General features: G+C 32.0%; 6 protein-coding genes and 2 pseudogenes across 8 annotated transcripts; 5 read left to right on the top strand and 3 right to left on the bottom strand.

Moving 5' to 3' along the window:
- Nucleotides 1–2,962: 2,962 nt before the first annotated feature.
- LOC123192380 lies at nt 2,963–3,731 on the top strand (annotated as a pseudogene).
- A 7,228-nt stretch (nt 3,732–10,959) lies between these two features.
- On the top strand, nt 10,960–13,384 carry LOC123219032 ((-)-germacrene D synthase-like). 2 transcript variants are annotated; one of them, XM_044640734.1, is made up of 7 exons: nt 10,960–11,181; nt 11,295–11,568; nt 11,667–12,042; nt 12,113–12,331; nt 12,407–12,500; nt 12,653–12,901; nt 12,983–13,384. In XM_044640734.1, the coding sequence occupies exons 1-7, from the start codon at nt 11,050–11,052 to the stop codon at nt 13,271–13,273; spliced, it is 1,635 nt and encodes a 544-aa protein (XP_044496669.1). In that variant the 5' UTR covers nt 10,960–11,049; the 3' UTR covers nt 13,274–13,384. The 2 variants fall into 2 exon arrangements, with proteins under 2 accessions (XP_044496669.1, XP_044496658.1); XM_044640723.1 differs by having other exon boundaries at nt 12,407–12,545.
- A 146-nt stretch (nt 13,385–13,530) lies between these two features.
- Nucleotides 13,531–14,498, bottom strand: LOC123219068. Its single transcript, XM_044640790.1, has 2 exons — nt 14,089–14,498; nt 13,531–13,778 (listed from the first exon to the last, which is right to left on the bottom strand). Exons 1-2 carry the CDS (start codon nt 14,394–14,396, stop codon nt 13,721–13,723), a joined length of 366 nt encoding a protein of 121 aa, XP_044496725.1. The 5' UTR covers nt 14,397–14,498; the 3' UTR covers nt 13,531–13,720.
- A 1,449-nt stretch (nt 14,499–15,947) lies between these two features.
- LOC123219054 (organelle RRM domain-containing protein 2, mitochondrial-like) lies at nt 15,948–50,388 on the bottom strand. 2 transcript variants are annotated; one of them, XM_044640778.1, is made up of 4 exons: nt 50,163–50,388; nt 49,082–49,150; nt 48,891–48,997; nt 15,948–16,255 (listed from the first exon to the last, which is right to left on the bottom strand). In XM_044640778.1, the coding sequence occupies exons 1-4, from the start codon at nt 50,305–50,307 to the stop codon at nt 16,133–16,135; spliced, it is 444 nt and encodes a 147-aa protein (XP_044496713.1). In that variant the 5' UTR covers nt 50,308–50,388; the 3' UTR covers nt 15,948–16,132. The 2 variants fall into 2 exon arrangements, with proteins under 2 accessions (XP_044496713.1, XP_044496705.1); XM_044640770.1 differs by lacking the exon at nt 15,948–16,255 and adding an exon at nt 47,255–47,634 and having other exon boundaries at nt 50,163–50,385.
- LOC123219046 lies at nt 23,808–26,282 on the top strand (annotated as a pseudogene).
- LOC123219039 ((-)-germacrene D synthase-like) lies at nt 40,858–43,152 on the top strand. Its single transcript, XM_044640746.1, has 7 exons — nt 40,858–41,020; nt 41,134–41,407; nt 41,505–41,880; nt 41,951–42,169; nt 42,245–42,383; nt 42,491–42,739; nt 42,821–43,152. The coding sequence occupies exons 1-7, from the start codon at nt 40,889–40,891 to the stop codon at nt 43,109–43,111; spliced, it is 1,680 nt and encodes a 559-aa protein (XP_044496681.1). The 5' UTR covers nt 40,858–40,888; the 3' UTR covers nt 43,112–43,152.
- Nucleotides 43,369–44,333, bottom strand: LOC123219076. Its single transcript, XM_044640801.1, has 2 exons — nt 43,928–44,333; nt 43,369–43,616 (listed from the first exon to the last, which is right to left on the bottom strand). Exons 1-2 carry the CDS (start codon nt 44,233–44,235, stop codon nt 43,559–43,561), a joined length of 366 nt encoding a protein of 121 aa, XP_044496736.1. The 5' UTR covers nt 44,236–44,333; the 3' UTR covers nt 43,369–43,558.
- Nucleotides 50,389–54,819: 4,431 nt separating the features above from the next.
- Nucleotides 54,820–58,104, top strand: LOC123213092 (putative beta-glucosidase 41). The gene is made up of 13 exons (XM_044632453.1): nt 54,820–55,225; nt 55,312–55,378; nt 55,461–55,519; nt 55,975–56,050; nt 56,145–56,216; nt 56,303–56,390; nt 56,469–56,724; nt 56,807–56,922; nt 57,004–57,227; nt 57,325–57,356; nt 57,456–57,558; nt 57,636–57,744; nt 57,809–58,104. Exons 1-13 carry the CDS (start codon nt 55,109–55,111, stop codon nt 57,990–57,992), a joined length of 1,503 nt encoding a protein of 500 aa, XP_044488388.1. The 5' UTR covers nt 54,820–55,108; the 3' UTR covers nt 57,993–58,104.
- The last annotated feature ends 914 nt before the right edge of the window (nt 58,105–59,018 follow it).

The raw sequence follows: 59,018 nt of genomic DNA, 5'->3' as shown, positions 1-59,018 counted from the left end.
TGTTGTTTAACTAATCATAGAAAATATTTACAAGTTACATGGCAACCCAAATAGCATTGTGAGTGATCAAGGGCCAACATTCTTGAGTAGTTTTTGGCATGAATTATTCAAATTGCAAGTTTTTGATGTCCATTATTCAACTGCATACTATCCACAATCTAATGGCCAATCTGAAGTTGTTAGCAACTGTCTAGAGAGTTATTTATGGTGGATGGCTAATAAGTTGTCGCACATATGGCTTACTTGGTTTCCATTAGCAAAATACTGGTATAAAACCAATTATCACTCGAGTATTAAAATGACATCCTTTGAAGCCTTGTATGGCTATGTTGTGCCTATTCACATTCCTTATTTCCCTCATGATTTTGTCTCTACTAAAGTTGACACTATGCTCTAGACAAGAGAAGACACCATTGCTATACTCAAATGCAATTTGCAGAAGGCACAATAGAGAATGAAGGCTTTTATTGACAAAAAGAGATTTTATTGCAACTTCCAAGTTGGTGATTTAGTTTATGTGTGGTTATAGCCTTATTGCCAAAGTTTCATGCATTTAGGTAACTTGAAAATGCAACCTAAATACTTTGGTCCATTCCCAATCAAAGAGGTTATCGGCAAGGTTGCATATCACCTTCAGCTTCCAGTAGATGTTATAATCTATGACCTTTTTCATGAGTTACTTTTGTGACCTACATATTATAGATTATTGGCTTAGCCCACATTACCACCCATTTACCAGTGTTAGAGGTATCCCTTGGCCATCCTGGATCGGAAACTTGTGCGCAAAGGTGTTACCCCAACTATCAAATTGCTTATTCACTGGTAGCACAAAACCCCAACATCAGCAACTTGGGAATATGCTAATTCCATTCATCAACAGTTTCCCTCTTTTTCCCTTGAGGACAAGGATATTAGGAGGAAGGGTAGTTGATATAAATTGAACAAGAAACTGACTATTGAACAAGAAGCTAGCTAGAGTAGAAGGTAACAGAGTATTAATAAAGTAAGGTGTTACGATGTTGTTTTTGTATTGGAAATGATGGATGTTATATTATCGTATTATACATGTAGATACATTGTGTTTTGGACGAAATTGGTCAGCCAATTTTGGCACTCATGTATTGTACAAGCGGGAACAAATGAAAACAGTTATTCAGTTGCAAGAATCCTCTCTCTTTTTCTCTGTATTTTGAATCTTGCCATCTCTCTTATCCCTTTCTATGGTTCTTGTTAGTTCATTGGCGACATCACTCTAGTGCAACAACGACCCCGTTTCCTGCCCACTCGGCTCGACTTGCTTTGCCATTGGACTAACACCTTATGCCTTGGGTGATCCACAACATGACACTAGCTCCAACATGAACCTCATGTTTACAACTGCTGCATGTGGTGGGAAAGTAACAAGTGAAGAAAAATTTCTCAATTCTCCACTGTTGTAGTCGTGCGGATGATATGTGGCAATTTCATATTATTTATAGAGGTACAAAGAGTTTATAAGATTTGCCCTAAATTTTCTGAATTATTACAAAATTAGGATATTCAAATGGGCCGATTTGATTGTGGGCCAAGTGGATCCATCTCTGACAGCTAGGATACTCAAGTTCTACTCGAGTTTCCACCGAAGATTTACCTTTTTCAAAACCACAATTTTTTATTTTATCTTTTTATGTCATTTTTTCAACATAAAAAAAAAAAGAAATCTAAAATATTTGTAGTAGTCCCATTGCTGGGCGGCATTAGAATTAAATTAATATTTTATGATATATCTAGTTGACTTTGTAGTTGTTTAAAAAGTCCCATTAATTATTAGCCAATTGTCAATAGAATTTAATTTTGATCATTAATTAAGATCTCATAATTGAAACTTTGTTTGGTGGAGTCCACACAATTTAATTATAATATAGAAAATATTAAATTTGATTTATCTAAAATTATTTCCTTAAAATTTTTTTATCATAAGATAATGTAACAATTTATTTATATTCATTATACTCATCATGTATAATATGCTTATGGTACTGATACTTAGATGACATAATTATTGGCAATGGGTCTCAATCATTATATAATTTAAGAAACGCCACTGGACGATATACTAAGTTCCTGTTTTTTTTTTTTTTACTCAAATAAAAAATAATAAATCACGTAGATAAATATTGATATAATATAATATTATATCATTAAAGATTATTTTATTTTTAATTTAAAACTATTTAATTATAAAATAATATATTATTGTTTGTATATAAAACACTATTATAAAAAATTAATATATTTGTCAAAAAACCAAATTTATTTTCAAATAAATGTAATCCATATTTTATATTTAATGATTAAGTAAAATTGTTCCAAATATTATTTTTAATATTTATTTTAATAATTCAACCATCATATCAATCAGTTTGATCCTAAGTTGACTTTAATTCATCTTTTACAGAGACAATATCTATTTGATTATATAAACACTAATATAATAATTATGTTTAGCAGAATAGACATTTATTTGTTTAGTTGTCACAAATGGCAACCAATTCTCTCAAGTTTGATTAGGAAGATTTTAAAATACTAATATAAAATAAACAAATATCAATTTAACTTGTAACATAAATTTATAATACAACTATACAAAAATTGTTGGGTGCTACTTCTGGATATTGGGAGTGTATTTTGAGCCAGAATAATTAAAGGGTTGAAGACTTTTAACCAAAGTAATCTCCATTACTTCCATCACCGATGACATCTATGATGTGTATGGTACCAATAATGAACTTGAGCTATAGACCTTGGCAATTGCGAGGTAATTTTTTCAGACTCTAAATGGCCTTTAGGCTTCTCAAACTCAAAATTTATCATTATCTTTTCTTTTTTCAGGTGGGATATGAGTGTTGTAGATCAACTGTTTGTCTACAGAAAATAATATTATACGGCCCTCTTTGATATTTACAGTGAAATTGAACCAGAAATGGCAAGCCAAGAAAAATTATACCGCTTTGATTTTGTAAAAGAGACGGGGATGCTTTCATTTCAAGACTTCACAAATCATTGTAATTTAAAACAAGTATAAGATTCTCAGTATGTGTTAACAATTTCAAATTGGATCTTGATTTGACAGATGAAGTTAGAAATTATCATATTGAAGTCAAATGGTGCCATGAAAATTATATTCCAACACCGGATGAATACACGAGTGTAGCATTGGTTACCAATGCACACCAACTCTTACCCACAACATCTTTTGTAGAAATGGGAGACGTTGCAAACACAGAAGCCTTTGAATGGCTATTCAGCTACCCTAGGGTTTTGAAGGCTGCCTCAATAATTTGCGGACACATGGATGACATAGTTAGACACAAAGTTTGTGCTGAGCTAAATTCATTAATTAAACTCAGAAATATGATCAACATATAAGTGTGTAAGTTTTTGTTAAATGGTATATATAGCATGAGCAAAAGAGAGGTCATGTTGCCTCAGCAATTGAATGTCACATGAAGGAACATGGCGTTTCAGAAGAAGAGACGATTAGAGTGTTCCGTGAGCAAATCGCAAATGCATGGAAAGATGTAAATGAAGCTTTCCTAAAACAAACTGCTGCTCCGTTGCCTTTGTTTGATCTTATTCTTAATTTTTCACGTGAAATAGACCTTCTTTACAAAGATGATGACTGCTACACCAATTCTTATTTGACCAAAGACCGTGTTGTTTCATTGCTTGGAGACCCCATAAAGCACTGAAAGTTTAGTTGTATAAATTCATCGATTATGTTGTGGCCCATCTATTGTGTTTACAAGCAAGCAATAATAAAAATAAACTTGTTCCATTGGAGTCAGCAAAGCCAAGCCAACCCAAGAAAATATAACTTAATTCGTATATTTATTGCCTACAATTCAAAATTAATCTAACTCCAAAAATTGACACTGACTTGCTTTCAAACTCAGACAAATACTGAATTTATTTTGAATCCCAACCATCCTGAGAAAATTTTATGTGGCGGAATGTGAATTTGAGACTAACTTGCCTCCAAACTTGAATGAAATATTAAGCTCCCATCTTTTTAAACTGTATGACACAATAGCCGGAACGGAGGAAAGAGAAGCAGAAGGTGCTTGACCAAAGAGAGGAATGAAATGTTATTTAACATACAATACAAGGTTACTACTGTCCCGACTCCCGATGGTTCATTCCATTTTAGATGCGCTATGCATAACAAAATCAAGCCACTCATTTAATCAGCTTGGGTCGTACTCTTGTTGTTCCTAAGAAAGATTTTAGGCCGGCCTACCGTAGAACTAAATCCATTCACTATTGGACATGTCGCTTATTTTCTATAACAATTTCTACTAATCAGCCTTTATGACTTTCTAATTATTTAGCCTTACTAGCATCAAATATTGTTTGAGAATAGTAATATAAAATAAATATATACATAAGAGTTGCAGAGAATACTGGAATAATGGATGCCCCTGGATTTTGCCTGCAATTGCACATAAAAATAGATAATCAATCAGATGAAGAGCCACAAATAGGAAAATTTTCTAGTAGAAGTATTTCTACAGTACAATCCTGCGCGTTCGAGGAAAATCGTTTTTGATGGTTGGTTGATGATTATAAGTTAAATACGCAAGGGCATTACCTTTAATCACATAATCATCTTTCTTGATGCTAGATTAATTAATGGTTTTATGGTTGAAAGAATTATTGTTTAAAGATATATTAAATGTTTTTAATATATGTTGAGCCCCTAAAGATATTAAACTCTATTTACTTAGGACTAGATTTGAACTATATTAAATATTACGATTGTGTTGTGGAGGTCAAAACTAAGAAATTGGAGAAGGTTTTTCAAGAGTTAATGAGAAAACCAATTTATGGAATCCAACCTCACATGTAAGCTTAGGCTCGGGCTTGGGTTCTCCTATATTTGATAGCTTAGGCTCTGGCACATAATTGTGTTTGGTAAGCTCGTTTTCGAACTCATTTAAATTGAGCTTGTTTTTGAGCTTTTATAAGTTTAGTTCAAATTCATCATTATATTTATAAGTTTATATTTTTACGCCTTTCAACAAAGATTCTAGAAGAACCAAACAGATTTTGGAAGCTGAATGGGAAGCAAAGATGCGTTGAGACTTGAGAAGATCTCCAAATTTTTCACAAATTTATTTTCCTACCTGTTAAGAGGTATATTAGTTATTGAATATGTGCAAATTGTGAAGGATAAAAGATATCTAAAGGTTGTATTTGTTATTGTATAGAAAGTGAAATCTAGACCAAACCCTAATTGCAAATTGAAATTGAAAAATGCAAACAAAACTTGAAAACCTGAAATTTGAATTGAACTAGGTTCGGGCAAGCCTGAAGATCCAAATTTGAAAAGTTCAAGTGAACCCAAGCCAAAAAAAGTGAGCTTGAATAATCAAACATGAAAAAGTTTGGGCAAATTCTAACTCAAACTCGAGATTGGCTCAAAAAGCAAGTTTGAACAAATTCAGGCAAGACCAAACTTAGCTCAGAATTGTCTATCTTGTTTCACGTATTTATGAGCCAATCTCGAGCTCCTATTTTGACCATCGAGTCTGATCCTGTTACCCATTTCATTAGGCTTAACTAGCTCAAGTTGAAGCTGGAGCTTGTCTAGTCAAAATCAAGTTGAATTAGAATTATACTATATTTAAACTTAATTCAGTTTGAATCCATCACAAATTATCTAACTTAAGACTCTATATATACTCATATTCAATGGAAGAGAGAACAACAACTTCGTATTTTTTAGAGTTCTACTTAATCAAGTTTCCTCCCAAGGAAATGTCATATCCGCTTGTTGACTTTTTATCCCCCAAATCACTTGTCCAATTTACATCACAATAGGCTTCTAATGTTAAGAAATAACAAACCAAAATCAAACTTAACTAAAATCAAATTAAATAAAAATTAGATATGATCAAATATGAAATCCACTCCACTAGACCATGAGATAAAGACGAGATTATAACATAATAACAAAAAATAAAAAAATAAAAAAATAAAATGAAACATCATGGGATTTAAATATAATATGATGAGACGTCACATTGCTTTCTAATATATGAAAATATAGTTTTATCTGATATTTTTTCAATGAATAAATCTTACTTGGAATATATGAATCTCCTTGTTTATATAATTTAATTAGTAAAGAGATTCAATAATGTAAGATTAATTAATATAAAATCCATTCTTTTATCATTAAAAAAAAAACACTAAATACGCTCCAGCAGAACATTTTCATGAAATCATAGATGATTTTTAAATCTTAAGCATAAATTTGTATGCTTTGACATGAAGCTTTCATAATTTCAGTTCAACATTAAAATTCTTCAAACTGTTGATAATTAAATTTTCATATAATTCTTTTATATATATATTACAAAGATTTAAAAGATATTAACAATTGTAAAATTATTAACAAGATTGACTTGTATGCTTTCAACCGCAAATTCTCTTACCCGACCCATTGATGGCCACATATTATATAACAACGTTGTCAACACGTGTGGACAACATGCAAACTTTTTTTTTTTTTTAAGATGAATTATGTAAGGGTGATTTTGTCTTATTGTTTACCCAAGGGTTAAATTGGTACATATATAAAGGTAAGTATGTCATATTCATTTTGTATAAGGACCAAATTTTCCTATGAGAGGTAGAAAAAACTCAATCAGCAAATCAGTGGGTATTATTATTATTTTTCTCTCCATAGTTCATCTTTTGTCTGATAGTTTCTATTGACATTAATCTTTTTAATTTTTTATGAAAATTTCTCATATATTATTGTCCTCATTTTTAATCGTTATGGTGCTTTTCTCACATTCAAATAATTTTATTTTGTGTCGGTCTCATCATTTTTGACCACTTTTTATGTATTCTCATTTCCAACACTCACTCTCAAAACCTTGTATAATATTTAGGTAATTATAGTTAGGAAAATTATAAAAAATAGGCAAAAGTAAAAGGGTTTAAACAAAATTACCCAAAAAATTCAGATTAAAACAAAAATACCCATTTTGTGAAATATCGAAACTACCCATATATAAACACAACAAATTCCCCCTGTCCCCACTGTAAGTTTACTGTTCAAAAACAGGGGAAAATTCGAAATTTTCCCCTGTCCCACTGTCGACCAGATTTTCGACAATTTTCGTGGTTTCCGACGACCGAAAATGGCACAGAACATTAGCATATCTTCCGTCATCTTATTTGAATCAAGTTATTGTTCATATTATTGAGATTTGAGTGAGATTTTGCTATTTGAAACTTTAGGATTTCAATTTTGAACAATGTTTAAAATGTTTTGATTCTTGGTTGATTTCGTTGAATTGGTTGAGGGATTTTGTGTTATAGCCTATGTAGATTTGATTTGTGTTGAAATTGGAGGTTGAAACGACGAATTTTGACCAGAAATCCCTTTCGAAACGTTCGGCAGTTCGACAGTGGGAATAGTGTTTCCCACTGTCGGACGATTTCTCCCACTGTTGACAGTGGGTTAGGGGGCTTAATTAGAATTTTCAAAATATTATGGAGCTGTGTGAGATTCCTCATTCCACTGTGGACGTTTTTGAAATTTGACACGTGACAGTGGGTTGTTGCGACACTGCCGTGGGATGGGGGGAAATTTAACGTTTTCAAAATTTTAAGGAGAGGGGGAACAAGGGGAGATCTACGGGGGTCCATGTGAAATTTTACACTGAACAGTGGGCAGGCCTTGAAAACCGTGGGTTGGGTGGAAATTAACTTTTTTAAAACTATAGGATTTATATGAGACAGACTTTGAACGGCCATAACTTTTGATCCGTTAGGAGTTACGGGGCCTGTAATATATCAACGCGAAGCTCGTTTCGAGCTCTATAACAAAAACTTGCTTTGCTGGTTGCACCAAATTTGGAGGCCAAAATAAAACTATTTCAATGTATATTATGCAGTTTTATTATTTAATCAAACTTAGGATTTTCGATTTTTATGATTTTGAGTTTGTTTGTGACCAGACTAGACTTTTTTCATATGACATTTTCAAATTTAATATTTGTAATTATGATGTGCTTTTTTAGACACGTTTTACGATGTAATTACGAAATTTTTGATCGATTTTTTGGTTTTCTCGTTCATAAGCTATTTGAACATGTAGTTTTATAAATTTAGATCTGTTTTTTAGATTTTCGAATAATTTTTTTATTATTAACATTCTAAGGTATTTCAATATATCTATTTATTCATAACATGTTATTTTCAATATAGTTTTCACGAATTGATTTTTTCGATTTGAATTCAGAAATACGAATTTCTTCTTTTCAAATGAACCCGTAGTAATTAATATTAATAAAAAATGAGAGTGAAAGTAAGTATTTAAGTGATATAAAAAATGTATGTAATGAGAGTAAGAGTGAGGGGGTTTATATATATGAGGGGAAGGGTAATTTTGGTATTTTAGAAAAAACTATGGGCATTTTTGCTTAGGAATAGAGAATTTGGGCATTTTTACTTGAAAATAGTGAATTTGGGTATTTTTACTTAATATATGGGTATTTTGGGCATTTTTCATAATTCCCCTTATAGTTAAACTAATAATTTACTTATAATTCAATACAACTTTTTCAATTGTTACCACAACTGAACTTTGCTCAGAATTGTCTATCTTGTTTCATGTATTTATGAGCCAATCTCGAGCTCCTATTTTGACCACCGAGTCTGATCCTGTCACCCATTTCATTAGGCTTAACTAGTTCAATTCGAAGCTGGAGCTTGCCTAGTCAAAATCAAGTTGAATTAGAATTATACTATATTTAAACTTAATTCGGTTTGAATTCATCCCTAATTATCTAACTTAAGGCTCTATACATACTCATATTCAATGGAAGAGAGAACAACAACTTCGTATTTTTTAGAGTTCTACTTAATCAAATTTCCTCCCAAGGAAATGTCATATCCGCTTGTTGACTTTTTATCCCCCAAATCACTTGTCCAATTTACATCACAATAGGCTTCCAATGTTAAGAAATAACAAACCAAAATCAAACTTAATTAGAATCAAAATAAATAAAAATTAGATATGATCAAATATGAAATCCACTCCACTAGACCATGAGATAAAGACGAGATTATAACATAATAACAAAAAATAAAAAAATAAAATGAAACATCATGGGATTTAAATATAATATGATGAGACGTCACATTGCTTTCTAATATATGAAAATATAGTTTTATCTGATATTTTTTCAATGAATAAATCTTACTTGGAATATATGAATCTCCTTGTTTATATAATTTAATTAGTAAAGAGATTCAATAATGTAAGATTAATTAATATAAAATCCATTCTTTTATCATTAAAAAAAAAAACACTAAATACGCTCCAACAGAACATTTTCATGAAATCATAGATGATTTTTAAATCTTAAGCATAAATTTATATACTTTGACGTGAAGCTTTCATAATTTCAGTTCAATATTAAAATTCTTTAAACTTTTGATAATTAAATTTAAATATAATTCTTTTATATATATTACAAAGATTTAAAAGATATTAACCATTGTAAAATTATTAACAAGATTGACTTGTATGCTTTCAACCGCAAATTCTCTTACCCAACCCATTGATGGCCACATATTATATAACAACGTTGTGCACATTGTCAACACATGTGGACAACATGACTTTTAAGGGCTAGTGTCGGTCATATCTAAATTTTCAAGCTCATATAACATACTTGAGAATAGCAGAGAAACATCACGCTCAACCTCAAACTTATGGTGAATTAATTGCTGAAAGAGAGAGATTATACATCCAGGGCAAAATCTATACAGCATCCCGATGGGATGGATACATAGAGCATCGTGTTTTACATTGATTTTGTCGCCCAACTTGACAAAATCAATAATTTGCTATTACCATCCACCGACTATTTAAAAATGACAACAACAATTTTCTACCATATTTAAAACATTATAAACAAGAAAATTTCATCCTCAAAAAGGTTTTAAAACGTGCAAACTAATTTTTGATATTTTTTTTCAAATTACTTATGGTTCTAATAATTATAGTATGATATTTATTTTATAATAATTTATTATATTATGTTTAATTTTTTAATTAATGTAATTATTATTATTTTTAAATTTATTAATGGTACAGTAATTTTTAAAATTTTCAAAAATTTCACATTATTTTCAAAAATTAAATTTATCTTTTAAAAAATGATTTTATGATAAATACACCCCTACTTATAGGAAGAGCGAAAGAAATGATGAAAGTGAAAAGAAATAAAAATGAGAGGCTTTTTACATAATTTTGGATGAGAAAGTATTATTTATCTTGAGCAATATTATATACACATACTTTTTATATACGATTTTAGTATACAAATAATATATCATCATGTGATTAGATATTATTTTATCTTTAATTTAAAATTATCCAGTTATATAATAATATATCATCTGTATACTTAAACTAGATATAAAAAATATATACATATAGTTTTATTAATTTACCTTAACTAAGGGTGGAACTGTTGTGAGACTAAACCTTAGGTAGGACAATGTAAATTACTCTTTAATTATATTATGTCATCATTTGAACCTATTCTAACCCTGGACGTCTCTATGTGTCGGTCATTCAATACTTTGGGAAAATGTAAATTATTCTTTAATTAAAATATCTTATAATTTGAACGTATTCTCACCTTGCATGTGTCTATGTTTTAGTCATTCAATACTATCTTCCGTACCGATGCATCTTTGATAATTATAACAAATTAAGACGCATTAGTTTTGATATTATGTAATTAAATATTATTTTATTGTTAATTTAAAATCATTCAATTATATAATAATATATTATCTATTTATTCAAAATTTGTTATGAATTATTTTGTTGTGAGTTTTCATGCTTCTTTTGCTCTGGGCTATGTCTATATATACCATCATTTTGGAGACTCTGTAAACTCACACCATCTCTTTAAACAGAGCTCAATTAAGCATTCTACGTCATTTATCCCTTTTTTCTTGAAATAAATTAAAATGTCTCCACAACTCTCAGCCGTTCCTTCTTCGGTCGAAAATAATACCAAGCAAGAAACTAAACGTCGATCGGCAAATTATCATCCTAGCATTTGGGGGCATCATTTTCTCTCATATGCTAGTGATTCTGTGGTAAATTAATTGTTTCTTCTAATTTGCAAACTGGAGTGATAAGCTGCTTAACTAATCAAAATATAAGAATTATGTCCTACGTGTCTTCTCACCAATCTATTTTGCTTGTTCAGGATACTGATGATAACGCAGAACTGCTGAAGCTGAAGGAGGAAATTATAAGCATGCTAAGGGATGACGCAAATAAGCCTGAGCAAAAACTTGAGTTGGTTAATGCAATCCAACGCTTAGGGGTGTCTTATCATTTTGAAAGTGAGGTCAGGGAAATCTTAGAAGAAGTCTATAAGGCTCACAATGAAACTGACTTGGGAGATGGAACTGATGAGTTATACTCCATCTCTCTTAGATTTCGATTGCTTAGACAACATGGCTATAAAATCCCATGCGGTATATTTTATAAGTTCTTTCTCAGTATTTTTTTTTTTTTTTAAATTTCTTTGAATAGTATGTTATTTAGATGTGTTGGGCTGTGGGTGAATGAGCAGATGTGTTCAACAAGTTCAAGGACAATAATGGGAGTTTTAAGGCATCTCTTACAGAGGATGTTCGAGGAATGTTAAGCTTTTACGAAGCCTCACATCTCAGAATTCATGGAGAAACGATACTGGATGAAGCCCTTGCTTTCACTACGAATCAGCTTGAGTCCTGGGTAGCAACTCAACCCAGCTCTCATCTTGCAGGGCAAATTAAGCATGCCTTAACTCGACCTCTTCGCAAGAGCTTACCTAGGCTGGAGGCAAGATATTACATGAACATCTATCACGAAGAAGCTTCCCACAATGAAGTTATATTAACTTTTGCAAAGTTAGATTTTAACATACTACAGAAGTTGCATCAGAAGGAACTCAGTGTAATTACTAAGTAAGTTATTATAAAATTAACCATATGATTTATTTCATGCATTTTATCATTCTAATAACGTTGTGATTAGGTGGTGGAAGGATTTAAACTTCGCGCAGAAGCTACCTTTTGCAAGAGACAGAATTGTTGAGTGTTACTTCTGGATATTGGGAGTGTATTTTGAGCCAGAATATTTAAAGGGTAGAAGACTTTTAACCAAAGTAATCTCCATTACTTCCATTATCGATGACATCTATGATGTGTATGGTACCATTGATGAACTTGAGCTATTGACCTCAGCAATTGAGAGGTAACATTTTTCATACTCTCAATGATCTTTTGTCTTCTGTAACCGAAAATTTATTATTATCTTTTCTTTTTTCAGGTGGGATATGAGTGTCATAGATCAATTACCCGACTACATGAAACTATGTTATAAAGCCCTCCTTGATATTTACAATGAAATTGAATCAGAAATGGTAAATCAAAAAAAATTATACCGTCTTGATTTTGCAAAAGAGGCGGTGAATCTTTTCATTTCAAAACTTCAATTATTGTAGTTTAAAACAAAAATAAGATTCTTAGTACCTAATACATACTAATGATGTTAAATTGGATTTTGGTTTGACAGATGAACAGTATAGTTAGAAATTATCACACTGAAGCCAAATGGTGTCATGAAAATTATTTTCCAACACTGGATGAGTACATGAGTGTAGCATTGGTTACCAGTGCGTACCAATTGTTACCCACAACATCTTTCGTAGAAATGGGAGATGTTGCAACCAAAGAAGCCTTTGAATGGCTATTCAGCTACCCTAAGGTTTTGAAGGCTGCCTCAATAATTTGTAGACTCATGGATGACATAGTTGGACACAAGGTATGTGCTGAACTAAATTCATTAATTAAGTCAGAAATATGACCAATATATAAGTGTGTAAGTTTTTGTTAAATCGTATAGCATGAGCAAAAGAGAGGACATGTTGCCTCAGCAATTGAATGTCACATGAAGGAACATGGTGTTTCAGAAGAAGAGACGATTAAAGTGTTTCGTGAGCAAATTGCAAATGCATGGAAAGATATAAATGAAGCTTTCCTTAAACCAACTGCTGCTCCAGTGCCTCTGCTTGATCGTATTCTTAATTTTTCACGTGTAATAGACCTTCTTTACAAAGACAATGACAGCTACACCAATTCTTATTTGACTAAAGACCATGTTGCTTCATTGCTCAGAGACCCCGTACAGCTCTGAAAGTTCAGTAGTATAAATTCGTCAATTATGCTGTGTGCCAATCTACTGTGTTTTACCAGTAAGCAATTATGCTGTGTTTTGAGTAATTTGATTCACCAATCATTGGATGAATTCCTCTTCTCCAAAAGAAATTACCATCATGAGCACCTCATACTGAACATGTAATTCTATATCCAATCTCTTTTATTATTTTTTATAACAATTCCTCCTAGTCAGTCTTCATGACTTCCTAATTATTTAGCCTCACTAGCATAATATATTGTTTAAGAATAGTAATATAAAATAAATATATACATAAGAGTAACAATTTACAATTTAACCGGGTGAAGAACTAAACGCCTAATAGAAATTACACTCTTGATTCAATTAAGAGATCGCCCTATTTGAAGAACACAAAATAATAATAATTTACAGAACTTATTGTCCTACATGGTAATTTTCTAGCCATCAGAACATGAACGGGGTTGCAGAGAATGCTGGAATGATGGATGGCCCTGAATTTTGCCTGCAATTGCACATAAAAATGTATAAATCAATCAAAGAAGAACCACAAATTAGAAAATTATCAAGAAAAGATTATTTCTACTACACAATCCTATTCGTTCTTAAGCATTCAATTTAAAGAGCTCAAAACTCAATCCCGTACAAATCCGTGTCCTGCTAACACTCAACATATATTTTAAAATGCTTTTTAATCCAATTATAAACAAATGATCGAATCACATCACAAAACAATTAACAGTTATCAATTCATAGGCTACGACATCGTTTTAACTTGTTTATCCAATGGAAATATTGGATGATGAACAATTTACCCGAAATCTCGGCTACAGCTACGAAAGCGAGCTTTGTCTCGCAGCGATCCACCGTTCTTCCTTTTGCAGCTTCTCTCTCTTTCACTTTTGGTCCTGTCCATCACAAAATCTTCAGAAATTGAACACAACGACGGCCTCCATTCCTCCGTCGATGAACCTCCAGATCGGCCGCGTCTCTTACGCTGGTAGCTCCGGCGCATCAACGACCTCGTTTCCTCATCTCTCGGCTCGACTAGCTTCGCCACGGGACTGGCGCCTTCTGCCTCGGGTGATCCACAACACGACACTAGCTCCAACAAGAACCTCATGTTTACAACTGCCGCACGTGGTGAGAAATAACAAGTGAAGAGAAATTTCTCAGTTCTCCATTGTTGTAGTCGTGTGGACGATAAGTGGCAGTTACCTGGATTTTATTTATCATTTATAGAGGTAGAAGTAGTGGATAAGATTTGCCCTGAATTTTCGGAATTATTACAAAATTAGGATACTCAAATGGGCCGATTTGACTGCGGGCCCAGTGGTCCAATTGACAGCTAGGATACTCAAGTTTTACTCTACCTGTGTTTCCACTGGAGATTCACCTTTTTCAAAATCATAATTTTTTATGCCATTTTTTCAAAATTAAAAAAAAAAATCTCAAATATTTGTGGTAGTCCCATTGCTGGGCCGGCGTTATAATTAATATTTTAGGATATATCTAGTTGACTTTTTAATTGTTTGAAAAGTCTTATTAATTATTAGTCAATTGTCAATAGAACTTAATTTTTAAATTAACAAGCCCTAATGTTATCATTAAGATCTCTTAATTGCAAACAAAAGGCCACAGGACTATCTTTCATCTCAATTTTAATGCCAATATAAATAAACATTTATAAGATTTGAAGAATTCAAAGTTACACCACTAAGTTAATTTTTATTAAAAATTTTTGTTAGAGATAAAGATAAAATCTTTATTTTATCAATAATATTATAAAAATATAAATTTTATTAATTTTACTCTTTAAATTTTAAAAACTAATAATTTTACTCTAACCATTAGTAACGATGTTTTAACTCACATACTAACCACCATCTCTCTAACGTGAGAAAAAGTGTTTAGAATCAACAAAGTGAGGAGGCTTCGTCAACTCATCCAAATCAACACATTTTCATCAATTCGCTTGAAATTAACAAAGACGCATCTTTGTCGCACATTAGAGAGGGTGAGAGATGATGATCAGTGTGTCCTCAAGCAAAAGAAATGTTGTCAATGGCTAGATATGATAGTCGAAGAGGGTAAAAAATAAACCCTAAGTTTTGAGCGAGGAAAATATTACTTTTCAAAATTAAAAAATTTAAATAGAGATAAAATTGTTAGTTTTTAAAATCTTGAAAAAAAAACTTAATGAAATTTATATATTTTTAATATCATTGATAAAACAATAATTTTATTTTTATCTGTAACATAAAATTTTAACATAAGTTAATTTATAGGTAAGATTTTAAGTTTTTCAAATCTCATATATGTGTATTTATTTTAACATTAAAACTTAGATGCGAAATAGTCATTTATTCAACTTTCAAACCATTTGTTTTTAAGGAATTATATAAAATCATATCATGTAAATCTCTATTTCATGAAATTGAATAATTATTTCTTATGTTTACTTATCTTATTTATAAAGATACATGTGACTAATTTTGGCCCAAACAATTATATAAAGTCAATCTTACAGTTATCTAATTTTTTCTCGCCAAACTCAGTTTGGCCCACACAATTCAATTATAATATGGAAAATATTAAATTTGGCTTGTTGATTTTCTTTTTTCGTAACAATGACAAATTAGGAGAGTCTTAGCCTTAACAATGACAACATGGATGAGTTCAAATCAATATATTTCTGAATTCATTACACAGTTCACTTATTAAGCTGATGTTCCCCCAAAGTGCATGGTTTCCATCGATGGAAGGCCAACCAACAGAAATCAGAAAACCATTCATAAATAGTGCTCACTGACGAAGGCCAGTGTAAAGGATTACCAGCTTGTTTTGTGAATGTATAAGTCACTGTCGGCCATTTGGGGAAGACATGTTGTGGCCATATTGAGAAGACATATTGTCAGAAGGAGGCGTTGGTGGCGCTCTAGGTCTTGCATATTCTGCAAATATAACCCACCCATCCAAAAACTACAAAAGACAGAGAGAGAAATCATTTCCCAGAAACAATTGTAAATAAGAAAAACAACTTCAACATCAACAATGAGCTAATCAACTGCATTAATTTTATTTTTTGGCTTAAGGATATAACGATATTACTGAAATCAGAAAACTAGGTATTTATATTATCGAAAGTAGATAACGTAAAGTAAAAATAAGCTTAAGAAAAAAAAGCATTTTCAATAAGAGTCCAGCTAGCCTGTACAAGATGACACAACATCATTATATACATATATTTTTTTTTTGGGTAAGTCACAACATCATTATATTTGCTTGAATAAGAACCCTGATCAGCCCTCAGAAAAAAATATTTGATGATATTCAAAATATTAATCAGAGGATCCATGCGAATATTCAGAAGTGAAAAGGAATAGGAAGACAACGAAATGGTCTCTATAACATTAATCACTTTCTTCCCCTTGCCTAACATATTTCAAGAATCAAAGACTATCCATATGTGTTACCATAACAGCATGGGATCAACATATTATAAAATGAACAGATTGACAAAAATGGACATTAAACAGTGATAGAAGAAAATAAAAAGGTGCCTAACAAGGATGGAGTGAATTAATCTTTGCATATCGGTACAGGTTTTAAACAAACATTCTGCAAGAAAATTGAGAAATTATGAGCCACCTGTCACTTTAATATGATTTCATTTTCTTTTTCTTTTTTTCCCCAATAGGGAATTGTGAAAGTTGTACTCTCACTTTGCTAACTTGAGGTTCAGAATTTTCACTTCCTACTGATGCCGTGCGCCCAGGCACAGAATCAGATATTTTATTTGAAGGACACATTTTTTCTGGGTGTAAATGGAAAGAAAGGTATGGAAGATTTTTGAAAATGAGGAATGGCAACCCTAAATCATACGCAACTTTTTACTCTTGGCAGTATCTTATACATTCCAGCCACCGTGGCATTGCCACTATCCAAATTCATCTAACATATCATGTGTTTCTGTCTAAAACTTATAGTTAACCATAATGAGTGAGCATTACATTGACCATGATTACACCGCAATTGATGGGCTTTGGACCTTCCTACCCTACCAAGTATATTTCAAGCTATATTCAACAGTACAGCTGACTTGAGCACTTTTGGGGAAAAAAATTATAATAAATAAGAAACAGAGCTGAGCAGAGCATGCTCCACAGCACTTTGAGTCAGCTATACGAACATTAGTAAAGTGTTCAACAATATAAATGTGGTGTCTTGTCAACTCACCTTGCCATTAATTGTTATTATTTTGAGTTCTAATTCCCTTATGTTGTGTGAAAATTTAATTCAATCTAATGAAATTATTTATCTTTTGCACTTAGAAAGTTTTAAATATTTTTTGAAGTAAGTTGGGCCAAGAAGTCTAAAACTGAAGCAGATTTACGAATCAACAAAAATCCGTGATACTGACTAGGCGTGGGCATGTGAAATGGCGAAAGCAGAATTCGAAAATTAAATCTGGATGTCCAGATCAACTGAAAAAGTCCACAAAATATCAAGATTTACTACCTAAAAAAAGGATAATTATTAATTGGAAAAGAGGATTAATTAAGATAGATAAGGAAAAATATTTTTGGAGGAAGGATATACATTAAAATATATATCTTTTTATTTCTTTTTGGAAAGATATGTATCGCTTTTGCTTGATTGGATTAGGAGATTATGATTGACTTTTATTTTTCAAATTTTAGTAGGAAGACAATATATATTTTTATTTTTATTTTGCAGGAAACAATTCATCATTGTACTTGGAGGATTAAAGAGCTAAATATGGTTTACAATGACTGAATATTTTCTCTTGGTTAAAGGGATCTGAAACCATGGAACTATAATGATTGTGAGATTTATTTTTGTTCTTTAATACATCTTTTTAATTATTCAAGTATTGATTATCTTTCTGAATTATTTTTCATGGTTGTGTTAGTTGATGGCTAAGGCGCGTGATTAGTTTATCAATTAATGTAATCTACTACTAGTTTAGGTACTGAATCTGTAATTGTTCAATTCATCTAGTCGAAGTGGCAACTAGGTTTATCGTTTGCTGCGTTAGAAACTGTAAATTCTAAGAAAATAATCAACTGGATTAAATGCAACGTCGTACATTTGTGTTGTCTTGCTTTGTTGGTTTTTCTAATTCATAATGCTATTGTTTAATTAAATTCGCGATCGTATCCAAATTATTAATCAATAAGGGTTAATTGAAATACATGTTTTTAGTTAACTAATCATAAGAAATGACAGGTAATTAATACCGTAACAAATATTCGAGTAATTAATTTGATATTTTTGGTATCGATTATCAATTGTAATTTCAATGGTGGATGTGACCGTAGATCAAGGTTCGTTAAATTGATTTATTCATTTCAGATTACTTCACTGAATTTTTATTTATTGTTTTTCATTATAATTTACATTCAACTCAAAACCCCTCTTTTATTTCCTTGTTTTGATTGATTGATGACGACGTAATAATTAAAACTCTTCAAGGGAATGATCTATAATTTCCTTTACTACATTTTTATTGCAGAAATTTAGGATTTTAATTTAGATATCGATGACAACACATGCCATGAACCAAAGCCAAAAAAATCAAGGCTGAATGATCAAATATGAAAAAGTTTGGGCAAACCCAAATCCAAGCTCGAGATTGGCTTAAAAAGCGAGCCTGAACAAATTTAGGCAAGCCCAAGCTCAGCTCAAAATCATTTGTCTTGTTTCACATATTTTTGAGCCAATCTTAGGCTCTTATTCTAACAACCCAGCCTGATCCTGATTACCTATTTCATCAAGTTTAGCAAGCTTAAGTTGAAGCTAGTGCTCCCCCGGTCAAACTCAAATTGAATCTGGACTATATCATATTTAAACTCAATTCAGTTCAAATTCATTCCTAGTTGTCTGACTCAAGGCTCTATACATACTTATATTCAATGGAAGAAAGAACAACAACTTTGTATTTTTTAGAGCTCCACTTAATCAAGTTTCCTCCCAAGGAAATGTAGTATCCACTTATTGATTTTTTATCCCCCAAATCACCTGCCCAATTTACATCACAATAGGCTTCCAATGTTAACAAATAATAAACCAAAATCAAAATTAAACAGAATTAGATTTGATCTAAGCCAGATCAAACATGGAATCCAGTCCATTGTACTAAGAGATAAAGACGAGATTATGACATAACAACAGAAAATGAAGTAGAAAGAAAATGAAACATCATGGGACCTAAGTGTTATATGATTAGGTATAACGTTGTTTTCTAATATGTGAAAATATAGTTTTATTTGATTTTTTTCCCATAAATAAATTTTAAATTAAAGATAAAATAACATACAATTATATAATAACACATAATTGTGTATATATATATATCCAAAATAAATATACATAATATTATATTTGAAAAAAAAAATACTAAATACTCTCCAGCAGAACATTTTCATAAAATCATAAATGTAAGGATAAATTTATATGCTTTGGCGTGAAGCTATCATAATTTCAGTTCAACTTTAAAATTCTTCATCTATGATTCATCTATGATTTATATGATTGTTATTAAATAAAACAATCATTTTTTTATAAATAAATTATTCATCTATGATTCGATTCAATTTTTTTCAATTAAATCATAATTAAAAGTAGAATCATTGGATTGTCACCAAAACTATTGTTGTTTCGGCCAATTCTCTTTGGATTTTAAAACCATGCTTTTAAGGGCTAGTGTGGGTCATATATAAATTTTCAAGCTCATGTAGCAAACTTGAGAATACTGAAAAAACATCATACTCAATCTCAAACCCTAATTAATAAATACACATATTATTCACATTCCTTTATTATTCGTGTATTAAATACATTAAACATGAATTATATATTATATATTATATTTATTATATTTTTAAATTTTTGGCTAAACTTAAAGTATAAAATTATCTCTTCAATTCTCAATTATTTGTGAAAATATCACTGATATTTAAAAAAACCCAACAATATTTATTTTTTAATTCTTAGCTCTAATTTTACATTTTTCTCCTCTATAATTTGTATAAAGATTCACTCTTATTTAAAATTTGAATATAAATTAATTTATTTATTTTTTTCTCAATTGACTGGTATATTACTTATTGTATAAAAATTTGGATAATGTATTATATTATATTAAGTTTAATAGTTAATTATATATTTTATATTTGAATTATTATATTAATTTTTAATAGGAGATTCGTGAAAAATACTAAAATTTTTATGATATTGTTATATTTTCATAAACGTATTTTGACGATGTGTTATAATAAATCCAATATACACATTCTATATTTTTTTTATATATAAATTTTAAGACTTTTTTTATAATTTATGTATTTTTTTTTCTTACCTGTATTTACTGTGTAGGGCTCAAATTAAATCTTTTAATCGAGATTTAATTTGAAGAAAAGAAAACATCCCGATGTTATGGATCATACACGCCATCTGTCGCCTAACATGTTGAAACAACAACAATGTTGAAAATCAGTACACTAAAGCAACTGATTTTTTCTCATTTTTTTACTTGATATTAATATCCATCCAGTTCTTTACAAAAAACAACAACAATTTTCTATTGTATTTAAACAATATAAACATGAAAATTTTCATCCTCAAAAAGGTTTAAAGACGTACAAATTAAGCTTTGATGTTTTTTCCATTCTCCGATATTTTGAAATTATTTATGATTTTAATAGTTATAATATAATACTTATATTTATAATTTATTATATTATGTTTAATTTTTTATGGGTATAACAATTATCATTTTTAAAATTATTTAAGGTATATTGATATTTTAAAATTTTAAAAAAAGGTTCTCATATTTTTAAAAGTTATAATTTATCTTTTAATATACGATTACACGGCAAATATTCTCCTATCTATAGGAAAAGAGAAAAAATGGTAAAAGTGAAAAAAATATATATAAATAAGAGGTTTTTTTACATAATTTTGGATGGAAAAATGTTATTTATCTTGAGTAATATTATGTACATATATTTTTAGTATTCAATTTTAGTATACAAATAATTTATCATTATGTGATTTGATATTATTTTATCTTTAATTTAAAATCATCTACTCATATAATGATATATTATCAGTATATCTAAAGTATATACAAAAAATATGTACATATAATTTTATTAATTTATCTCAACTAGGGGTGTAAAAGTGTTGTTAGACTAAACCTTGGATGGGAAAATGTGAATTACTCTTTAATTAAAATGTCTTATGATTTGAACCTGTCCTCACCTTGTACGTCTCTAAATCTTGATCACTTAAGATTATCCTTTGTAGTGATGCATCTTTGATAGTTATAACTAATTAAGACATTAGTTTACATATTATTTTGGTGATATATTATTATATAATTTGAATCTAATTTACACATTTTAGAATCCACTCCACTAGATTTAGGGATAAAAACGAGATTATGACGTAACAACAGAAAATGAAATATCATGGGACCTAAATGTAATATAATTAGGTATAAGTTGCTTTCTAATATGTGAAAATATAATTTTATATAATATTTTTTCCAATGAATAAATCTTATTTGGAATATATGAATCTCCTTGTTTATATAATTAAATTAATAGTCGCCTGTAAAAGAGATTCAATCATGTAAGATTGGTTGATATAAAATCCATTTTTTTATCATTTAATTAAAAAAAAAAACACTAAATACACTCCAGCAGAACATTTTCATGAAATCATAGATGGTTTGTAAATCTTAAGCATAAATTTATATGCTTTGACGTGAAGCTTTCATAATTTCAGTTTAACATTAAAATTCTTCAAATTGTCGATAATTAAATTTTAATATAATTCCTTTATATATATATATATATATATATATATATATATATATATATATATATATATATATATATATATATATATATATATATATATATATATATTACAAAGATTTAAAAGATATTAACAATTGTAAAATGATTAACAAGATTGATTTGTAAGCTTTCAACCACATATTATCTTACCCAACCCATTGATGACCACATAGTATATAACAACGTTGTGCAAATTGTCAGCACATGTGGACAACATGCATACTATTATTAATTAAAATAATCTTTTTTTTTTTATGGATGAATTATATAACGGTGATTTTGCATTATTTTTACTCAATGGTTACATTGGTATACACAAAAATGTGATTGACTTAGTGGCTGCTAATTTTGCATCTCACCTCAATTGGTTTTCGTCAATGAAAATGCCTTTTTCTTCACAACTTCATATTTTCTTGCATCTAGTTAGTTTTATTTATATCATGTAGAAATTTTGCAATATACAATTCTATTGAAAGCAGCAAAACACAAGGTGATTTTGATTTTTTTCAAACTTTATGAATGTGACTTTTGAAATGCATTAAAACTTGGGTGAAAATAAGTTGGTTGGCCTGGAAAATGTGATTGACTTAGTGGCTGCTAATTTTGCATCCCACCTAAATTGGATTTCGTCAATGAAAATGTCTTTTTGCTCACAGCTTCATATTTTCTTGCATCTAGTTAATTTTATTTATATCTTTTTGCTCACAGCGTCAATGAAAATGTGTGTTTTTTATTTATATCAAATTTTATTTTTTTATTTATATCATGAATGTTTTTTTTTTTTTCAGTCTTCGTCGTTGATCTTCTCTATGATAGCTTCTATTGGCATTAATTTTTTATTTTATTTTCAGCTTTATCGTTCACTAATCTTCCCTCTGAAAGCTCATCCTATGTTGTTGTCCTCACTTTCAACCATTATTGTGTCATTCTCACTTTCAATAACTCCACTGTTGCCCAACTTGACAAAATCACTTAGAAATAGTACCCTAAAGCAACTTATTTCTTCTCATTTTTTAAATTTGAAAAGCACTAGGAGGTGTTTTTTATGTAACTTTGGAGGGGAAAGTGTTATCTATCTTAAGTAATATTATGTATATATTTTTTATATATAAATCATATATCATCATATAATTTGATATTATTTTAAAATCATCTGTTTATATAATGATACATCATTAATGTATCTAAAATATATATAAAAAATATGTACGTATAGTTTTATTAATTTATCTCTACTGGGGGTGAAAAAGTTTTGAGACTAAACCTTAGGTAGGAAAATGTAAATTATTCTTTAATTAAAATATCTTATAATTTGAACTTATCTTCACCTTGTACCTCTCCATGTCTTAATCATTCAATATTATTTTTTATAGTGATATATTTTTAACAGTGATGAGTTTTTAACACACATTAATTTTAATATTATTTTGATGATATGTTATTATATGATTAAATATTATTTTGTTATTAATTTAAAATTATTTAATTATATAGTGATCTTATATGATTTTATTGAAAAAAAAGACAGAAATCTAAAAACATAAACACATCACGTCGTGTTAGTTGGGTATGTGAAAAATTTTCATGCTGCCTTTTTCTAGGGCTGCGTCTATATATAGTGTGTCTGAAGACTCTGCAAACTCACACCATCTCTTGAAAAACAAAGCTATATTAAGCATTCTACGCTATTTATCCTTTTTTCCTTGAAATAAATTATAATGTCTCTTCAAGTTCTAGCCGTTCCTTCTTCGGTCGAAAATAATGCCAAGCAAGAAACTCAACGTCGATCGGCAAATTATCATCCTAGCATTTGGGGGCATCATTTTCTCTCATATGCTAGTGATTCTGTGGTAAATTAATTGTTTCTTCTAATTTGCAAACTGGAGTGATAAGCTGCTTAACTAATCAAAATATAAGAATTATGTCCTACATATCTTCTTACCAATCTATTTTGCTTGTTCAGGATACTGATGATAACCCAGAACTGCTGAAGCTGAAGGAGGAGATTATAAGCATGCTAAGGGATGACTCAAATAAGCCTGAGCAAAAACTTGAGTTGGTTAATGCAATCCAACGCTTGGGGGTGTCTTATCATTTTGAAAGTGAGGTCAGGGAAATCTTGGAAGAAGTCTATAAGGCTCACAATGAAACTGACTTGGGAGATCACACTGATGAGCTATACTCCATCTCTCTTAGATTCCGATTGCTTAGACAACATGGCTATAAAATCCCATGCGGTATATTTTATAAGTTCTTTCTCCTCAGCTTTTTTTTTTTTTTTAATTTCTTTGAATAGTATGTTATTTAGATGTGTTGGGCTGTGGGTGAATGAGCAGATGTGTTCAACAAGTTGAAGGACAATAATGGGAGTTTTAAGGCATCTCTTACAGAAGATGTTCGAGGAATGTTAAGCTTTTACGAAGCCTCACATCTCAGAATTCATGGAGAAACGATACTGGATGAAGCCCTTGCTTTCACTACGAATCAGCTTGAGTGCTGGGTAGCAACTCAACCCAGCTCTCATCTTGCAGGGCAAATTAAGCATGCCTTAACTCGACCTCTTCGCAAGACCTTACCTAGGCTGGAGGCAAGATATTACATGAACATCTATCATGAAGAAGCTTCCCACAATGAAGTTATATTAACTTTTGCAAAGTTAGATTTTAACATATTACAGAAGTTGCATCAGAAGGAACTCGGTGTAATTACTAAGTAAGTTATTATAAAATTAACCATATGATTTATTTCATGCATTTTATCATTCTAATAAAGTTGTGATTAGGTGGTGGAAGGATTTAAACTTCGCGCAGAAGCTACCTTTTGCAAGAGACAGAATTGTTGAGTGTTACTTCTGGATATTGGGAGTGTATTTTGAGCCAGAATATTTAAAGGGTAGAAGACTTTTAACCAAAGTAATCTCCATTACTTCCATTATCGATGACATCTATGATGTGTATGGTACCATTGATGAACTTGAGCTATTGACCTCAGCCATTGAGAGGTAATATTTTTCATACTCTCAATGATCTTTAGTCTTCTCTAACCGAAAATTTATCATTATCTTTTCTTTTTTCAGGTGGGATATAAGCACCATAGATCAATTGCCTGACTACATGAAACTATGTTATAAGGCTCTCCTTGATATTTACAGTGAAATTGAACCAGAAATGACCAATCAAGAAAAATTATACCGTCTTGATTTTGCAAAAGAGGCGGTGATGCTTTCATTTCAAGACTTCAATTACTGTAGTTTAAAACAAAAATAAGATTTTCAATACCTATTACTTACTAATGATGTCAAATTGGATTTTGGTTTGACAGATGAAGAGTATAGTTAGAAACACACTGAAGCCAAATGGTGTAATGAAAATTATGTTCCAACACTGGATGAGTACATGAGTGTAGCATTGGTTACCAGTGGGTACCAATTGTTAGCCACAACATCTTTTGTAGAAATGGGAGATGTTGCAACCAAAGAAGCCTTTGAATGGCTATTCAGCTACCCTAAGGTTTTGAAGGCTGCCTTAATAATTTCCAGACTCCTGGATGACATAGTTGGACACAAGGTATGTGCTGAACTAAATTCATTAATTAAGTCAGAAATATGACCAATATATAAGTGTGTAAGTTTTTGTTAAATCGTATAGCATGAGCAAAAGAGAGGACATGTTGCCTCAGCAATTGAATGTCACATGAAGGAACATGGTGTTTCGGAAGAAGAGACAATTAAAGTGTTTCGTGAGCAAATTGCAAATGGATGGAAAGATATAAATGAAGCTTTCCTTAAACCAACTGCAGCTCCAGTGCCTCTGCTTGATCGTATTCTTAATTTGTCACGTGCAGCAGACTTTATTTACAAAGATGATGACTGCTACACCAATTCTTATTTGACCAAAGACCATGTTGCTTCAATGCTCAGAGACCCCATACAGCTCTGAAAGTTTAGTAGTATAAATTCGTCAATTATGTTGTGTGCCAATCTGTTGTGTGCCAATCTGTTGTGTTTTACAAGCAAGCAGTGATAAAAATAGGCAACCTAAGCGGTAGCTTGGGTGATAAAAAAATAAAAGTTTGAATGATAAAAAATAAAACTCTATATATAAAAAAATATTATACTATATTAAGATCAAACTTTTTATTTATCTGATAATAGCGAGGGTATCCTTTTAAGTAATTTGATTCACCAATCTTTGGATGAATTCCTCCTGAGCACCTCATTCTGAACACGTAATTCTTATCCAATCTCTTTTATTATTTTTTATAACAATTTCTCCCAGCCAGTCTTCATGACTTCCTCATTATATAGTCTTTCTTACTAACATGATATATTGTTTGAGAATAGTAATATAAAATAAATATATACAAAAGAGTAACAATTTACAATTTAATTGGGTGAAGAACTAAACTTCTAACAGAAATTGCACTCTGATTCAATTAAGAGATCGCCCTATTTGACGAGAACACAAAAAATAATAATAATAATTTACAGAACTTATTGTCCTCCTTGGTAATTTTCTAGCCCTTAGAACATCAACAGGGTTGCAGAGAATGCTGGAATGACGGATGGCCCTGCAATTGCACGTAAAAATAAATAAATCAATCAAATGAAGAACCACAAATTGGAAATTTATCAAGAAAAAATTTTTCCTACTACACAATCCTATTCGTTCTTAAGCTTTCAATTTAAAGAGCTCAAAACTCAATCTCCGTACAAATCGCGTCAACATATATTTTAAAATGTTTTTCAATTCCAATTATAAACAAATGATGGAATCACATCACAAAACAATTATCAATTCATAGGCTGCGGCATCGTTTTAACTTCTTTATCCAACGGAAATATCGAATAATTAACAATTACCCCGAAATTTTGGCTACAGCTACGAACACGAGATTTCCCTTGCTGTGATCCACCGTTCTTCCTTTTGCAGCCTCTCTCTCTTTCACTTTTGGTCCTGTCCATCACAAAATCTTCATAAATTGAACACAATGACGGCCTCCATTCCTCCATCAAGGAACCTCCAGATCGGTCGCCTCTCTTCTGCCAGTAGTCCATGATATAAATTGAACAAGAAGTTGGCTGGAGCAGAAGGTAACAGAGTAGTAATAAAGTAAGGCGTTACGGTGTTGTTTTAATTGAAAATAATGGACGTTGCATCATCCTATTACACATGTAGGTATGCTATGTTTTGGACGAAATTAGTTAGCCAATTTTGGCGCTCATATATTGTACAAGTGGGAAGAAATGAAAACAGTTATTCAATTGCAAGAATCCTTTGTTTCTCTTGTTCTCTGTATTCTGAATCTTGCTATCTCTCTTATCTCCCTTTGTGGTTCTTGTCAGTTCATTGGCGGCATCATTGGTATCATAGTTGATTCTGGCCATGGCGGAAACTCGTAATCAAGACTTGAGAAGGGAAATCACCCAAATGATTTCTCAGGTTATTGCTGATGTTGAGATTAGGCAACAAAATCGATTACAAGAAACACAAGAACGAATGCAACAATTAATGGAAGATCTTAAACAGCTGATTAGCGAGCTTAGACTTCCGCAGACCGAATGAGTGTCGCAAGCAACAACCAGACGAGATGAAGGAGTTGTTTGATGTAGACACGAATTGAGGCAACAATGGGAACAACAAACTCGCTTGGATTTCCCAAGATTTTATGGCGATGATTTTGATAATTTGATCTTGAAGGTTGAGTATCATTTCAAAGTTGATGCAACACCGGATGTTGATTGAATTAAGATAGCAGCATTGCACTTTGAGGGGAGGGAAATATAGTGGCATCAAAGTTTTACTAAGAATAGGAATGGTTTTGTGATAACGTGGGAAGAATATTCTACAGCTATGAGGGCACAGTTTGGAAGCTATAAGCATGACTGCTCACTTTTTGATCTCCGCCATTTGAAGCAAGTTGGTACATTGAAACAATACGTGGATGCATTCAAGGAGCTATACCCATGAGCAAGAATCCAAGAAGATCAAGCTTTGAGCTTCTCCCTTTCAGGCTTGGTAGATTCCCTACAGATGCCTATGAGAATGTTCAAGCCAAAATCTTTAACGAAAGCTTACACTCTAGCAAAGTTGCGGGAAATTACAATTGTAGCCATTAAGAAGTAATCAAAGCCCGTTACAAGAATTCCTCAAGTTCCATGGGGGCCAAAGCTTGGAACAACAGCTGTAACTACTAGTAATCCTCAAATTAAACCCAATAATTCAACTGGTCTATTACCCATTCCTAATATCCCAAAACCGTCGCAAGCATTGCCATCTAAACTAGCTACTAGTAAGGTGTTTGATGAAAAAAGAGCTAAGGGTCTTTTGGTGTGATGAAAAAGCTGGGCCTGGTCATAAGTGTCAGAAACAAGCCTATGTAATTCAGTTGCATGTGGAAACAGAAGGAGGTGAGGGTTTAGAGAATTATGGTGATGTGGCAGAATCAGTGAGTGTTAATTATGGGGATAACTGTGAAAATGAGGAGCATGGACTTATGCAACTATCATTGCAGACGTTACAAGGTTCATCCAATCTTTAAACCATGAGACTTACCAGAATGCATGGTAGAATAGAGTGCATATTCTGGTGGATTCTGATAACACTCATATTTTTTTGAGTGAACAAACAACTTATAGATTGGGATGCTGAATGCAAAAGGTTGATGGCATGAGAGTAACAGTGGCAAATGGGCAAGATTTGCAATGTAAAGGCTATTGTAAAGGTTTGGAAATAAGGGTGTAAGGTTAGCTAAATAAGGTGGATGCATACACACCGCTAAATAAGGTGGATGCATACACACCGCCATTAGAGAGTTATGATTTGATTTTGAGTACTTAATGGTTGGCTAAGTTAGGTGATATCACCTTGAATTTTAAGGCTTTAACAATGAAGTATTCTATTGATAGTAGACCATATTTACTACGAAGGGAAGGCAATGAAATGGTTAGTGTAATTGAAAAGGAACACTTGAGTAAACTCCTTGGCAAACAACCACAACTGGCATCCATTCAACAAGGCAGTTGATCAGCTATATGAGTTACAGGTTTCGATTGCAATGATGAACATACATGGCCACAAATGGAAAGCTTACTAGAGAAGTATGCGACTGTCTTTGAAGTACCAAAAGAATTGCCTCCATCCAAGTTACAAGATCATAAAATAATTTTGAAAGAAGGTGTCTAACCTACTAACCTAAGGCCATATAGATATGGAGGGTTGTAGAAAGATGTGATAGAAAAATTAATCAAAGAAATGTTAGAATCTAGAGTCATCAAAAAAAGTTGTAACCTATATGTCCACCCCATAGTGTTGGTGTAGAAGAAAGATAACACGTGAGGAATGTGCATAGATTATAGGGCACTAAACCAAGTAACCGTGAAAGATAGGTATCTCATTCCATTAATAGAAGAGTTGTTGGATGAGTTATGAAGTGCTACTATTTTTTTGAAGATAGATCTTCGATAAGGGTATTGGCAAATTCGAGTGCACCCTTCTTTGATCAACAAGGTAGCTTTCAAAACACATGAGGCCCATGACAAGTTCTTAGTAATGCCCTTTAAACTTACGAATGCACTACTTTGCAAAACATTATGAATTGTGTTTTCAAACCATACTTGCAAAAATTTGTGTTAGTTTCCTTTGATGATATTCTTGTTTATAGCAAGATAATGATTCTCATTTGCAGCCTTGGAGATAGTTTTGCAACTTCTTTTGGATCATCAACTTTATGCCAAGAAGTCTAAATGTACCTTTAGAGCATTAAAGGTGGAATATCTTGGCTATGTTATAAGTCAACAAGGTGTTACAACTGATTTATAGAAAGTTCAGGTGGTGAAGAGTTGGCCAATTCTTAGGACACTCAAGCAACTATTGGGGTTCCTTGGATTGTCAAGATATTACCATAGATTTATAAGTAATTATGGATAGATTGCCCAACCTCTCACTAATCTACTCAAGAAGGATTTGCTTAGGTGGCCTATGGAAACACAAGAAGCTTTTAAGAAGCTTAAGCATTGCTTAGGTTTGACACTTATCTTGGCTTTACCAAACTTCAATGACACATTTCAGATTGAAACTGACACATCAAGTGAAGGCATTGGTACAACTCTCATGCAAAAAGGTTATTTGATAGCTTATATAAACAAAACACTCTTTCCACAAAACCAATTTCTCTCTGTTCATGAAAAAGAAATGCTAGCAATACTCTTTGCTCTTTGAAAGTAGGGAATTACTTGAGAAATCAAAACTATGTAATTAGGACTAACCACCAAAGTTTGAAGCACTTGCTTGATCAAAGGGTTGTCATTCTTGCACAACAAGCGTGATGACCAAAATTCAAGAAGGTTGGCAACATGATCAAAATTATAGGCTATCATAGCTACAAAACAAAGTAATCAAGGAACTTATGGGTAGTATGATTGGGTCAATAATTAATTGAGAAAGAAAGGGAAACTTGTCATTGTTAGTAACCCTCAACTATAGCAGACTTTGTTGCAATTTTTCCATGATTCTCTAGTGGCGGCTACTCGGGTGTTATGGCTACCATGAAAAGGATGTCTTCAGTTGGGTATTAGAAAGGAATGTAGAAGTCAGTTCGTAACTACATTAGAGGATGTGTAGTGTGCCAGCAATACAAACCCGAAAATATGGCAATGTTATAACTTTTACAGCCCTTACTAACACTTGCAAGAGTCTTCGCTGACTTAACAATGGACTTCAAAGAAGGTCATCTAGAATTAAATGGAAAGTCTATCATCTTGGTGGTGGTAAATGGACTAACAAAGTTTGCACACTCATAGCTCTTCAACACTTTTTTTCTGTGCATGATGTTGTTTAACTAATCATAGAAAATATTTACAAGTTACATGGCAACCCAAATAGCATTGTGAGTGATCAAGGGCCAACATTCTTGAGTAGTTTTTGGCATGAATTATTCAAATTGCAAGTTTTTGTTGTCCATTATTCAACTGCATACTATCCACAATCTAATGGCCAATCTGAAGTTGTTAGCAACTGTCTAGAGAGTTATTTATGGTGGATGGCTAATAAGTTGTCTCACATATGGCTTACTTGGTTTCCATTAGCAAAATACTGGTATAAAACCAATTATCACTCGAGTATTAAGATGACATCCTTTGAAGCCTTGTATGGCTATGTTGTGCCTATTCACATTCCTTATTTCCCTCATGATTTTGTCTCTACTAAAGTTGACACTATGCTCTAGACAAGAGAAGACACCATTGCTATACTCAAATGCAATTTGCAGAAGGCACAATAGAGAATGAAGGCTTTTATTGACTAAAAGAGATCTTATTGCAACTTCCAAGTTAGTGATTTAGTTTATGTGTGGTTATAGCCTTATTGCCAAAGTTTCATGCATTTAGGTAACTTGAAAATGCAACCTAAATACTTTGGTCCATTCCCAGTCAAAGAGGTTATCGGCAAGGTTGCATATCACCTTCAGCTTCCAGTAGATGTTATAATCTATGACCTTTTTCATGAGTTACTTTTGTGACCTACATATTATAGATTATTGGCTTAGCCCACATTACCACCCATTTACCAGTGTTAGAGGTATCCCTTGGCCATCCTGGATCGGAAACTTGTGCGCAAAGGTGTTACCCCAACTATCAAATTGCTTATTCACTGGCAGCACAAAACCCCAACATCAGCAACTTGGGAATATGCTAATTCCATTCATCAACAGTTTCCCTCTTTTTCCCTTGAGGACAAGGATATTAGGAGGAAGGGTAGTTGATATAAATTGAACAAGAAACTGACTATTGAACAAGAAGCTAGCTAGAGTATAAGGTAACAAAGTATTAATAAAGTAAGGTGTTACGATGTTGTTTTTGTATTGGAAATGATGGATGTTATATTATCGTATTATACATGTAGATACATTGTGTTTTGGACGAAATTGGTCAGCCAATTTTGGCACTCATGTATTGTACAAGCGGGAACAAATGAAAACAGTTATTCAGTTGCAAGAATCCTCTCTCTTTTTCTCTGTATTTTGAATCTTGCCATCTCTCTTATCCCTTTCTATGGTTCTTGTTAGTTCATTGGCGACATCACTCTAGTGCAACAACGACCCCGTTTCCTGCCCACTCGGCTCGACTTGCTTTGCCATTGGACTAACACCTTATGCCTTGGGTGATCCACAACATGACACTAGCTCTAACATGAACCTCATGTTTACAACTGCTGCATGTGGTGGGAAAGTAACAAGTGAAGAAAATTTTCTCAATTCTCCACTGTTGTAGTCGTGCGGATGATATGTGGCAATTTCATATTATTTATAGAGGTACAAAGAGTTTATAAGATTTGCCCTAAATTTTCTGAATTATTACAAAATTAGGATATTCAAATGGGCCGATTTGATTGTAGGCCAAGTGGATCCATCTCTGACAGCTAGGATACTCAAGTTCTACTCGAGTTTCCACCGAAGATTTACCTTTTTCAAAACCACAATTTTTTATTTTATCTTTTTATGTCATTTTTTCAACATAAAAAAAAAAAGAAATCTAAAATATTCGTAGTAGTCCCATTGCTGGGCGGCATTAGAATTAAATTAATATTTTATGATATATCTAGTTGACTTTGTAGTTGTTTAAAAAGTCCCATTAATTATTAGCCAATTGTCAATAGAATTTAATTTTGATCATTAATTAAGATCTCATAATTGAAACTTTGTTTGGTGGAGTCCACACAATTTAATTATAATATTGAAAATATTAAATTTGATTTATCTAAAATTATTTCCTTAAAATTTTTTTATCATAAGATAATGTAACAATTTATTTATATTCATTATACTCATCATTTATAATATACTTATGGTACTGATACTTAGATGACATAATTATTGGCAATGGGTCTCAATCATTATATAATTTAAGAAACGCCACTGGACGATATACTATGTTCCTGTTTTTTTTTTTTACTCAAATAAAAAATAATAAATCACGTAGATAAATATTGATATAATATAATATTATATCATTAAAGATTATTTTATTTTTAATTTAAAACTATTTAATTATAAAATAATATATTATTGTTTGTATATAAAACACTATTATAAAAAATTAATATATTTGTCAAAAAACCAAATTTATTTTCAAATAAATGTAATCCATATTTTATATTAAATGATTAAGTAAAATTGTTCCAAATATTATTTTTAATATTTATTTTAATAATTCAACCATCATATCAATCAGTTTGATCCTAAGTTGACTTTAATTCATCTTTTACAGAGACAATATCTATTTGATTATATAAACACTAATATAATAATTATGTTTAGCAGAATAGACATTTATTTGTTTAGTTGTCACAAATGGCAACCAATTCTCTCAAGTTTGATTAGGAAGATTTTAAAATACTAATATAAAATAAACAAATATCAATTTAACTTGTAACATAAATTTATAATACAACTATACAAAAATTGTTGGGTGCTACTTCTGGATATTGGGAGTGTATTTTGAGCCAGAATAATTAAAGGGTTGAAGACTTTTAACCAAAGTAATCTCCATTACTTCCATCACCGATGACATCTATGATGTGTACGGTACCAATAATGAACTTGAGCTATAGACCTTGGCAATTGCGAGGTAATTTTTTCAGACTCTAAATGGCCTTTAATCTTCTCAAACTCAAAATTTATCATTATCTTTTCTTTTTCAGGTGGGATATGAGTGTTGTAGATCAACTGTCTGTCTACAGAAAATAATGTTATACGACCCTCATTGATATTTACAATAAAATTGAACCAGAAATGGCAAGTCAAGAAAAATTATACCGCTTTGATTTTGTAAAAGAGACGGGGATGCTTTCATTTCAAGACTTCACAAATCATTGTAATTTAAAACAAGTATAAGATTCTCAATATGTGTTAACAATTTCAAATTGGATCTTGATTTGACAGATGAAGTTAGAAATTATCATATTGAAGTCAAATGGTGCCATGAAAATTATATTCCAACACCGGATGAATACACGAGTGTAGCATTGGTTACCAATGCACACCAACTCTTACCCACAACATCTTTTGTAGAAATGGGAGACGTTGCAAACACAGAAGCCTTTGAATGGCTATTCAGCTACCCTAGGGTTTTGAAGGCTGCCTCAATAATTTGCGGACACATGGATGACATAGTTAGACACAAAGTTTGTGCTGAGCTAAATTCATTAATTAAACTCAGAAATATGATCAACATATAAGTGTGTAAGTTTTTGTTAAATGGTATATATAGCATGAGCAAAAGAGAGGTCATGTTGCCTCAGCAATTGAATGTCACATGAAGGAACATGGCGTTTCAGAAGAAGAGACGATTAGAGTGTTCCGTGAGCAAATCGCAAATGCATGGAAAGATGTAAATGAAGCTTTCCTAAAACAAACTGCTGCTCCGTTGCCTTTGTTTGATCTTATTCTTAATTTTTCACGTGAAATAGACCTTCTTTACAAAGATGATGACTGCTACACCAATTCTTATTTGACCAAAGACCGTGTTGTTTCATTGCTTGGAGACCCCATAAAGCACTGAAAGTTTAGTTGTATAAATTCATCGATTATGTTGTGGCCCATCTATTGTGTTTACAAGCAAGCAATAATAAAAATAAACTTGTTCCATTGGAGTCAGCAAAGCCAAGCCAACCCAAGAAAATATAACTTAATTCGTATATTTATTGCCTACAATTCAAAATTAATCTAACTCCAAAAATTGACACTGACTTGCTTTCAAACTCAGACAAATACTGAATTTATTTTGAATCCCAACCATCCTGAGAAAATTTTATGTGGCGGAATGTGAATTTGAGACCAACTTGCCTCCAAACTTGAATGAAATATTAAGCTCCCATCTTTTTAAACTGTATGACACAATAGCCGGAACGGAGGAAAGAGAAGCAGAAGGTGCTTGACCAAAGAGAGGAATGAAATGTTATTTAACATACAATACAAGGTTACTACTGTCCCGACTCCCGATGGTTCATTCCATTTTAGATGCGCTATGCATAACAAAATCAAGCCACTCATTTAATCAGCTTGGGTCGTACTCTTGTTGTTCCTAAGAAAGATTTTAGGCCGGCCTACCGTAGAACTAAATCCATTCACTATTGGACATGTCGCTTATTTTCTATAACAATTTCTACTAATCAGCCTTTATGACTTTCTAATTATTTAGCCTTACTAGCATCAAATATTGTTTGAGAATAGTAATATAAAATAAATATATACATAAGAGTTGCAGAGAATACTGGAATAATGGATGGCCCTGGATTTTGCCTGCAATTGCACATAAAAATAGATAATCAATCAGATGAAGAGCCACAAATAGGAAAATTTTCTAGTAGAAGTATTTCTACAGTACAATCCTGTGCGTTCTGAGGAAAATCGTTTTTGATGGTTGGTTGATGATTATAAGTTAAACACGCAAGGGCATTACCTTTAATCACATAATCATCTTTCTTGATGCTAGATTAATTAATGGTCTTGTGGTTGAAAGAATTATTGTTTAAAGATATATTAAATGTTTTTAATATATGTTGAGCCCCTAAAGATATTAAACTCTATTTACTTAGGACTAGATTCGAACTATATTAAATATTACGATTGTGTTGTGGAGGTCAAAACTAAGAAATTGGAGAAGGTTTTTCAAGAGTTCATGAGAAAACCAATTTATGGAATCCAACCTCACATGTAAGCTTAGGCTCGGGCTTGGGTTCTCCTATATATGATAGCTTAGGCTCTGGCACATAATTGTGTTTGGTAAGCTCGTTTTTGAACTTATTTAAATTGAGCTTGTTTTTGAGCTTTTATAAGTTTAGTTCAAATTCATCCCTATATTTATAAGTTTATATTTTTACGCCTTTCCAAAGATTCTGGAAGAACCAAACAGATTTTGGAAGCTGAATGGGAAGCAAAGATGCGTTGAGACTTGAGAAGATCTCCAAATTTTTCACAAATTTATTTTCCTACCTGTTAAGAGGTATATTAGTTATTGAATATGTGCAAATTGTGAAGGATAAAAGATATCTAAAGGTTGTATTTGTTATTGTATAGAAAGTGAAATCTAGACCAAACCCTAATTGCAAATTGAAATTGAAAAATGCAAACAAAACTTGAAAACCTGAAATTTGAATTGAACTAGGTTCGGGCAAGCCTGAAGATCCAAATTTGAAAAGTTCAAGTGAACCCAAGCCAAAAAAAGCGAGCTTGAATAATCAAACATGAAAAAGTTTGGGCAAATTCTAACTCAAACTCGAGATTGGCTCAAAAAGCAAGTTTGAACAAATTCAGGCAAGACCAAACTTAGCTCAGAATTGTCTATCTTGTTTCACGTATTTATGAGCCAATCTCGAGCTCCTATTTTGACCATCGAGTCTGATCCTGTTACCCATTTCATTAGGCTTAACTAGCTCAAGTTGAAGCTGGAGTTTGTCTAGTCAAAATCAAGTTGAATTAGAATTATACTATATTTAAACTTAATTCGGTTTGAATCCATCCCAAATTATCTAACTTAAGACTCTATATATACTCATATTCAATGGAAGAGAGAACAACAACTTCGTATTTTTTAGAGTTCTACTTAATCAAGTTTCCTCCCAAGGAAATGTCATATCCGCTTGTTGACTTTTTATCCCCCAAATCACTTGTCCAATTTACATCACAATAGGCTTCCAATGTTAAGAAATAACAAACCAAAATCAAACTTAACTAAAATCAAATTAAATAAAAATTAGATATGATCAAATATGAAATCCACTCCACTAGACCATGAGATAAAGACGAGATTATAACATAATAACAAAAAATAAAAAAATAAAATGAAACATCATGGGATTTAAATATAATATGATGAGACGTCACATTGCTTTTTAATATATGAAAATATAGTTTTATCTGATATTTTTTCAATGAATAAATCTTACTTGGAATATATGAATCTCCTTGTTTATATAATTTAATTAGTAAAGAGATTCAATAATGTAAGATTAATTAATATAAAATCCATTCTTTTATCATTAAAAAAAAAAACACTAAATACGCTCCAGCAGAACATTTTCATGAAATCATAGATGATTTTTAAATCTTAAGCATAAATTTGTATGCTTTGACATGAAGCTTTCATAATTTCAGTTCAACATTAAAATTCTTCAAACTGTTGATAATTAAATTTTCATATAATTCCTTTATATATATATTACAAAGATTTAAAAGATATTAACAATTGTAAAATTATTAACAAGATTGACTTGTATGCTTTCAACCGCAAATTCTCTTACCCGACCCATTGATGGCCACATATTATATAACAACGTTGTCAACACGTGTGGACAACATGCAAACTTTTTTTTTTTTTTTAAGATGAATTATGTAAGGGTGATTTTGTCTTATTGTTTACCCAAGGGTTAAATTGGTACATATATAAAGGTAAGTATGTCATATTCATTTTGAATAAGGACCAAATTTTCCTATGAGAGGTAGAAAAAACTCAATCAGCAAATCAGTGGGTATTATTATTATTTTTCTCTCCATAGTTCATCTTTTGTCTGATAGTTTCTATTGACATTAATCTTTTTAATTTTTTATGAAAATTTCTCATATATTATTGTCCTCATTTTTAATCGTTATGGTGCTTTTCTCACATTCAAATAATTTTATTTTGTGTCGGTCTCATCATTTTTGACCACTTTTTATGTATTCTCATTTCCAACACTCACTCTCAAAATCTTGTATAATATTTAGGTAATTATAGTTAGGAAAATTATAAAAAATAGGCAAAAGTAAAGGGGTTTAAGCAAAATTACCCAAAAAATTCAGATTAAAACAAAAATACCCATTTTGTGAAATATCGAAACTACCCATATATAAACACAACAAATTCCCCCTGTCCCCACTGTAAGTTTACTGTTCAAAAACAGGGGAAAATTCGAAATTTTCCCCTGTCCCACTGTCGACCAGATTTTCGACAATTTTCGTGGTTTCCGACAACCGAAAATGGCACAAAACATTAACATATCTTTCGTCATCTTGTTTGAATCAAGTTATTGTTCATATTATTGAGATTTGAGTGAGATTTTACTGTTTGAAACTTTAGGATTTCAATTTTAAACAATGTTTAAAATGTTTTGATTCTTGGTTGATTTCGTTGAATTGGTTGAGGGATTTTGTGTTATAGCCTATGTAGATTTGATTTGTGTTGAAATTGGAGGTTGAAACGACGAATTTTGGCCAGAAATCCCTTCCGAAACGTTCGGCAGTTCAACAGTGGGAATAGTGTTTCCCACTGTCAGACGATTTCTCCCACTGTTGACAGTGGGTTAGGGGGCTTAATTAGTATTTTCAAAATATTATGGAGCTGTCTGAGATTCCTCATTCCACTGTGGACGTTTTTTAAATTTGTCACGTGACAGTGGGTTGTTGCGACACTGCCGTGGGATGGGGGGAAATTTAACGTTTTCAAAATTTTAAGGGGAGGGGGAACAAGGGGAGATCTACGGGGGTCCATGTGAAATTTTACACTGAACAGTGGGCAGGCCTTGAAAACCGTGGGTTGGGTGGAAATTAACTTTTTTAAAACTATAGGGTTTATATGAGACAGACTTTGAACGGCCATAACTTTTGATCCGTTAGGAGTTACGGGGCCTGTAATATATCAACGCGAAGCTCGTTTCGAGCTCTATAACAACAACTTGCTCTGTTGGTTGCACCAAATTTGGAGGCCAAAATAAAACTATTTCAATGTGTATTATGCAGTTTTATTATTTAATCAAACTTAGGATTTTCGATTTTTATGATTTTGAGTTTGTTTGTGACCAGACTAGACTTTTTTCATATGACATTTTCAAATTTAATATTTGTAATTATGATGTGCTTTTTTAGACACGTTTTACGATGTAATTACGAAATTTTTGATCGATTTTTCGGTTTTCTCGTTCATAAGCTATTTGAACGTGTAGTTTTATAAATTTAGATCTATTTTTTAGATTTTCGAATAATTTTTTTATTATTAACATTCTAAGGTATTTCAATATATCTATTTATTCATAACATGTTATTTTCAATATAGTTTTCACGAATTGATTTTTTCGATTTGAATTCAAAAATACGAATTTCTTCTTTTCGAATGAACTCGTAGTAATTAATATTAAATAAAAATGAGAGTGAAAGTAAGTATTTAAGTGATATAAAAAATGTATGTAATGAGAGTAAAAGTGAGGGGGTTTATATATATGAGGGGAAGGATAATTTTGATATTTTAGAAAAAACTATGGGCATTTTTGCTTAGGAATAGGAAATTTGGGTATTTTTGCTTAAAAATAGTGAATTTGGGTATTTTTACTTAATATAGGGGTATTTTGGGCATTTTTCATAATTCCCCTTATAGTTAAACTAATAATTTACTTATAATTCAATACAACTTTTTCAATTAAATCATAATTAAAAATAGTCATTGAATTTTAAAACCATGGCTTTTAAAAGGCTAATGTCGGTCATATCTAAATTTTCAAGCTCATGCAACATACCTCGAGAATAGCAGAGAAACATCACACTCAACCTCAAACTCATGGTGAATTAATTGCTGAAAGAGAGATTATACATTCAGGGCAATATCTATACAGCATCCCGATGTGATGGATATATACAGCATCGTGTTTTACATTGATTTTGTCGCCCAACTTGACAAAATCAATAGTTTGCTATCGCCATCCACCGACTATTTAAAAAGGACAACAACTAATTTTTTATTTTTTTTTTCAAATTACTTATGGTTCTAATAATTATAGTATGATATTTATTTTATAATAATTTATTATATTATGTTTAATTTTTTAATTAATGTAATTATTATTATTTTTAAAATTATTAATGGTACAGTAATTTTTACAATTTTCAAAAAGTTCACATTATTTTCAAAAATTATAATTTATCTTTTAATATCTGATTTTATGATAAATACACCCCTACTTATAGGAAGAGTAAAAGAAATGATGAAAGTGAAAAAAAAATATAAATAAGAGGTTTTTTACATAATTTTGGATGAGAAAGTATTATTTATCTTGAGCAATATTATATACACATACTTTTTATATACGATTTTAGTATATAAATAATATGTCATCATATGATTAGATATTATTTTATCTTTAATTTAAAATTATCCAGTTATATAATAATATATCATTTGTATACCTAAACTAGATATAAAAAATATATACATATAACTTTATTAATTTATCTTAAGTAAGGGTGAAATTGTTGTGAGACTATACCTTAGGTGGGAAAATGTAAATTGCTCTTTAATTATATTATGTCATCATTTGAACCTATTCTAACCTTGGACGTCTTTATGTGTCAGTCATTCAATACTTTGGGAAATGTAAATTATTCTTTAATTAAAATATCTCATAATTTGAACGTATTTTCACCTTGTGTCTATGTCTTGGTCACTCAGTACTATCTTTCATACCGATGCATTTTTGGTAGTTATAAGTAATTAAATATTATTTTATTATTAATGATATATTATTTATATTCAAAATTTGTTATGAATTATTTTATTGTGGGTTTTCATGCTTCTTTTGTTAGGGCTATGTCTATATATAGCATCATTTTGGAGACTCTGTAAACTCACACCATCTCTTGAAACAAAGCTATATTAAGCATTCTACGCCATTTATCCTTTTTTTTTTTCTTGAAATAAATTATAATGTCTCTTCAACCTTCAGCCGTTCCTTCTTCGGTAGAAAATAATGCCAAGCAAGAAACTAAACGTCGATCGGCAGATTATCATCCTAGCATTTGGGGGCATCATTTTCTCTCATATGCTAGTGATTCTGTGGTAAATTAATTGTTTCTTCTAATTTGCAAACTGGAGTGATAAGCTGCTTAACTAATCAAAATATAAGAATTATGTCCTACATATCTTCTCACCAATCTATTTTGCTTGTTCAGGATACTGATGATAACGCAGAACTGCTGAAGCTGAAGGAGGAAATTATAAGCATGCTAAGGGATGACGCAAATAAGCCTGAGCAAAAACTTGAGTTGGTTAATGCAATCCAACGCTTAGGGGTGTCTTATCATTTTGAAAGTGAGATCAGGGAAATCATAGAAGAAGTCTATAAGGCTCACAATGAAACTGACTTGGGAGATGGCACTGATGAGTTATACTCCATCTCTCTTAGATTTCGATTGCTTAGACAACATGGCTATAAAATCCCATGCGGTATATTTTATAAGTTCTTTCTCAGCTTTTTTTTTTTTTTTAAATTTCTTTGAATAGTATGTTATTTAGATGTGTTGGGCTGTGGGTGAATGAGCAGATGTGTTCAACAAGTTCAAGGACAATAATGGGAGTTTTAAGGCATCTCTTACAGAAGATGTTCGAGGAATGTTTAGCTTTTACGAAGCCTCACATCTCAGAATTCATGGAGAAACGATACTGGATGAAGCCCTTGCTTTCACTACGAATCAGCTTGAGTCCTGGGTAGCAACTCAACCCAGCTCTCATCTTGCAGGGCAAATTAAGCATGCCTTAACTCGACCTCTTCGCAAGAGCTTACCTAGGCTGGAGGCAAGATATTACATGAACATCTATCACGAAGAAGCTTCCCACAATGAAGTTATATTAACTTTTGCAAAGTTAGATTTTAACATACTACAGAAGTTGCATCAGAAGGAACTCAGTGTAATTACTAAGTAAGTTATTATAAAATTAACCATATGATTTATTTCATGCATTTTATCATTCTAATAACGTTGTGATTAGGTGGTGGAAGGATTTAAACTTCGCGCAGAAGCTACCTTTTGCAAGAGACAGAATTGTTGAGTGTTACTTCTGGATATTGGGAGTGTATTTTGAGCCAGAATATTTAAAGGGTAGAAGACTTTTAACCAAAGTAATCTCCATTACTTCCATTATCGATGACATCTATGATGTGTATGGTACCATTGATGAACTTGAGCTATTGACCTCAGCAATTGAGAGGTAATATTTTTCATACTCTCAATGATCTTTTGTCTTCTGTAACCGAAAATTTATTATTATCTTTTCTTTTTTCAGGTGGGATATGAGTGTCATAGATCAATTACCTGACTACATGAAACTATGTTATAAAGCCCTCCTTGATATTTACAATGAAATTGAATCAGAAATGACAAATCAAAAAAAATTATACCGTCTTGATTTTGCAAAAGAGGCGGTGAATCTTTTTATTTCAAAACTTCAATTATTGTAGTTTAAAACAAAAATAAGATTCTTAGTACCTAATACATACTAATGATGTTAAATTGTATTTTGGTTTGACAGATGAAGAGTATAGTTAGAAATTATCACACTGAAGCTAAATGGTGTCATGAAAATTATTTTCCAACACTGGATGAGTACATGAGTGTAGCATTGGTTACCAGTGCGTACCAATTGTTACCCACAACATCTTTCGTAGAAATGGGAGATGTTGCAACCAAAGAAGCCTTTGAATGGCTATTCAGCTACCCTAAGGTTTTGAAGGCTGCCTCAATAATTTGTAGACTCATGGATGACATAGTTGGACACAAGGTATGTGCTGAACTAAATTCATTAATTAAGTCAGAAATATGACCAATATATAAGTGTGTAAGTTTTTGTTAAATCGTATAGCATGAGCAAAAGAGAGGACATGTTGCCTCAGCAATTGAATGTCACATGAAGGAACATGGTGTTTCAGAAGAAGAGACGATTAAAGTGTTTCGTGAGCAAATTGCAAATGCATGGAAAGATATAAATGAAGCTTTCCTTAAACCAACTGCTGCTCCAGTGCCTCTGCTTGATCGTATTCTTAATTTTTCACGTGTAATAGACCTTCTTTACAAAGACAATGACAGCTACACCAATTCTTATTTGACCAAAGACCATGTTGCTTCATTGCTCAGAGACCCCGTACAGCTCTGAAAGTTCAGTAGTATAAATTCGTCAATTATGCTGTGTGCCAATCTACTGTGTTTTACCAGTAAGCAATTATGCTGTGTTTTGAGTAATTTGATTCACCAATCATTGGATGAATTCCTCTTCTCCAAAAGAAATTACCATCATGAGCACCTCATACTGAACATGTAATTCTATATCCAATCTCTTTTATTATTTTTTATAACAATTTCTCTTAGTCAGTCTTCATGACTTCCTAATTATTTAGCCTTAATAGCATAATATATTGTTTGAGAATAGTAATATAAAATAAATATATACATAAGAGGAACAATTTACAATTTAACTGGGTGAAGAACTAAACTTCTAATAGAAATTACACTCTTGATTCAATTAAGAGATCGCTCTATTTGAAGAACACAAAATAATAATAATTTACAGAACTTATTGTCCTAAATGGTAATTTTCCAGCCATCAGAACATGAACGGGGTTGCAGAGAATGCTGGAATGATGGATGGCCCTGAATTTTGCCTGCAATTGCACATAAAAATGAATAAATCAATCAAATGAAGAACCACAAATTAGAAAATTATCAAGAAAAGATTATTTCTACTACACAATCCTATTCGTTCTTAAGCATTCAATTTAAAGAGCTCAAAACTCAATCCCGTACAAATCCGTGTCCTGCTAACACTCAACATATATTTTAAAGTGCTTTTTAATCCAATTATAAACAAATGATCGAATCACATCACAAAACAATTAACAGTTATCAATTCATAGGCTACGACATCGTTTTAACTTGTTTATCCAATGGAAATATTGGATGATGAACAATTTACCCGAAATCTCGGCTACAGCTACGAAAGCGAGCTTTGTCTCGCAGCGATCCACCGTTCTTCCTTTTGCAGCTTCTCTCTCTTTCACTTTTGGTCCTGTCCATCACAAAATCTTCAGAAATTGAACACAACGACGGCCTCCATTCCTCCGTCGATGAACCTCCAGATCGGCCGCGTCTCTTACGCTGGTAGCTCCGGCGCATCAACGACCTCGTTTCCTCCTCTCTCGGCTCGACTAGCTTCGCCACGGGACTGGCGCCTTCTGCCTCGGGTAATCCACAACACGACACTAGCTCCAACAAGAACCTCATGTTTACAACTGCCGCACGTGGTGAGAAATAACAAGTGAAGAGAAATTTCTCAGTTCTCCATTGTTGTAGTCGTGTGGACGATAAGTGGCAGTTACCTGGATTTTATTTATCATTTATAGAGGTAGAAGTAGTGGATAAGATTTGCCCTGAATTTTCGGAATTATTACAAAATTAGGATACTCAAATGGGCCGATTTGACTGTGGGCCCAGTGGTCCAATTGACAGCTAGGATACTCAAGTTTTACTCTACTTGTGTTTCCACTGGAGATTCACCTTTTTCAAAATCATAATTTTTTATGCCATTTTTTCAACATTAAAAAAAAAAATCTCAAATATTTGTGGTAGTCCCATTGCTGGGCCGGCGTTATAATTAATATTTAAGGATATATCTAGTTGACCTTTTAGTTATTTGAAAAGTCTCATTAATTATTAGTCAATTGTCAATAGAACTTAATTTTTAAATTAACAAGCCCTAATGTTATCGTTAAGATCTCTTAATTGCAAACAAAAGGCCACAGGACTATCTTTCATCTCAATTTTAATGCCAATATAAATAAACATTTATAAGATTTGAAAAATTCAAAGTTACACCAATAAGTTAATTTTTATTAAAATTTTTTATTAAAGATAAAGATAAAATCTTTATTTTATCAATAATATTATAAAAATATAAATTTTATTAATTTTACTCCTTAAGTTTTAAAAACTAATAACTTTACTCTACCCATTAGTAACGATGTTTTAACTCACATACCAACCACCATCTCTCCAACGTGAGAAAAAGTGTTTAGAATCAACAAAGTGAGGAGGCTTCGTCAACTCATCCAAATCAACACATTTTCATCAATTCGCTTGAAATTAACAAAGACGCATCTTTGTCGCACAATAGACAGGGTGAGAGATGATGATCAGTGTGTCCTCAAGCAAAAGAAATGTCGTCAATGGGTAGATATGATAGTCGAAGAGGGTAAAAAATAAACCCTAAGTTTTGAGGGAGGAAAATGTTACTTTTTAAAATTAAAAAATTTAAATAGAGATAAAATTGTTAGTTTTTAAAATTTTAAGAAAAAAACTTAATGAAATTTCTATATTTTTAATATCATTGATAAAACAATAATTTTATTTTTACCTGTAACATAAAATTTTAACGTAAGTTAATTTATAGGTAAGATTTTAAATTTTTCAAACCTCATATATGTGTATTTATTTTAACATTAAAACTTAGATGGGAAATAGTCATTTATTCAACTTTCAAACAATTTTTTTTTAAGGAATTATATAAAATCATATCAATATTTTAAATGTAAATCTCTATTTCATGAAATTGAATAATTATTTCTTATGTTTACATGTGACGTGGAAATTTAATTTGTTTTTAATTTTAAAGAATTTTCAACCGTAAGTTTTGTGTATACTGCTAATACAAAATTTTATTTGTGTGATAAATTAATTATATAAAGTCAATCTTAGGGGGTGTTTGGTTTAGGTAATGTTTGATTACTAAAATAGAAAGATTACCTTGAAGATAAATTACTTAAAAGATTACTAGGTATAAATGATTACTATGTTTGATAAAATTTGATAGGTATAAATAATTATTGTGTTTGGTTAAAGGTAATAAAAGATTACTAATAAATTATTTTACTTAAATGCCCTTGAATATAATTATTTTTAAATATTTTTTTATATTATTTGTCATATTAATTAAAAATAAATTTATTTTTATCTCAAAAAATTAATAAATAATAATTTTTCTATAATAAACTGAAGATTACCCCAGTAATCTTCAAATACCTAAGGTGAAGATGGTAATCAGATTACCACCTATATTACCTGTCACGTTAGCATTGGTAATAGAAGATTACTGTAATCTTTTATTACTGACAAACCAAACAAGAGAATAAAAGATAGATTACCAAAGTAATCTTAAAAACCCTTAACCAAACGCACCCTTACAGTTATCTCATTTTTTCTCGACAAACTCAGTTTGGCCCACACAATTCAATTATAATATAGAAAATATTAAATTTGGCTTATTGATTTTTTTTTCCATAAGATAACATAACAATTTATTTATATTCATTATACTCATCATGTATAATATATTTATAGTACTGAGAATTGTTTTAATAATTAGAAATAAATTTTAACTTGTATAAAAATAATATCAAATATCAATTTAACTTGTAACATAAATTTATAATACAACTTTACAAGTATCTTTCTCTTGACAAAAAAAAAAAAAAACTCATTTTCAAAGCCAGTAAAATAAAGGTGGTTGAGAGAATACTGCAAATCTTTTCTTAAAACGGCAGGCAATAATAAATTTGTCCCCACCACCAAGCGAGAATCTGTTGACAGATGCGTTTTTCTCTGGAAAATTCTACCGACTTATCAAGAAAACAACCAATCAAAGGCCAAATGTGAGCTACTAAGCTGCTGAAAAACGATTTTTATTTTTTTATCATAACAATTTGTTTGCCTTGATATATGTGATGGCACTAAAATATCCAGTGTTGAGTTACTTTCGGAGTTAAGAATTGTTGAGTAGCTTCCATGGCAAGGCATCTGGTATACAGAGAATTTGTCCATGATTTTGGTGGTTCCAGACCCACCTGGAAAATATGCAATAAATATGCAGTGTCTACTCATCTGAACATGTCGTGGCGTGGACATAACTACAACTGAATGAATCAATTCTGATGGTGCTGCTGAAGAAGAAATTGATTTTCAAGAAGTTGACTGATGGGAACATAAGGAATGCTTCTGTGGTCCTCTTTCTTCAGGATTCACCATTGTTTGCTAATCAGCATATCAATTTTCCTTTTTCTCTTTTTTGGACTATATCTAACACTAACACAGATGCTATTTGGCTCTACCTTCATCTCAAAAGTTTCCCCACATTCATCATAAAAACATCACTCTAGATTTTTCTTTTCCTAGATAATACACTTTTCATCTTAAATGATCCATATATAAATCCATCCATTATGCATAGCTAGTTTTCAGATCAGTTTGGTGAGGGCAAGTTACAGTGCAATAAAATTATAACAAATTAGGAGAGTCTTATCCTTAACAATGACAACATGGATGAGTTCAAATCAATATATTTCTGAATTCATTACACAGTTCACTTATTAAGCTGATGTTCCCCCAAAGTGCATGGTTTCCATCGATAGAAGGCCAACCAACAGAAATCAGAAAACCATTCATAAATAGAGCTCACTGACGAAGGCCAGTGTAAAGGATTACCAGCTTGTTTTGTGAATGTATAAGTCACTGTCGGCCATTTGGGGAAGACATGTTGTGGCCATATTGAGAAGACATATTGTCAGAGGAAGGCGTTGGTGGTGCTCTAGGTCTTGCATATTCTGCAAATATAACCCACCCATCCAAAAACTACAAAAGACAGAGAGAGAAATCATTTCCCAGAAACAATTGTAAATAAGAAAAACAACTTCAACATCAACAATGAGCTAATCAACTGCATTAATTTTATTTTTTGGCTTAAGGATATAACGATATTACTGAAATCAGAAAACTAGGTATTTATATTATCGAAAGTAGATAACGTAAAGTAAAAATAAGCTTAAGAAAAAAAAGCATTTTCAATAAGAGTACAGCTAGCCTGTACAAGATGACACAACATCATTATATACATATATTTTTTTTTTGGGTAAGTCACAACATCATTATATTTGCTTGAATAAGAACCCTGATCAGCCCTCAGAAAAAAATATTTGATGATATTCAAAATATTAATCAGAGGATCCATGCGAATATTCAGAAGTGAAAAGGAATAGGAAGACAACGAAATGGTCTCTATAACATTAATCACTTTCTTCCCCTTGCCTAACATATTTCAAGAATCAAAGACTATCCATATGTGTTACCATAACAGCATGGGATCAACATATTATAAAATGAACAGATTGACAAAAATGGACATTAAACAGTGATAGAAGAAAATAAAAAGGTGCCTAACAAGGATGGAGTGAATTAATCTTTGCATATCGGTACAGGTTTTAAACAAACATTCTGCAAGAAAATTGAGAAATTATGAGCCACCTGTCACTTTAATATGATTTCATTTTCTTTTTTTTTTTTCCCCAATAGGGAATTGTGAAAGTTGTACTCTCACTTTGCTAACTTGAGGTTCAGAATTTTCACTTCCTACTGATGCCGTGCGCCCAGGCACAGAATCAGATATTTTATTTGAAGGACACATTTTTTCTGGGTGAAAATGGAAAGAAAGGTATGGAAGATTTTTGAAAATGAGGAATGGCAACCTTAAATCATACACAACTTTTTACTCTTGGCAGTATCTTATACATTCCAGCCACTGTGGCATTACCACTATCCAAATTCATCTAACATATCATGTGTTTCTGTCTAAAACTTATAGTTAACCATAATGAGTGAGCATTACATTGACCATGATTACACCGCAATTGATGGGCTTTGGACCTTCCTACCCTACCAAGTATATTTCAAGATATATTCAACAGTACAGCTGACTTGAGCATTTTTGGGGAAAAAAATTATAATAAATAAGAAACAGAGCTGAGCAGAGCATGCTCCACAGCACTTTGAGTCAGCTATACGAACATTAGTATAGTGTTCAACAATATAAATGTGGTGTCTTGTCAACTCACCTTGCCATCCATGCCTTCTATACCTTTTGCAGCATCCTCCAAGGTTGCATATCTTACAAAACCAAAGCCCTTGGAATATCCAGACACTCGATCAGTCACTACCCTAGCTGTGAATAGAAGAAAGGGATAATAGTAGTAGTCTACAATGCATTAAGGTATGATTTAGATAACTTTACAGAAGAAAAACAAACCTTGAACCACTTCACCAAACTGAGAAAAGGCTTCCTTGAGTCCTTCAGTAGTTGTGCGCTTACTAAGTCCTGAAAAGGAAGTTGATGTAAGATCTCATAATCATAACACAAAGGAAGCTGGACCAATCATCACTGGTCAGATGTAATATATATTAAAACTTGATATAAATATTATCATACACAGAATATCGGAGAAATAAGCACTTAGGGGATAATTTTGGGGATTTTTTTTATTATGTGCAGAAAAAAGCATATTTGTGGTTCTTTTGGACAGACTTAGGAGAGATCTAACATTAGTGGATTTCTGATCCATTCTTGTTCTCCCTATTACCCTCATTAATATAGTTCTCTTTTGTTTTCTATTTAAAAAAAATATTATAATAATGATAAAAGATTTAATGTCATTGACACTCATAATATCTGTATTTTCGCTACTGGGTGGGAGAGGTAATGAGGATTACCCTATTTATTGACAATCATGTAGGGCAATGAAGAAGCTAAATTAATGAAAATATGTTGTTTCCAGCTCTCCATAAATGGTTATTAGATATTTGCACAGTATGAATATGAAGTAGCCTCTACATGATAGAAAATATAATCAATGTATACAAAACAAACAATACAACTGACCACCAAACAATTTAATGGATATTGTGTGATTGTATCCAGTCAAATCGCCATAATATCCAGACCCAGATGATTCAGGTTTGAATGAATATAAACCATACACTGTGTCAAACCAAAACCCCAACACAAACTTCCTCACTTGGGAAACCATGTTCAGTATAGATTTCACAATAAATTAAAATGCTTTTCTTCCTCTCTAAATTTAATCAGCAAAAGTTAAGTTTCTAACAATCCGAACCTAAAATTATAACAATGTAATAACAGAAAAAAAATTAAAAATCAAAACTTTTACCGCACAAATAAGAAAAACATAACTGTGACAAACAACATAACAAAGTTTATCTGTAGATAACATAAATTAATTATTGATGACTGAGAATGGCAAATAGAAGTAAATATGTAAACGAATAAAGGCGGTTATTGGAAAAAAAAAAGAGCCTAGTAAGAAAGGTACCTGAGACAAAAAGGTTGCTGCTGGGTTCGGCCTTCGGTTGCTGAGAGGCCGCGGCGGCGGACGGAGGAGGGTTAAAAGAAGGAAAAGGAGAAGTGGAGAAGAGCCGCCTCAAGCCGCGATGCGCAGCCACCGCCCTCATAGCCATTACGGGTTTAAGCTAAAACCCCTTGATACTGACAAAGACAGATCAATTGAACCTTTTTTTTTTTTTATATTAAGTTTTCAGAGTAACATATATAAATGTAATTCTCCGTAAATTACGGATTCAGCCTTTGCTTAAACAAAATACTTCGTGTAATGACAAAGATACCCTCCATAGGATGCGAACCAGAGTAGCGGATGGTTTTCTTACTGATGGGGAAACAGGTTGGTGAGGCTATTTTCGTCTCATCACAGTGTACATGCCCTACTTTTTTGGCTCTTCTAAGTTCTAATCTTTAAAGATTAGAAATTGGGCCTGTGAGGTGGGTTTGATGTACAAGGGCCTTCCAATGTTTTTTTTTTTTTTTTGGCAAAATTACTTCTACAAAGGTTGTCATCATCATGGTTGACATAATTTTTCTACATAAAGCAAATAAAATAGAATTTTATTAAAAATAGACTTTAATCATCACAATCGAAATTACTTAAAGTAATTTTGTTATAAAATATATGTTGAAATTATATGTGAGATAATATATGAGATTTTTTATATATAAATAAGAAATAAATAAATAATACAGTACATAGAATTACATTAAAAACTCTTATATTTCTTGTATTATTGTATTATTTATTTATTTATCTCTACGTAAATGTTTTGACAAAGTTTGATAGTGATTACAAAAGATTCTAGTATATGATGTCTCTAAAGAGGTGGAGGAGACTCTTTTTCTTATCCTTTGTTTGTTTTGTATAAATTAATAAAAATAATGATCTTAAAAAGAAAATTTGAAAACAATCTAAGCTCGCCCTACTAAGCAAGATGAACAGCATAAACTACTTAAAAAAGATATAGTCTATTCCACAAAGAGGACTCGTGTCATCTTCTCTTGAAGATCTATTAAAATTTTTATCTTAATAAAATTTAAAAAAAAATAATTCGCTTAACTTATAATAACCCAAACTAAAACCCAAGATGTAAGTCTATCCCTTTAAAGTATTTATCCAAAAAATGACTAAAATAATCAAAAAATAACAAGCTAACAATGTACCTATAGCTGAAACATCTTTAACCAAAAGGATTGTTTAAAGAGTTAGAGTTGCATGTAGATACATTATTTGACTATTCATAAGACAAGTATGATTCTAAAGATTTATTTTTATTTTAATTATAAATATTAGTTTAATTACATTAATGAAGGTAATTGATTTTGCAAATAGGTGTTCTAGTTATAAGTCTGTTTGATCTTTTTCTAACAAATAAATCAGAGATAAAGATTGTTAGCACCATTAGTACAAGTAATTGTGTAAGACTCAATTCCATCCAGTTCAAAAATGGAAGAAATTCAGTACTTCCGAGTAGCTGTTGTATTGCTTTGCCTACTTATATTTTCTTCACTCAGTTTTGAAGCTTCAAAGGGATTCAGCATCAGGAACTCCCAAGAATCCCCTTTGTATCAGCCTAACCTTGCACAGCATGTTGAACATCAGCCACGCGAAAGATGAACTAATGGCATTGCGTTCTTCTCCAAATGCAACAATCGATGATGAGAAATATTTTTCCCTGCTAGACCGTCAGCAAACCTTCTGTGTGGCGAAGATATTGGTGGGAAATCCCGTTCAAACACTCTACTTAAGCGTAGACACAGGCCGTGGCACCATTTGGACGCAATGCCAACCATGCATACATTGCCTCCCCCAAGTTAACCCCATTTACGACCCCCGAGCTTCCTCTACTTGCAAGAGAGTCTCCTGCGACAACCCTCATTGTAACTACCAGGACGAGGACAGCCAGTTCGACTGCGTCAACGATGAATGTGTCTACAGCGTCACCTATTCCGGCGTCGGCATTGGCCCAACGGAAGGCTTTGTTTCTCTGGAATCATTTCATCTTTTCAGCAGCACAAACGGTAATGTTAAACAAAATATATTTTGATCTCATTCTATATGATTCTAATTTGATCAAATTCAATATAATTCTAATTGATTAGGATTAGAATTCTATTTCAGATTACGTTATAATATTATATATTGTATTTTAATAGTATTGATTGGCCACTCAATCGACATTTCCGCAGGCAATACAGAAGGCTTCACTGTTCTCGTCGGCTGCTCGAATAACAACCAAAATTTCCCCGTATGAACGAATGGAGAACAACATAGTTTCTGGGAATTTGGATTAAACTTAGATCCGATTTCATTATCAAGCCAACTCTTAGTCTTCATCGACGGAATCTTCTCCTATTGTGTTGTTCCTTATGATCAATATTTTCCCTTTGATGTGCATTCTCATCTACTCAGATTTGGCAATGACGTTCATCTGCCCCAAGGAAACATCCCAACAACACACTATGTCACTGTTGAGGTAGTTATTTATATTACCTTGATGTCTCCGATATCAGCGTGGGAAATATTCGCCTTCAATTACCTCCAGGTACCTTCAGCGTTGCATACGGCCTGCCTTCATCATCGACTCGGAAGCTCCATATATAAGACTTATGGCGAATTCTGGAGGCGGGGTTAATGTTTTTGCATTGGTGATGACAACACTGAGGGATCACTATAATGCTTATAATCCTGTGAGATTACCCAAGAATCAACATGGGACACCATTTCAGCTTTGTTATATGAACAACCCAAATTTCAGAGATTTTTCCATCGCTCACCTTCCAGTTCAATGGAGCAGACTATGTAGTTGCAGGCAGGTTTGTGAATGTTTATTATGAAAGAGGGTTCTTCTGTGTGGGTATATTGAACGCTCGATCGAAATCTGTTCCGGAAGCTTGTCATATGCAGAACATGCGAATCATTCATACTGCCAATATCAATGCAATTCAGTTTTACCCAGAAGAACATGCTCACCATCATTTTTAGAAGAATTAAACTATGCTACAAACCAATTATACAATTTTTTGTGTACAAATAATTAAGGTAGCAATAATTATTTATTTTTTCTTATACTTTGAAACCATCCAATCAAATACAGACACATCTAATTGTATACAAAAATTTATACAATTTATTTATATACAGAAATACATAGCCTGTGTTAATATTGGCGTGCAATGCACATATTTCATGTTTTCTTGGAATTGTATATGAAATATATATGGTTTGCGTTAGTGGTGCCCAAAGTTGTTCCTGCTTTGAGTCTAATTAGTCAATTAATCTCCCAAAAACAGGCCTCGCCCCAAAATCAAAGAATAATTCAAAGAGAGAAACATGTGCTAGGAGCATAGCATCAATTAAACATGTGCATTATTTTATAATGGCAAGATGAATGCTCCTGAATTATGCCAATAATCAATTCTCCCACAACATTTATCGTACCACTAATGGGTGTTTGCTTTGGGATAATCTTTAATTATCTTTGAAATCTATCTTTTGTTGGTTTCTCACCTAAACTTCGATGAAATAATGTTTTATCAGTCTTTAAATTTTAAAAGTTCACTTGATCACTTGTTATCTATTTGTATTTGTGAAAATTGTTTGATTTCATTGTAAATTACTACTTATTTTGCTATCACTCAAATGCGTACTACTCGCCCTTTCCTTCCTCTTCACTATGTCAACAATTTATCTTTATCAAAGGTTGTCATTATTTTCCACATGGATTCCATTTTGTATAAATATTTTCGTAAAGTTGTTTTCTTATAATTTAAGAATGCGTTTAATTCAAAATAATCTTTAATCATTTATAAAATCATACTACTGACCAATTAGATAATTTTTATCTTTCATAATATCTTTTGCAAGGGATAGGTTGGCAGAGTGCTACTTCTGGATTTTAGGAATTTGCTTTGAGCCTAAATATTCACTTTGACCCTTATAAAAAGGGATGTCGGGTGAGAATTTGATTTTTTTTAAATTTATTGGATAAAAATGTCCTTTCATCAAACCTTGGTGGAAAACAGTGATCTGGCCATATAAATTTATGTCAGCAATGCCAGGCCCAATATGACCCACCACATTAAAAGGCGTTAACCCATTTCCCCTCTCCAACTTATTACTCCGTCAGTTAAAATTCTAAATTTGATAAATTACAAAACTAAGAAAGCGAACGTTTTCAAAACTCATTACAGTTACAAACAATGAATTAGTCACTGTGATTAGGAAACTCAAAGCTTGAAAATGGAAATCAGAATAAGTTACAACTATTTAATCAGAATCAACTGATAATTACAGCTCTGATATCATCTTTCAAATGCTTCTTAATAAAATGATTTGAAGAAACTCACTTAAATAGTTCAAGAGATCACAATCAAATTCTTTGGTAAACTAATATTGAATTCCAGGATTATCTACAGCGTACTCAACCACACCAACTAAAACCTGTAGCCTATAAGCTGTCATGAAACCTAAGGATTCCATTTCTACCCACATCCTCCTTAAAACCCTTTTGTTTATTCCCAGAAGCAACACTTTTGATCATCAATATCTAATCTTACGTGCAGTTTCAATCAATTTCTTTACAGAAATTTTAAGGTTTTTTAAATCTTTAATAATGGGTTCACAGTTTCATGTAGCTTCTTTCTTTATAAAGAAAACGTGGCTCTCAGTGACAGAATCACAATACAACCTCCACAAGCCACTCTAACCTACACCTTGCATTGCAAGAGAAAACCTGCAGTCGCTTTTGCTCTTTTTTTATTCAATCAAATTCTTCTACTTTACAACTAAGATAATTAACACATTTCCCTTTTCTGTATTATATTATAGAATTCATCCCAGATACTTTTCTTAAGCATCCTATATAAGAATTCATCTCTTCTCTTTTGTGTAAAACTTTGGTTTTTGTTTCATCTATGACAATTGGACTTGTCCTGTTTCTCTTGTGCCACCTCTTTGTGAAGTCTGAATCTATCAGTAGAGATGATTTTCCAGATGGGTTCGTGTTTGGAACAGCTTCTTCGGCTTACCAGGTAAAATTTCACTTTGTTTCTGTATTGACAAAGTTCAGCCAAGGACATTGCTTGATATAATTATCTATGGCGTTTGGCTGTTGAAGTTTGAAGGAGCTGTAAATGAAGGCAACAAAGGAACTAGCATATGGGACACTTTCACAAAACAACCAGGTCAGAATAATTCAAACACAATATTGCAAAATTATGTTTTAGAAATATGTTCTGGTTAACTTCATTACTCCTGGTTTTACAGGGAAAATTTTGGACTTCAGCAATGCAGACACTGCTGTTGATCAATATCATCGGTTTAAGGTAACTTCAGAAATTTGACTTCAAAATTTGTATTTGATAGAACTCTACTGCCTGTGCTTGTTCATTCATTTTCGGAAGGTATCAAGTTATAATCAGAACGCAGCAATAAGCTTGTTCGTCAAGGAAGTTTGTGGCCTAAAATTTAGGGATACAATTTGATCATTTGGATAAAGAATCTGTAACCTCATTTGACTACTTCTAATATAGAAATAATTGAGCATATTGCGATGATAATGATGATGATATGTCACCAAAAAAATACAATATAAAAACAAACACAAGAAGTATTCAATAATTCAACTAGAAAATGGTCAGAAATATATAAATATATAAATATATATATATATATATATATATATATATATATATATATATATTTATTTATAATTATATATTTATATGTCTGTAACAAGAGTTTTACTAACAAAACAAAGATAAAAACAAAATCTTTACAGAGTGATATAGACTTGATGAAGGATCTGGGAATAGATGCATACAGATTTTCCATATCTTGGCCAAGAATATTTCCCAGTAAGTATAAATTCTGGTCCAGAAATTTTGTTCTCCATTGTTCCTTGCATAGCCTCTTTTTCTGCTAACTCCTTCAGAATTTTATCTTTGATAGATGGAACAGGAGAACCAAATCAAGAAGGAATAAATTACTACAACAATCTCATAGATGCTTTACTGGAAAAAGGTAGCTTGGTGAAATATCACTTGGAATTTTCTTTTTCATTATGTCTGCCATTACTGAAGCTTTGGGTATTTTTTCTTTTTTATCAGGAATCCAGCCTTATGTAACACTGTACCATTGGGATCTTCCACAGGCACTTGAAGATAGATATGAAGGGTGGTTGAGTAGACAAATTGTGTAAGTAAATTAAAATGTAATGTGTGATGTTTTCGAGAACACAATCCGGCTTACATAATTGCATTCACGTAAATGCAGAGAAGATTTTGAGAGCTATGCTTTCACATGCTTTGAAGAATTCGGAGATAGAGTTAAGAACTGGATCACTTTCAATGAACCTCATGGTTTTGCAATCCAAGGCTATGACACAGGCCTTCAAGCCCCTGGTAGGTGTTCCATTTTTGGGCATGTGTTTTGTAAGACAGGAAAGTCTGCAGTTGAACCTTACATTGTAGCTCATAACATCTTGCTATCTCATGCTGCTGCTTATCATAGCTACCAGACAAATTTCAAGGTACTAATTTTCACAAAAAAGAACAAAACAAAAGGAACAATTCACAATCTCTCTTTGATTACTCATACATGGGATTTTCCAGGAAGAACAAGGAGGTGTAATTGGGATAGCACTGGATGCTAAATGGTATGAACCAATCTCTGATAAAGATGAGGACAAAGATGCAGCACAAAGAGCAGTAGATTTTGGAATTGGATGGTATTACTATTACCTTTAGCAAATATCTAATTCACCCTACAAGGAATCAAATTCGTTAAGAATAACAAATTTGTGAATCAGGTTCCTTGATCCACTTTTCTTCGGAGAATATCCATTTTCAATGACAAGGCTTGTTGGGGAGAGACTACCAAAGATTTCACCAGAGATTTCCAAACTTCTAAAGGGGTCTTTAGATTTTATCGGCCTAAATCATTACACCACATTATATGCCAGGAATGACAGGAGTCGAATTCGGAAACTAATTCTGCAAGATGCTTACTCTGATGCTGCTGTTATTACTACTAGTAAGAAACCAAGCAACAGTTCGTTCCATTTAAAAATTAAACATTGTCAAATTAATTGAAAGAAGATGATGAACTTCTTTCAGCTTTGGCCTTGTAGGTTCTCGAGGTGGAATTGCAATTGGAGAAAAAGTATGTCCGAACAACTTATTGGGGTCTAAGATATAAATTATAGATTTCAAATAAAAGTCAGATGATAGCCTGATGGCTGATATATACTTGCTCCTCCAGGCAGCTTCCCACTGGCTGCACATTGTGCCCTGGGGCATCCGGATGTTGGCGAAATATGTCAAAGATAAGTATGGGAATCCTCCTGTTATTTTAACAGAAAATGGTGAGCCTTTTTGCAATCCAAAGAATTGAATTCAAAATCTTTTGACAAATTAAATGATTTTCAATTCATGATCACAGGTATGGACGATCTAAATAGTCCCTTGATAGCTTTAGACAAGGCTTTACAGGATGACAAGAGAATAAGATACCACAGAGACTATCTTTCAAATCTTTCTGCTGCAATAAGGTAAAGGCAAATTATCAACCAATTTAATTTGTTTGAGGTGGCTAATGGAAAACTGACATGACAGGCAAGACAAATGTGATGTGCGAGGTTACTTTATTTGGTCTTTGCTTGACAACTGGGAATGGAACTCTGGGTATACTGTCCGTTTTGGACTTTACTTTGTGGATTACAAAAACAACTTGACAAGAATTCCTAAAACTTCAGCTAAATGGTTCAAGTCTATACTCAGGTTACAAAGTGATCACTGATCAGACCAACCACATTTAATTATATTTTCTGTATCATCAGGCACACATGTACCATTCTTACAAAATTGGAAAATAAGAAAGAATCATAGGAAAAAAAAAGGTTCAACCTGAACATATATGTTCTAGTTTGGGGATATTTATCAACATGAACGATGAGCTTCTCCTGGAATTGTGCATCCGTCAAGAACAAGCCTACAAACATAAATTGGTTCCTAAATCCTCCAAGATGATCTCCTCTAACTGATTTTAAACTTGGAGGCATTAAAAAAAAGAAGGAAACCCTTTAAATATATAAATTCTATGCAAAGAGATTGAAGCATATGAAAGCTGCAGAATAGGGAAGCAATGATCCACTGTAGTCCATGTCAAACTTGGAGGTTTCGAAGAGAAGGGATCTCTTATGGCTTTATAGTTCTCCAGGATTCTTCGCTCAAATAATAAACATATTCTATGCCAACAAACATAAAAATAGGAAATCGCCTGAGCAGGCGAGCAATCACCCCAATTCAAGAAAATTTGCACTTTGGGAAACAAAAGGATGTAGGGAAGTGAAATTCAAGAAAATCAAGTTTAAGATCCACCAAAGAATTACACTGAAATAAGCAAGAGGGTAAAAAATTGCAATCAGAGTAGTGAGTGAAGATGCAGCTCTTCTTTTCCAGCGTTTATTGCAGACCTAACCCGAGAATTAACATCAGAACAATCACATTCATATTTTCACGGCTCAAGGTGCATCATCGCAACATAGGCAACAATGTGCAAAGAGCTTGTAAGTTTGTTGGTTTCGTGATGAGATCAAAGCTAGAGAGTTGCTCCAATAGTGGAGTTATGTTCAACATGAAAATAGGAATTAAATTATGCACAAATTAGTTGGGAGCTGAAGCTGCTTTCCCCACAAGCCTACAACAAGAAGAAACCAATGACTCCAAATGTATGAGGGGTGTATTATCAAGTCTCAACCCCAGGGATGAGAGTACCGAAGGTGCCACAAAGACAGTCTCTGTTGTATCAAACCTCTAAGCCCCA

This window comes from Mangifera indica, chromosome 1, assembly GCF_011075055.1.
Source record: "Mangifera indica cultivar Alphonso chromosome 1, CATAS_Mindica_2.1, whole genome shotgun sequence".
In the NCBI taxonomy this organism is placed as follows: domain Eukaryota; kingdom Viridiplantae; phylum Streptophyta; class Magnoliopsida; order Sapindales; family Anacardiaceae; genus Mangifera; species Mangifera indica.
Note: the sequence above shows the minus strand (reverse complement) of the source record. Positions and strands in the feature narration are given on the sequence as shown.

Bases quoted from the DNA above. Each gene is read 5' to 3' on its own strand.
- LOC123219068 (XM_044640790.1), bottom strand. From the start codon at position 14,396: ATGAGGTTCTTGTTGGAGCTAGTGTCGTGTTGTGGATCACCCGAGGCA. The intron at 13,779-14,088 runs GTAAATTGTTCA...GTGCAATTGCAG, and splicing joins AGCTGTAGCCGAGATTTCGG to GCAAAATTCAGGGCCATCCA.
- LOC123219076 (XM_044640801.1), bottom strand. From the start codon at position 44,235: ATGAGGTTCTTGTTGGAGCTAGTGTCGTGTTGTGGATTACCCGAGGCA. The intron at 43,617-43,927 runs GTAAATTGTTCA...GTGCAATTGCAG, and splicing joins AGCTGTAGCCGAGATTTCGG to GCAAAATTCAGGGCCATCCA.
- LOC123219054 (XM_044640778.1), bottom strand. From the start codon at position 50,307: ATGGCTATGAGGGCGGTGGCTGCGCATCGCGGCTTGAGGCGGCTCTTC. The intron at 48,998-49,081 runs GTTTGTTTTTCT...TTCTATTCACAG, and splicing joins GTTTGGTGAAGTGGTTCAAG to CTAGGGTAGTGACTGATCGA. The intron at 16,256-48,890 runs GTGAGTTGACAA...TGTCTTTTGTAG, and splicing joins TAGAAGGCATGGATGGCAAG to TTTTTGGATGGGTGGGTTAT.
- LOC123213092 (XM_044632453.1), top strand. From the start codon at position 55,109: ATGACAATTGGACTTGTCCTGTTTCTCTTGTGCCACCTCTTTGTGAAG. The intron at 56,051-56,144 runs GTAAGTATAAAT...TATCTTTGATAG, and splicing joins TTGGCCAAGAATATTTCCCA to ATGGAACAGGAGAACCAAAT. The intron at 56,217-56,302 runs GTAGCTTGGTGA...CTTTTTTATCAG, and splicing joins AGATGCTTTACTGGAAAAAG to GAATCCAGCCTTATGTAACA.
- LOC123219032 (XM_044640723.1), top strand. From the start codon at position 11,050: ATGTCTCCACAACTCTCAGCCGTTCCTTCTTCGGTCGAAAATAATACC. The intron at 11,182-11,294 runs GTAAATTAATTG...TTGCTTGTTCAG, and splicing joins CATATGCTAGTGATTCTGTG to GATACTGATGATAACGCAGA. The intron at 11,569-11,666 runs GTATATTTTATA...GTGAATGAGCAG, and splicing joins TGGCTATAAAATCCCATGCG to ATGTGTTCAACAAGTTCAAG.
- LOC123219039 (XM_044640746.1), top strand. From the start codon at position 40,889: ATGTCTCTTCAACCTTCAGCCGTTCCTTCTTCGGTAGAAAATAATGCC. The intron at 42,170-42,244 runs GTAATATTTTTC...TTCTTTTTTCAG, and splicing joins TTGACCTCAGCAATTGAGAG to GTGGGATATGAGTGTCATAG. The intron at 42,740-42,820 runs GTATGTGCTGAA...TAAATCGTATAG, and splicing joins ATGACATAGTTGGACACAAG to CATGAGCAAAAGAGAGGACA.